Here is a 68,908-nt window from a genome sequence, read left to right as displayed (position 1 = left end):
GTTCTCTGCTTACCTCTGCAGAGAAGCACATCGTTTATCTATGAAAAGCTAAAGGCAGATAGGAAGTTATGTTTTCAGTTATTGAAATCCAGGAATAGCAGAACCATCTCCTTCCCCAACCCATGAGAGCAATTATCAAAGCCCCCACCACCACCTTGGTCAGTTCCTGTAATAATGTTCCACTCTGAAACCCAGACAGAAATGAGACCAAAGAAAAGGTGAGTGGAAAAAGAGAGAGGAAAAAAAGGCAAAAGGAAAGAAGAAAGAAAAGGTTTTAAAATCTGAGTGGCAGAGCTGGAAAGGCGAGTTAGTAGGAAAGCACTGTGCCACCCTGACAACCCAGGTTAGAGTCCCACAACACCCCAAACCCAGGAGAGCCAGATGGAAGTTGGCTGTTCGTAATCCCAGCTGCAGCACTCCTATGCTGAGATGAGAGGGAGAGACAGAACTGACCAGAAGCTCAAGTTCATAGTGTGGAGGCAGAAATAACACGAGAGAGATTGTTTCAAAAGCAAGGTGAAAGAAGAGACTCCTGGAAAAGCTGTCCTGTGACTTCCACACACCCAGACATACAAATAATTGAAAACAATCGAAGCGGTGGGCCAGGTGTGGTGGCACACGGCTTTAATCCCACACTCGAAAGGCAGAGCAGGAGGAGCTCTGTGAGTCCCAGGGCAGCCAAGCCAGAGCTATATAGTATATGGTGAAACCATGTGAAATAAATAAATAAAATAAAATTCAAGTGGTAACACATTTTGATTTCATTTCAGGGAACAAAAAGTATTGGAATGAGGTAGGAGAGTCTATGTCTTTATATCTGCATTCTGCTTCAAAATCATACTGATTTGGTTTGGTTGACTGTGAGTCTGTTTCAAGCCTGGCTAGGACGGTGCCCGTCACACCCATTTCTTTCTCTCCTTTGCTGTCCCAGTGAAACAGCTGAGGCCTTCCTGCCACAGCTACCTGTTCCTCACCAGTCCTACAAGGGGGGAGGCCGAAGAGTGATGGTTCTCTGACAGCGACCATGCACAGCCACAGGCAGATCAGAAAGGGATTGGAGCGTGTGTGAGGGAGATTTGCATCAGTGAGACAGATGAGGATTCATTCTCTTCCCTTCTGGTTGGGGTTACCGAGTATGTTATTAGGGAGGGGTTGCTCTAGAGTCCCAGTGTTTCCAGGTTTTTTGGCATTTTGTTCAAAGAATAAAAAAAGCACAAAGACCTTATTCAGAGGTAAAGTAAAAGCCCAGATTAGCAATACTACAAGGAGCTAGGTCCTGAGCAAGAAGGCAGCTCAAGAGTGCCTGTGACTGTTTAGGGCTTTCTTTTATGGGTTCAAGAGGAAGAGCAGTTGGTTATTAAAGGGAAAGGGACTTTTTTAAAGCGTGTGTGTGCATGTAAGAGAGGAGAGAGGGAGAGAGAGGGGGAAAAGGAGGGGAGAGTGGGAAGGTGAGAGAGGAGAGAGGAGAGGGAGAGAGGGGGAGGAGGAGAGAAAAAGGGAGGGAGAGCGAGCGAGCGAGCGAGCTTGCTTGTGCACATACTGAATTGATTTGGTTGACTGTGAGTCTGTTCTTTTTTTTTTAAATATTTATTTATTATGTATACAATATTCTGTCTGTGTGTATGGCTGAAGGCCAGAAGTGGACATCAAACCCCATTACAGATGGTTGTGAGCCACCATGTGGTTGCTGGGAATTGAACTCAGGACCTTTGGAAGAGCAGGCAATGTTCTTAACTTCTGAGCCATCTCTCCAGCCCCGTGAGTCTGTTTCTGTGTGAAGAGGCCGAAGGAGGAGTTCAGGCATCCTGCTCTGCTGTATTCCCTGGAAGCAGGATCTCCTAGGGAACCAGAAGCTGATTGGTGCTGGCAAACCCCGCTGTCTTCTAGCTCCACTCCACAGCACTGCTGTTCTAGTCATGTGACCACCTCCAGTTTTTCAAACTCAGGCCCTTAAACTTGTGCAGCAAGTGTCCCTACACACCGAGTCATCTGTCTGCCTCTGCCTCCTGAGTTCTGGGACTGAAGATGTGCCCCACCATGTTTGATTGCTTAACAATGTTAACTCCACCCATCTTTGATTAATCATCTTTTTAGTGAGGCCTACTTGAACCACCTGTTCTGAAACCCTGCTGCATAGCCCATACTCCCAATCTTTTTTTTTTTTTTGGAATAGGGTCTCAGAGCATAGCTGTGATTGGGAACTCAGAAGATCCTGCCCACTTCTGCTTCCCAAGTGCTGAGGCTAAAGGTGTGCCAGCATACCTGGCTTGATCCTTTTGACGTTTTGAATTAGCACCGAATCTGTGTTTTGGCACAGTAACTTAGTGCTGAGTTATGTTGGTGTGAGCTTTCTACCATTTTAATATCTACTCTGTAACTTCACCAGTTTCCATCGGCTGTGTCTCTGTGTGTGTGTGTTTGAAACAGGATGTTGCTAAGTGGCTCTGTCCAGTCAGAACGTTGCTATTGCAAACCAGGCTGGTCCCAGATGTTGAGCAATCCTACCATCTCTGCCTCTTGATTGCCAGGATTAAGGATAAGCATTTGCTGGGTGGTGGCACACGCCTTTAATCCCAGAACTTGGGAGGCAGAGGCAGGTGGATCTCTGTGAGTTTGAGGTCAGCCTGGTCTACAAAGTCAGTTCCAGGACAGCCAGGGCTGTTACACAGGGAAACTCTTCTCAAAAAACCACCACCAACAACAACAACAACAAAAGGATATGTAGCATTACAGTTCCCTAGAGGTGTTTAATTTGGGATTCCTGACCTATAAAGACAACAGAGAAAGTTCTGCAATTTGTAGTATTTCTGTGCTACGGAGAGCGATAATAAGAAAAAGACTTTCAAAACAGCTGCTAATGAGGCGAGTGTGGGAGCAGGGTCTTGGAAGCTTACTGTGGCATCACACACCAACTCTGTAGTTGCTGAATTTAGAAATGGTCCACAGGGAGGGTCAGGGTGGTGGGAACCAGGGCTCAGGCAGGGTTATGTGTCAATTAGGACATAAGTTTGAAAGCCTCTTTAACTACCTATACAGCTGTCAAGTGTCCAGCAGCTGAACACGAGCCCTGGCTGATGGGACAGGGAGGGCTGAAACTGAAGTGACATAAGCACCGGCCTCTTGTCTATGTCATAGTGCCTGCCAGGTCACAATGACAGGGCTGTCTGAAGTCCTCCCACTCTCCCTCTGACCCTCACTTTGCCGCAGGGAGGCACTGAACAGTGAAACTGCCTTGTAACAGGTCCCGCCCCTCTCTCTACTCCCTTTCTTATATCAAGAGGGGAAAAGCACGGAACAACCTCTATCCCATCTGGTCACCGTACGCCTATTACCTCTACTGCTACAAGTACCGAATCACCCTCCGGGAGAAGATGCTGCCTTGTTGTTACAGAAGGTACTTGTTTCCATCTGTCGCTGTGGTTTACATACAGTGTAAGGAAAAGAAAACAATTTGAGAGATTCTTATAAAAGGCAGGGTAGAAGCCTCATATGGATTTGTACAATTGTTCTATTTGGTTGGCCTGGAAAAATAAGATGTTCCATAGGTGATCCAGGAGACAGTGTGGAAGGCTGGTCCTGTATAGCTGAAGTCAGGAAGTTACCTTCTCAGTTTATGTCTTCACCCCTAGCTCTGAGGTAAACTAATTTGGGTCTCTCTTTCCCAAACAAGCATCACTTACAAAGAACAGGAGGACCTGACGCTTCGGCCCCATTGCTGCCTCCAGTGTTCCTGAGTCCTTAGGAGGCCTCCAGGTGGGCAGAAGCGCTGAGCAGGAAAAAGACCACAGCCAGCTTAAAGAACTGTATTCAGTAAGTACTGTGCGCCAGTGATGTGACAGCCAGCTCTTTGATCGCTGTAATGGCTTTGTTGAAGAGGGAACACTGATAGCCATAAAAACTAGATGTAGGTAGACCCCTGAGCACATTGTAAAATCTACTTCTTTCTAGATGGATTCCTATAGCTGGGAGCCAAGAGCAGGATGGGAAAAGAAGCAGGAACAAATGTATAGCAGATTATAGTGAGTCTTGGGACATGAAGTAGTTTAGAGAGAGGCCTGGCAGTGAAAGTTAAAATCCCAGCTTCTTGAAAGGGCTGCAGAGGACACAGAGTGAGTACAAGGCTAGCCTCAGTGACTCAGCAAGATCTTATTCCCCAACCTTACAAAAAAAGTAAGTAAATAAAAGTGGGGCTGGAGATACAGCATGAGCAAGACAACACCCTGAGCTTCCCCGCACTAGAAAGGTCCCCTAGGCACTCGACATCAAGTAGAACTCAGCACTGAATGGTTGTCCCTAGGACTAAGGGATATTTTCATATCTCTTAAGATTCTGACTTTCTCAGCCCCTCTCATCTGCCTGTGATTCTACAAAAGCACCCCAGTTTACCCCAGATGTGACTTGAAGACTCAATGAGCAGATTGCTACTTCAGTCTCATTTCTTTTCCAGGCTGGGAACCTGACAGTGCTATCAACTGACCCCCTGCTTCACCAAGATCCAGTTCCGTTAGACTTCCACTTTCGCCTCACCCCCCATTCCTCTGCTCACTGGCACGGCCTTCTGTGTGACCACCGACTCTTCCTGGATATCCCACATCAGGCTTTGGATCAAGGCAACCGAGAAAGGTGAGGAAGAGATGGGGTACTCTGTTCCACCGTTCATCATGTCACAGTGACTTAGGAGCTGGATCAGACACACAGCACACAGATAAGATCTTGGGGTTTAAGGAATAATTTTAGGTTGAGGGATGGTTGCTGGACTCAGACTCAGGAACATTAAAGTAGGATTCAAATAGTTGGATAATTTTGCTACTCAGCAGTCCTTTCCTTCATGACCCCCTTTCTGTATTGGAACCCCTTGGCTTCAGAGAAAAGCCAAACTCCTTCAGCAACTTTTACTTTTCTAGTTTCAGTAGGTAGAGAAATCCTCACTGGTATTTTCCTGCTGACTTCCTAGATAAAGTTAGCCAAGTATTAACTTTCTTTCTGGCCTCTAGCTTGACAGCAACATTGGAGTATGTGGAGGAGAAAACCAACGTGGACTCTGTGTTTGTGAACTTCCACAATGATCGGAAGGACAGAGGTGTGTTTAGGCGTCTTTGGATGAGTCTGGCATTTCAGCACCCCCTGTCCCCACTTCTATTGCAAAGGAAATTAAGGCACACAACATTTTATTCTGTCCCATCACAACTGGACTAACAAGAAGTCCCTGCAGGTGGTATCAGGCACAAGCCTGGGAGCACTGGAGAAATTACACAGAATCCATTTAAGGAATGCGGTAGACTGACAAAGGAGGTCAAGAAAATGTATCGAGCCTTCACAGTAGGACAGGAACATATTTAACCAGATGTAATATATCATTGCTCATCTTTCAGAGAATTTATACTCCGTTGGGTATAAAACAAGATGGAACAAGCCTGTGATCCTAGTATTTGGAAATCTAGGACAGAATTCCACATTCAAGGTCAGATTGGTTAAATGGTGAGATATCAAAACAAAGCCAAAAACAAACAAACAAAAAAAAAAGCTGTTTGCCGCCGATTAGTCACCATTTTAGAGCTTAGAATGCCATCATTGCACTAAGTGCTTGATAATCACATTTTAAATCTTTGAAGGTTCTCATTCCCAGTTTACAAACGGGTAAACTGGAGATCTGAAAGGTTAACTCAAATGTTAAAGGCAGGGTAGACCTGCATCTGTATCATGCCCAAGCACACCCAAGCCTGCACTACACTGCTTTCCAGAGTCACTCAATGGATGTTCTAATATCTTGTTCTCTTCTCTTCTACAGGTGCACTCCTGCGAGCCTTTAGCTACATGGGCTTTGAGGTGGTCAGACCAGATCATCCTGCCCTCCCTCCCTGGGATAATGTCATCTTTATGGTGTATCCCCTTGAAAGGGACCTTGGCCAGCCTGGCTAGTGAGCCTCCCTAAACACGTTTATACCATCTCTGTGAGGGGCCGGAAACCTCAACACACGGGACTCTGGGGCCCAGGATGTGATTTGAGACACTTCCATCCTAGGAAATAAAGGGTAGTGCAATCAAAGTGTTCACTGTTTCTTGAGAGGGGAGATGCTGTAATGGAATATGAACCTGATAGAAGTATTCATTGTAGGACATATTTAATGACTAAAAAGATCACAGTGACCTGAGTCAGACAGGGGAAGGCTCCTTTTGCTTTCTCCTTATCCCTCAACCATTTTTCTGTTCCCATTTACCGAGCACCTGCCAAGATCAATGACCAGTCAACTAGAATGTTCAGAAAAACTAAGCCTTGCTAGGATGCTTCATATATTTCAATTCAAACTAGAGACATGTGCTAATTCCCTCTTTGGATGTAGAGAAAACCAGAGAAAAGTATGTACATCTTAAGGAATAGTATTACAACAGATAACAAGAGAACATTCTAGTCAGCAAGTACTGTGGTATACTGCAAAAAATGGCAGGGACACTCAAGACATAATGAGCACAAGAAAGGGGATATACTTTTTGAGACAATGTCTCATGTAGCCTAGGTTGGCCTATATAGTGTGGTACCTCATGTTGATCCTTTCAGTTCTCCAAGTGCTGAGGTGTCTGTGTGCCACAGTTGTTTTATTTTTCTTTATGTGCCTGAATGTTTTGCCTACATGTATACAGTATGCATGCCTGGTGCCCACAGGGTTTAGAAGAGATCACTAGATCACCTGGGACTGGAATTACAGGATGGTTGTGAGCCACCTTGTGGGTGCTGGGAGATGGACCTGGGTTTTCTGCAAGAAAAGCCAGTTGGTTTTGATGAGCTTTAATATGAGCTGCAAGTCATGACCTCCGACCTTCAGGGAAAGCAGGAACCCCACTGTCAGACCGAGCGCACATCAGAGCTCTATCAGTAGGGACCTGTTTAGTCCTCCAGGACTCTAAGACATGCTCAAACTTCTTCCTTAATGTCTTTCTGCTACTTAGGTCCGAAAAATTTGAAGCAACGAAGAGACACTAGGAGACAGGGCTCAGCAAGTTTACAATGAAGACCTATTCCTAGACCCCAGGTTTCTAGAGTCCTGATCCAGGGCAGGTGGGCTTTGTGTGACTTGTGAAGTAACAGCGAGGATTATGAATGTCTTTAAAGATTATTTATTTATTTATTTATTTATTTATTTATTTATTTATTTATTTATTATGTATACAGGATTCTGTCTGACTGTATGCTTGCTGGCCAGAAGAGGGCACCAGACCTCATTACAGATGGTTGTGAGCCACCATGTGGTTGCTGGGAATTCACAGCAGCATTCAAAGCCACCATGTGGGTGCTCAGGACCTCTGGACGAGCAGTCAGTGCTCCTAACCTGAGCCATCTCTCCAGCCCCCGAGGATCATGAATGTTTATATGGAAGGATACATCTTTCAGGATGGGCCTCTGTATGAGGCAGCAGGAAATTACTATCAAGATTTACTCAGAAGAGACTTCACTCAGAGGCATACAAGTTGTGACGAGTATATGGTTTTAGATAATTTTATAAAGAACTTTATTTGGCAAACAATCCCAAATTATTTAAGCAGAACTACACCTTTCTCTAGGTGGCTGTACACAGAAACACGCTAGAAATTTACAGCATTTCCTGCTACCTCTACATTTCTTCTGCTTGTATTTTAAAGTTCAAAAAGAAATAGCTGAAGGACTATTTCAAAAGAACCATCTCCAGTCACCCCAGCACTGAGAGTGAGAGTACTCTCCACGAGGCTTTTAAACATATGCCAATTTCCCTTTGTCTCCTGACGACTCCAGTCTTGAGTCCAAATACTTCCTACTACTATAGTCACCTGGGAAGGTGAGTCAGAAACGAGGCTGGGAATTCACAGCAGCATTCAAACACGGAAAGATGGAGAGGAGCCAGGAGTGAAGGAGAAATCTATTTGTCTCCATCTATCACTTTGTGGTAGGTCCAATGGAACAGAAAATGGATTTGATCCAGAGCAAGCCACACCATTTGAAATAAAGGACTTCACGGATCTGTCAGATTCCTCTCCGGGCACCAAATCCTGCCAAAGACAGAGAAAAAAAACTTAAAAAGGGCTTTGAGAGCAAGTAAAGCTGCATCAAAGATGTCCCAGAGAAACACACCGAGCATAGGGAGGAGGGATTGAAGGCCCGTGTCCCCCTCATTCCTTTCCTGATGCTACAGCACCACTCACAGTGAAACGCAGATGGCTGGTCCAGCCGCTGCAGCCCAGACTTAATACCAGATTATGTCATCAAGGACATCAGACGACATAGAGCCTTCGCCTTCTAGTGAGGAGAAATGAGAACGTGAGATTGTTTCCAGCAGGCATGGCCAGTGAAGCTCAGCAGAAAAACAGGTGGTTGGTGTTCAATGTCCTAAGAGCCATGTGTTTTTTAGACATGGTTGCATGCAGTGCGGACTGGAGTTGACCCTGCTCCTCCCTCCACTAGAATTGGTCTGATGCAGTCCTGGGGATTTAACCCAGAACTTTGTGCATGTCAGTCAAGTACTCTACCAGTCCCAAATCAAGTTGCAAGTAACTTCCCTGATCTGGACTTACACAGGTGCTATATGAAAGTATAACCGTACCTGTTACGTTGAGGATGGTCAGGGCATCTGGTATCTCTACTGGGTTACTTTTGGTCTCATCTGTTTCTGCGGCCTTATGGAAAAAGAAAAAGAAAGTACTTTGGCAATTGGAAAGGGAGAAGCCTGTCATTCTGATCACAGGTTTGGTTAAGGCAGTTGCTCAAGTTGACTACTAAGAAAGAAACAATGTTTTTGATTACATTTTCATTCAGCCTGGAATAGTCTGAGGGCATAAGCTTCATCTCATTAAGTTGAAGTGGGGCTAGAAGTGACTCAGCGGTTAAGAGCACATATTACTTTTCTGGAGGGCCCAAATCAGATTCCCAGCACCCACGTTAGATGGCTCACAACCTCCTGTTACTTCAGCAAATCCAATGTCTCTTTCCTTTTTGGACATTCACACATTTAGTATGCATTATAAAGATACACACACAAGATTAAAAAACAACTGCTATAGAGATGGCACAGAGGTTAAGAGCAATGGCTGTTCTTCCAGAGGACCCAGGTTCTGTAACCAGCATGCACATGGCAGGTCACAATTTTCTCTAAGTCCAGTTCCAAGGACACCAATACCCTCTCTTCTGGCTTCCTCATCAGGTACTACATGCATATGGTATAAAGATAAAACATGTAGGCAAAACACACATATGAAAAAAAATCATTAAAATCTTCATTGTGCCTCTAAGCACTGGGTTTTCCTGGAAGCACCTTGAGTGACTGCAGTGACTCACCGTGTCCTTCAGCGCATCTGGGGCAGGTTTGTTTTCTTCTCTGTCTTCAGGAAGTTCTATTGCATATCCTTTACGAACTAATTCTAGCCCGATATCAAGTTTCTAAAAAAGAAAAATGAGAAAGCAATAATGTTCTGTTAAGGGACAGCAAATTTGCAATGGGGTGAGATGGTCAGCCAGATCTTTCAGAGTGACTGTAAGCAATGTATGAACCTCACCCTTACCTTCCCATTGCTGGTATCATATAAATAGATTTGTGGCCAAGTTGAGATTCCAGTCTGGGCATCGCTGGAGAGCTTGGCCACGAGGGGCTTCCAGCCAGCACAGTGAGTGAGTCTTTCAAACTCGTCTAGTGCTGCTTCTTCCCACTGTTCACCTGGAAGATCATAAGGGAAAACAAGGGTGTGAGTCTCGGAGCTGTAAGAGGTGGGATACATCCTACCCCAGTATGTATTCCAGGAATGTACTACTCATATTCTTATTTGGTGTGTCTGGATCTGACTGCCAAGTAAATTTCTGTCTTGCTTTCTAGTGCTAATAAGGAAAAGGTACCTGAGTCTCTAAAACTCAGAAAGCTTGGGAATGGGCAATTCCTTACATGTTGTATGAAAGTTACTGTTTGGCTGGGCGGTGGTGGCGCACGCCTTTAATCCCAGCACTCGGGAGGCAGAGGCAGGCAGATCTCTGTGAGTTCGAGGCCAGCCTGGTCTACAAGAGCTAGTTCCAGGATAGGCTCCAAAACCACAGAGAAACCCTGACTTGAAAAACCCAAAAAAAAAAAAAAAAAAAAAAAAAAGAAAGTTACTGTTTGGAGGTAAAGTCAATAGGTGATATAACTGGTTTACCTGAGGGGGCAATCCGTGCTAGACTGCACTCTATTGCTTGAAACGGAAGGCTTAGAAAGTCACTCCTAAAATTAGAGATTAATTTTAATGAAATTAGAATCCCAGGTATACACGTTTCCTTCTAAATCTCCTTGATATCTGCCAATAGCTCCGCAGTTTTTTATCGGCAGATATGAGCCAACAGCTCGGATCCTAACAGGTCTCTGTACTCACCTGAGAGTTCTGAGAGACTCCACTGGGGAATCTCCATTATCTCCAAAGTCAACAAAGTAGAGGTCCAAATTCCCACTTTCCAAGGTACCAAGAATCTGGGCTCGATACCAGCAGCCATCTAGATTTAAATGTGCTGCTACAATGTCTCCTACATGCAGAATCAAGTCTTCAGGCTAAATGTGGGGATGGAAAGTCAGGAGAGGTTATTTCCAAGTGATAGCTAAGAGTACAGAAAGAAAGGAACATCTGACATTGAGAAAGGTAAGCCCCAGCCTAGCCTTCCCTCCAGCAACTCACCAGAGTACTGTTATAATGCTGGGTCATCTCGCTGATAAGTTTATCCAACTGGAGGCTATAGGAGTCAATGATTTGGATCCAGAAGTGGTTGGGGTGTTCAGAAGCAGAAACATATACTTCGCGGTACTCATCAGAACTGAAGTCAGTACTAGGAACTAAACACAGGGGTAAGGATGGTGACCACGCGTATGCGTGTACTCACGTGAATACCCCCACCCCATCCCTGCATGAATACATACATACAAGCACGCACTCATACACAAAACGTGTAAAGAAACTATAATAAAAACGTAATTGATTACTTAGATCTGTTTTTGTGGACATATTTCTATTTTTTTTTCTTCATTAGCTGTACTTGGAAAATTATTAATGTTTGGTATTACTCCAAGTAAATAAAATATTAGCCAAAAGGCATTATGACAGAGATGGAAATCACAAAAACAGAATTTTACTATTTTAGGTTGGTTAATCTAATAGGTTCCTCCTCATAACATACTTTCAAACATGGACGTTTCTGGATTGCTCAGGGCATCAGAATACTGAAAGCTTTCATCATTTGGTTTCTCCCAGGAAGCTTCTTTTGGTCCAGTAACAGCCATATCACCACCTCCTTTGCAGAGAGGAGCCTCCAGGGGTGCAGCTGGCTCCACGCTAGAGTTGGTATTCTTCCATAAAGCTGCTTCGCCAGCTCCACCTGGCTCTGCCACTTCCTCTCTTCGCACACTGATCGGCTGCTTTCGTGGGACTCTGGTTTCTGCAGAATGGGCAATTCTTTTCCGAAGCTCTTCATCCTCTGAAACTTTCTCCAGTATTAGATGCTGTGGGAATGAGAGGGGTCATTTCTGCGTAGCCAGTTAATGACAAGATGGGCAGAAGGGCCACCCTCATTCTTGTATACTTGCCTTGGCTGCTGCCACTTCCTTCTGTGTTCCTGAGATTTTTATAAGTCTTGAAAGTAGTAAGGTTCCCTCCGATTCTTTGTCACAAGTGATTTTGGCTCCAGAGGCCTTACAGATAGAGCGAATAGTCTCGCCACCTCTCCCTACATTAATACAGAAAAAGCTGTCCTGACCAATATCCACTATAGAGAAATCACTATTTTTTTTAACATGTTACAAAAAGAAATCAGTTCTTGTAATTAATTTGAATAGAATATAAGATAGTAAATAAGGAGCTACCGAAGTGACTACTGTAGGAAAGAATATAGAACTCTATTTGAACCACTTTATTTGGAGGATTAACTTCAGGACATTTCCACTTTTCAGCTACACAGCAGCTGTACTTTACATTTCCATCTGTGAGACTCATGGTCCAGAGTGTGTCAGAACCCTAAGCTGACAACAGGACACTTCTTTCCTCTAGTAGCAGCACTAAGGAATGATCTAGGGAAAAGCTTGACAGGTAATCTCTGGATTACTACTGCCTTCTTCAAAGGTCTAGGACACTATGGACATCTCTAGCATCCCTGTAAAAAATTTTATTCTAAAAAAAGTAAGTCTTTACTTATTGTATGTGTACATGTGTGGTTTGTGTGGACTTGGGTGTACCACAGCACCTGTGTGGAGGTCAGAGGGCAGCTTGGTTCTTTCCCTCCACCATGTGAGGCCTGGGATGGAACTCAAGTAGTCAGGCTTGGCAGCATTTTATCCACTGAGCCATCTTGTTAGTTCACAGAAACCTATTTGAAAGGCATCCTTATTTATTTATTTATTTATTTTGGTTTTTCGAGACAGGGTTTCTCTGTGGATTTGGAGCCTGTCCTGGAACTAGCTCTTGTAGACCAGGCTGGTCTCGAACTCACAGAGATCCGCCTGACTCTGCCTCCCAAATGCTGGGATTAAAGGCATGCACCACCACCGCCCGGCCAGGCATCCTTATTTTTAAAACAGCAGTTCTGAAGAAAAAAAAGTAAAGTCTGAACGAGGTGTGTTTTCCCTAGGGGAAGCCAGGAAAACCCTCGAGAATGTGGGAAAAAGAGGCAGAGAATAAAGAAGAAGAAGCTGTCCAATTGTACCTATGATTCTGCCCACAGATCTCTGGGGCACCGAGAGTTGCTCAGACACTGGGGTGTTCTCTGTCAGGATCTGATGGATTGCTGCCTTGGCCTTGCACACCTGCACAGGAAAACCGCTGATCAGCAGCACTCGCTCATCACCTACATCCTCTGTGTCCACATCAATCCGAGCGCCTGTCTGCTTCCGCAGCTGCAGAGAGAAGGAAGAACACTTCAATTTGGTCCTAGCTAAGGACCTCTATCAAACCCTGGAAGCAGGTAGAGTCATACGCCTCAGTTAAATCAAGAAATTACCAATAGCCCTCATTTACTTATATTCATGCAAGAAAATCAGTGACAAAGGTAATCCACATAGTAGCTAATTTAAAATCATTTCTCTGTGGTTACAACCCATGTTCTTTGATTTTGTTTGGATTTGCAAGTAAAGATTCTTTTTCTGCTAGGGAACAAACCCAGATCCTTCCCAGTGCTAGTAAACTTTACCAATACTCACATCCCCAGCAAAGATTTTGCTTTCTGGACATTTAAGCTAAACAATGAAAGATGGAATAGTCAGGTAGCAATTCTTTGTCATTAACTACCCAATAAAAATATTCATGCTATCAAGTTGAGAACCACCCCAATCAAATACTATTTCAAGCTTAATCATCTACCATATGAGGAGAAGTACTAAATTTTGGAAGGAAAACAGTGCAGTTAGTTTAATGTTCCTGTACTTTCTCTTTCAAAAATACATGCGGCATGGGTGTTTTGTGTAATGTGGTTAGTGGAAGGAAACGAGTCAGTAGAATCGATGCCTGGAAAGCCACCTGCCTGCTCACACTTACCTGTTTAATATTGGCTCCTTGTCGACCAATGATGAGCTTCACAGCCTCCTGGGGAACTCGCATCTCTATCTCGATGTCATCTTCTCCAACAAATGTCAATCGCTCTTCTATGTAGACCATGACAGATCAGAATTAAATACACTAAAGCTCAACTGTCCCTCCCCTGAATCAGGCTATAAGAGACATAAATCCAAGAGACAAAATGTGGATCTCAACCACATGCAATACATAGAACCTGAATAGAAATTAGAAGATCCCAGAATACTAGAGCTGGGGCTGGGTTTATAGCTGAGATAAGGGTGTAGTGTATACAAAAAAAAATGGCAAGTTCAATCCCCAGCACTCTACCTGCCCTCCTCGAAGGACCACTTGGCATTTTTTGTGGGATACTATTTCAGATGCTAAAATGGGAAAGGCAGATTCTAGAAGTTGTGAATTTTTGGGATGCTACTCTAAGACATGATTCTCGTAGAGCAAAAAAGGCTAGAGCTGTCTGAGGCATTTATTAGTCTGAAACATTCCTTTGGGACCTGTACTCCACATCCAGCTGTGTCTACTTTCGACAGCTGGAGAGAAGCAGCAGAATGAACATATATTTTCAAATCACACAGTTGGTTTGCTAAAGGGAAGAGTCAATGACATAAGGTCCCTTCATAAATTAGCTATCCAAGAACAAATGAAGTGACATTTTCAAACCCTTCTCACAGAAAATGTATTTTAACAGTACTGGTGTGGTGAGGGCAGCTTTCAATTTAACAATAAAATATTATTGCAGGTGCACACGGGTTCACATACCTCTGCTTTCCCTATATCGGCGGTATAGGATGTAGGCAACTGTTGCACTTGCTGGGATCCCAAGGCCCAGGGCTATTTTTTGAATAGTGGACAGGCTTGTCCATGAAGTTTGTTCAGTGGCCATTTTCTGCTGCACTCTGGTTTAACGTTCTGAAACAAATCAAGAAGTAGTTTTCTGCTACCACTTGTCTGGTTGGCAGAGAGGCATGAGAAAACACCGTACTCAAAACACAAAAACCCACTATCTAGCCAGACAGGTGATACATGCCTTTAAATCTGGCATTCAGGAGGCAAGGGCAGGAGGATTTCTGAGTTCAAAATCAGTCTGGTCTTCAGAGCAAGTTCCAGGGGTACACAGAAAAACTGTCTCCAAAAAACCTTACTAGCTTTGCTATGAATCTCTGATATTGTATCTTCACTTTTCTGTCAAGCAAATAATATTTCCCTCATTGTAATTCTTATTCCACATGTTTTTAATTTTTATTTATTTATTTTGTTTCAAGACAGGGTTTCACTGTAGTTTTGGAGCCTGGCCTGGAACTAGCACCAGGCTGGCCTTGAATTGAAGAGATCCACCTGCCTCTGTCTCCTGAGTGCTGGGATTAAAGGTGTGCGCCACCACTGCCCAGCAAGACAACTCCCAGGACATACCCAAGACAGGGTATCTATACTGTCCCCCTCTCCCCCAGTAAACAGACATGTGGTTTTCTGGTCTTTCCTGTTTCCTCTCTTGGTTAGGTGGTGGGCTGGAAAATCATCCAGGAGTGTTTTATCCATTAAACCTGGGCTTTTTCTAATTCAGTTTGACTTGGTCTGATTTGGATTGCTGCACTGGCGGAGAGAATTGGGGGTGCAGAAACTTTTCAATATCCCTGCATTTGCCATCCCTTCAGTTTATCCTAAAAAGTTGGAAAACTTCAAGTAATGTTTGTAATGTTTTCTCTCAAAACATCCCAGGTTTTTCACTATGATTAAAAGCCAACTTAATCTCTCATGTAAATTCCGGGGCTTGGGGCCTAGCAAGCACAAGGCCCTGGGTTTGGTCCTTAGCTTGGGGGGGGGGAGACAAAATAATAAAGGTCAAAAAAACGTAAATTTCAGAGGGAAGGGAGTAGAAACTGGGATTGGTACGTAAAATGAGAAGGTAGTTTGAAAAAAATATATAAATTCCTCAAGAGTACAAATTATTTTTCTTTCTTCAGTGTTTAGCATACACTTAACATCTGATCAATAGTACTTTGTTGAATGAAAGACAATTTCTCTTTATTCTTTTAAATGAGGCTCTCAGCTGCTTACATGTAAATTCCTTAATAGGATGAAAGATACTTTGTGTCTGATTTTTGCCTGCCATTTTCATAGCCTCATTTTTGTTTGCTAGGGGACTAGGATCTATTTACAAATCTTCCTCTGACACATGTCACCTGTGTCTTTATCAAGTTCTATTCTTTCAAGCTTCATCTTTAATTCTATCTTTTCTGAAGCCTCAGGGATTCCTAATGCTGACTGATGTGGGTCATGCCACTCTACCACAGTACTTGTCTGTTATCCTGCATCCTCTGACCTCCTGGCTTTATTCGTGCAGTTAAAGCACATTAAACACTTCTATGTGCTAGATACAACTGTGGCAGTGGAAACACAAAGATTAAAAAAAAATGCCAAGAAGCTACTATCTTGCCACTTTATATGCACTGATTATTCAATATTCACACAACCCTGCAAAGTAGGAAGAAACCATTTCATTTTATAGAGGTACACATATACCTGAAAGTTTGTTCACCCTATCACTCAGAATTTGAATTATTATTTGCTTATGAAAAGTCTTGTCAAGTGATTTTACAAGTTTCTCTTAACTTTCCTTATTTAAACTTTCAGGGTAACAATGTTACAATTATTTTGATTAACTTCAATTCAAAAATAAACACTGGTAGAAAACATAGATGATAAAAACATATACAATGTCATTACATTATGATATAGTAGCACCAGATAATAAAATGCTGAATTGGGGCAATGCTACATGCTTGATGTATAATAAGCCCAAGGCCCAGAATCTGGATCCCCAGGACCCATGTAAACTCAAGCACTGTGGCTATTTTTATTTCTAGCACTTGAGAGGCAGACACTAGATCCATGGGGTTAACTGGATAGCAAGACTAGCCCAAATTGGGGAGCTCTGCGTGAGGTACCTTTTCTCAGTAAATAAAATAGAAAGCAACTGAAGAAGACACTTGGTGTCAACTTTAAGCTTCATATGCACAAGTATCTACATGTACACACAAGTCCATGAACATACAGGTATGCACACATGAAATTAGATTATCTTTATCTCAAAAAAAATTAGCTTTATTCTAGTAAAGCTAAAAACATATCAATACAGAAAACCTACTTTGGAGTAAACCTTGTTTTAAGTATGCTCTCCCTGGAAGCCTAGAAGGAAAATTAAGACACTGGTGTGGAAACTTCGCACCCAGGAGCAGTATCCTGGGGCAAAGAGCTCAGAATTGCATCTGGTATATAGTCTGGGTGTAGCCTAATGGTATAGTTCCCATGCCTTGTCTCAAGGTCCCAAACTTCAGCATCAAACAGCCACAAAAGCTTGCTTGCATAACCACTGGTCCTTGTAAGCTTTACTGACCAGGACAGAGTAAAATTCTTAAAGAATCTATCAGAGGCTTACCAAATCTTTTTTCCTAGTCAGTCGGTTTTTTTTTTTTTTTTTTTTAAATTCTCTCCGTAGATTAGGCTGCCTTAAACTTACAAGATAACTGCCTGCCTCTGCCTTGGATTAGACATGTGCCGCCACCACCACTTGATCCAAGTCAGTAGTTTTAAATAAATTTAATCTTGACCAGATTACAGTCTGAGGAAAAAAAACAAAACCTTTTATTGCCTTGGGCATTCAGGCGTCTTGTCAATTTGGGATAGTTACTTGGTAGATTTTGTATACCACCCACCCACACTCAGTTTAAGAATGGGTAACCATGGAAGCATTCACTACTGACTTATACCCTTCTTCCCCGTGTCCCGTTTCTGGAACGGCCTAAATTGCCCAGACTGGTCAATTACACAAATGCCTTTTTTTTTTTTTTTTAAAAAAAAAAAAAAAAAGACAGGGTTTCTATGTAGCCCTGGCTGTCCTGGAACTTGCTCTTGTAGACCAGGCTGGCCTCGAACTCAGAGATTCGCCTGTCTCTGCCTCCCGAGTGCTGGAATTAAAGTTCATACAAATTTCACAGTATGCCAAACACATTTTCATAGCACATGCCGGGCTGGCCTTGAACACACAGAGATCTGCCTGCCTCTGCCTCCCAAGTGCTGCAATTAAAGGCATGCACCACCACTGCCTGGCCTGGAACTAGCTCTTGTAGAACAGGCTGGTCTCGAACTCACAGAGATCCGCCTGCCTCTACCTCCCGAGTGCTGGAATTAAAGTTCATACAAATTTCACAGTATGCCAAACACATTTTCATAGCACATGCCGGGCTGGCCTTGAACACACAGAGATCTGCCTGCCTCTGCCTCCAAAGGCATGCACCACCACTGCCCGGCCTGGAACTAGCTCTTGTAGAACAGGCTGGTCTCGAACTCAGAGATCCGCCTGCTTCTGCCTCCCCGAGTGCTGGGATTAAAGGCGTGCGCACTCGGGGAGGCAGAAGCAGGCGGATCTCTCGCCTTTAATCCCAGCACTCGGGGAGGCAGAAGCAGGCGGATCTCTGTGAGTTCGAGACCTGGTCTACAAGACCTAGTTCCAGGACAGGCTCCAAAACCACAGAGAAATCTTGTCTCAAAAAAAAAAAAAAAAAAAAAAAAAGGGGTGCGCCTCCACCGCCACCCACAACAAGTTCAAGGCCACCCTGGGTGATGTGAAATCCTCTCTAGTGAGAGGTGGTGGTGAGGAAGCCAGGTGTCCAATCCCCAGAATACCAGGACCTGAAAGGTGGAGGTTAAGGTTGGCTACTGGGCAAGTTCTCGGCCAGTCTGGGTAGACCACAAGAGACTGTCTCAAAGACACACAAACGAACGAAACAAAAGCAAAGAGAGAAAGGAAGACGACCAGAAAAACAATCCAAAGCAGAGTGCTGTGACGCTTGCCCGTACTTCCAACTCTCTAGAGGCAAAGGCTGGAGGAGCTCGAGTTCCAAGCCATCTTGACACAGGCCCTGTCACTAGATAAATAATGAAGCATCCCGCAGCTGCAACTAGCTGCCGGACTAACTTGGGGAGGTAAAAGGCAAATTAACAAAAGCCCCCTCGTTTCACCAGGAGCCAGCCTAGGAGCGCAAGCACAGTTGTGGCGAGTTTCCTGCAGTTAGTAGCTCTGAGCACAGCCACCCCAGACGGCGACCCGGCCCCACGTGCCCCACACCTCCCGACGCTCAGGCCGGACTTCTGCCCCCCAGATGCCGGGCTGCTCACCGCCCAGCCTCTCCCAAGCCCCAAACTCCTCTCCCGAGTCCCGCCTTTACCGCTTCTCCAAGACGCGCGCTGCACGCTTCGCCTCGCACCTCAAGCGCGCCGGCGCCTCGTCGCTCCCGTCGGCAAAGTCGCCCAGCGCGCGGCTTTTCAGCAGTCTTCTGCCCCACCCGCGGCGCTCCTGCACCAATCAACGCTCGCCTTGGAGTCTGACCAATCGCGCTTCCCCGTGGCAGCCAATCCTGCCGCGGGCTGCCGTGAGTGACGGGCGCCGCTGCGCGCTGCAGTCCAATTACCCGGATGGAAAGTTCGAGCCCGCCCGCCTCGCTAGCCAGTTGGAGCGGCGGGAAGCAGAAGCTGGTGATGGAGCGTGCTCCTGCTGAGCGTTCCCGAGCCACTTGCAGGCTCTGCGGCCCCGGGTCCTTCTCTGAGCGGAGGAGGTCGCGCGGCCTCAGCCCGCGAGGGACTGCAGCGCTCCGCGGCTCCGGGGGCTGGAGTCACTCATGGGTATCCCCGGCCCTACTGAATCACCTCTGCGGCCTCGGGGGAAGGCGCCTCGTGATGGGCGGTGCGGCGGCACTGATCTGTTAAGAATTTCTCCCTGCATCGTTCCCCACCCCCTTCTTGGCCTGCTAATCTGTTAAAGCAACTGTGGTAAAGGAGTGACATGGGGCGGACGCTTCACCACGGCGGCCGAGCCCCGGACACTCCATGTGGACAGAAAGTGACCACCCAGAGAAGGGGGCTGCGGGTGGAGCGCGGCCCGCCTGCCCCGACTCCGGCCCCGGCCCCGCAGAAGGGGAGGCTTTGGTAGGCAGCGGTTTGCTTGGAAAACTGAATTCCAGACGCCGCCTGGGTAGTTCCCGTACCGTTAGGAACGGTTGGTCCTGCCACCGCCTTCGCACTGTAGCGAGGGCTTAGTTGCTCCGAGTCACCGAAAGATGGTTTGCGCTATCACCTGGTATGCCTGGAGCGTGATGAGCACTCAAACAATAGCTGAGTGGATACAAAATTGTGTCTGGTCATTCATAAGTGGTTGGGTCAGTTTCCCCGTTATTGTTATCACTGTTATTTTAGAGATTGGTGCTTGGTATGTTGCCCAGGCTGTCCTCAAATTCTGTTTGTTCAGGTTTTTGAGTAGCTGGGGCTTAGATGTGCTCGACCTCTAGTCATTCAAAAAATATGTATTTGGATAAATAATACATTCGCCTAGAAGGTTCACAAATAACAACAGTTATTTGAGAAAATGTTTCTTCAAAGGTAACCAATGCAACCAGTTTCTTGGGAAAATTTTCATAAGATAAGCCATAGTTAAAATACATATAAATGTTGAAAACATGCTTCACATATAAATTAGTAAACTTTGGGGGGGGGGTGTTTGTCTTTTTGTTTTGTTTTTGAGACAGGGTTTCTCAGTAGCTTTAGAGCTTGTCTTGGAACTTGCTCTGTAGACCAGGCTGACCTCAAACTCACAGAGATCCATCTGCCTCTGCCTCCCCAGTGCTGGGATTAAAGGCGTGAGCCACCACCGCCTGGTTTAGAAAGCTTTTCATAGCAACATACCTCTCTGTCTCATAGTTAAATCTCAGGATATGACATGGATGTAAAACATGTATTTCGCCAGAACTTTAACACATTTTTTTTCAAGCATACTTCACTTTGTACTTTTAATATGTTTTATTTTTAAGACAAGGCATCTTTTAGGTGGTGGTGGGCCACGCCTTTAATCCCAGCACTAGGGAGGCAGAGGCAGGTGGATCTCTGCGAGTTCAAGTTCAAGCTGATCTACAGATCTAGTTCCAGGACAGGCTCCAAAGCTATTGGGAAACCCTGTCTCAAAATAAATAAATAAATAAATAAAAAATAAAAATAAATTAAAAACCAAAAACAATGAAAAAAGACAAGGTATCTCTATGCAGTCCTTGATGACCAGTTTTTTTTTGTTTTTTTTTTTTTTATTTGTTTGTTTTTGGATTTTTTGAGACAGGGTTTCTCCGTAGCTTTTGGTTCCTGTCCTGGAACTAGCTCTTGTAGATCAGGCTGGCCTCGAACTCACAGAGATCCACCTGCCTCTGCCTCCCAAGTGCTGGGATTAAAGGCGTGCGCCACCACCGCCTGGCTGTAGACCAGTTTTCTTTGTTTTTGTTTGCTTGTTTTGAGATGGCGTCTCTCTCTGTAGATCAAGCGTGTCTCAAACAGAGACCCACCTGGGCATATATCACCCTGCTCAGCGTCTCTTTGCTCTCACGTGACTGTATCTCCACGGACTACATCTCCATGGACAAACCAGCTCAAAATGTGCCGTGTCATTTCATTTGGATGTACAAAGCTTTGCAAAGATTTTTCTGTCAAGATTTTTCCAAATTTTGAAAAAGATTTGACTTAGTATTGCCAGAGTGCCTTCCACAGAAGTCAAAAAGTTCTTGCACCTATCAGGCATCTACGGAAAGGACCTATTCTATAGCATACTTAAGCTGTATGTGGTCACACACCTTAATTGTTTAGACAATCTGACATTGGGAATTATCATTTCATTGCAATTTTTCATTTTCTTTATTGTAAGTAGGGTTGTATGTAATATGTTAACATGCACTGTATTTTTGTAAATTGTTTGCATGCCTTGTTAATATTTTGTTATTGAAGCTTAATATTTGTTCATTGTCCATTAAATTTGAAATACTTCCCCCTTCTCCAGTTTATTCTGTTTTTTGTTTTTATTTAAATCATTTTTATTTTTATGATTATGAGTGTTTTGCCTGCATGCATGTCTGTGCACCATGTGTGCCTGGTGCCCATGGAGGCCAGAAGAAAGTTTTGGATTCCCCAGAACTGGTGTGACAGGTGGTTGTGAACTGCCATGTGGGTGCTGGGAACTGAACCAGGGTCCCCTGGAAGAACAGCCAGTGCTCTTAACTGATAAGCAATCTCTCTAGCCCCTAATCTATGTAATTCAAACTGTTTATGGTTTTGCTGTACTATAGCTATTTGTGTGTAGGTGTGATACTTGTATGGGGTGCATATGTGTATGCGCAGGTGCACCACACTTTTGTGGGTGGGGCAGAGGTCAGACACAGAATCCAGATGTCTTCCTCAACCATTTCCCGCCTTTTTCTTTTCTTTTCCTTTTTTTTTTTTTAAGACGGTGTTTCACCTGTTTCACCCTGAACCTGGAGTTGGTGTTTAGGGTAGGCTAGCTGGTCAGTGAGGTGCAGAGACCAAGCTGTCCCTTAGCTTCCCAGATTCACCACTACACCCTGCTTTTTCTGTGGGTGCTGGGGACCCCCACCTTACAGCCTAATGCTTTCAGAGCACTGTCAGGGGCCAGCCTAGACACAAATACCTTTCTCCAGAGTGGAGGCATGGGAATACAAATACAGTAAAGAATATGAAGACGCGAACGAAAATAATAAAACGCAGAAACATATAGGATAGTATCGGGAGGGAATTTTCCAGTGAGTACTGAAAATTCGCCCGTGTTTAATTTCCAACTGGTTAATATACCGCTGGCCTCAAAAGGTGGGAGTAAAACAAGACACTGCACTGACACAATTGAAAGTCACGGGGGGCTGCAGTCATCGTTCTCACTTTTTTTTTTGTTTGTTTGTTTGATTTTTTGAGACAGGGTTTCTCTGTAGCTTTGGGGCCTGTCCAGGAACTAGCTCCAGTAGACCAGGCTGGCTTTGAACTCACGGAGATCCGAGATCTGCCTGGCTCTGCCTCCAGAGTGCAGGGATTAAAGGCTTTCGCCACTATTGCCTGGCTTCATCATTCTCACTTCTTAGACTCACGCTCCAGACCAAACATTCTGAAGGCAAAGCACTCCCTGGGTATAATCCCAAATTACTCTTAGTAGCTGGACCTCTCCAGCCCTCTCCCCTTTCCCCCCCATTGATCTATCCTATTTTAATACCACACTATTTTAAGAATTGATACATGCTATGTATTTTTGACATAGTTTTATTTATTTTTTTTTAAATATTTATACAATATTTTGTCTGCAGGCCAGAAGAGGGCACCAGACCTCATTACAGATGGTTGTGAGCCACCATGTGGTTGCTGGGATTTGAACTCAGGACCTTTGGAAGAGCAGGCAATGCTCTTAACCGCTGAGCCATCTCTCCAGCCCTTTGACATAGTTTTAAAAATTGATGCATAGTACATATAGAAGTGACAAATGTACACTTTGTTCGTCCATGACAGGATCTTGTTCGGTATCCAGGCTGGCCTTAAACTCAAGGTAATCCTCCAGTCTCACCCTCAAGAGTTCTGAGGCTGCAAGCATGAGTTGCCATATCTGGCCATTAAATATATATCTCGATGAAGTTTAAAAAAATAGAATTTTTTTTTTTTTGTAACAAGCACCAACTCAAGAGGCAATATTCCCAGTGCCCCAAAAGCCACTCATGATCCCTTCCTGTCATCACTCCCTCTTGAGGGAGTGTCTGGCTTCCTCTGTTCACATTATTTTAATGAGATTCAGCCTTTTTATATATAAATTTTGTTCATTCTCCTTGCTGTGTCATATTACAATGTGAGAATTTCCCACAACTTACTTTTCTCTTTTATTGCTAATATTATTTTTGATTGAAATCACCTTTTTTTTTTTTTTTTTTTTTTTTGAGACAGCAGGGTTTCTTTGTGTACCAGCCCTGGCTGTCCTGGAACTCACTCTGTAGACCAGGCTGATCTCGAACTCACAGAGATCTGCCTGCCTCTGCAGGGATAAAAGTCGTGTGCTCCAGCACCGCCCAGCACCGCCCAGTACCGCCCAGCACCGCCCAGCACCGCCCAGTACCGCCCAGCACCGCCCAGCACCGCCCAGCACCGCCCAGCAGAATCACCTACTTTTAGAGCAAAGGAGCATTGCTGTCTTTACGATAGAGAATCTTCCTGTCCTGTTGCTGTATTCTAAAGTTCGCATCATGCAGAATCTGCATGTGTCCTAGATATTTGAATGCCTGATATATACTATAGCAGTTTGAATGTATTTTATATATTTTCATGTGTGTGTAGCTATGCTCATATGAATTTGGTAGCTGTGGAGGCCTGAGCTGGAGTTACAGGCTGTTGTGAGCCACCTGGTGTGAGTCCTAGGGTCTGAATTCAGCTTCTCTGCAAGTGCAGCAAACACTTTAGGCTGTCTCTCTAGTTTCCCTTTTACATTTTCATTTGATTAAATAATTAAGTGGCTTATTTATAGGGAAGTTGTGTGTATGTGCACACCATGGTGTGACCATGCCGGTCAGATAGTGTGTTTTCTTGAATGACCGTGCAGCAGTTAGAGAAGCACTTTTGAATGTTCTTCCTCCCGCCATATAGGTCCAGGGGATCAAATCAGGTTTCCGGTTGGCGGCAAGCTCCGTCATCTGCTAAATCATCTAGTTAGTTATTTTTTTTTTTTTTTTTTTTTTTGGTTTTTCGAGGCAGGGTTTCTCTGTAGCTTTGGAGCCTGTCCTGGAACTAGCTCTGTAGACCAGGCTGGTCTCGAACTCACAGAGATCCGCCTGCCTCTGCCTCCCGAGTGCTGGGATTAAAGGCGTGCACCACCACCGCCCGGCTAGTTAGTTATTTTTTAATTTAAAAAGGTAGAATATTTAAATCCAAGGAATGATGCTTAGCATTGCTATCAAGAGCACATGATTCCTTTACAGGCCTCTCCTCTTCCAGCTCCAGTCCCGGGGAGGGGAGATCAAGAAAAGAAATGAAATAGACGTTCAAAGGAGGGATTAAAAACCAAAATCACAACAAAGGAAGTATTTTTAAAACATATTTTAGAATTTATTTAATAATTGCGTGTGTGTGGTCATGCTCGTGCTAGGGTACGTGTGTCGGGGGTCAACCTGTGGGAGGGAGGGAGCCGGGTCTCTCCTTCCACCTTGTGGGCTCCACAGATTGAACTCAGGTCACATCAGTCTTTACTTGCTGAGCTGTCTCACCAGCCCTGGAAGGATTCCTTAATCAGGGGAATAAAAATTCAGGTGTTATTACTTTTCAAGGGTTTTCTGTCTGGCTGTCTGGTAGGGAGTTTGGGGAGCAGAAGGAATACAGGAAATGGCTTCAGACTCTCCCAAGTCACTGACTTTTGGGTCTGTCATCTCCTCTCCCTCAGTTGCACAAGTCAAGGACTGAAGTTGCCAGGTGCTGGATTGGATAGACTGTCATTTCTTTCCTTTCTAGCTCCTAAAAGGCTGCTCTTTCCTTGAAGGGCTTCTGAACAGGCTTCAGGAGGCTGTAGGTACAATGAGCCCAAGCCGGCGCTGCCTGGAGGATTCAGTGGACAGGTGTTTCTACTCAGTAAGTCAAAGCAGAAAACAGGCTTTAGGGCATGGGGGTTGGCTCATCAGTTAAGAGTCTATACTGCTATTCTTGAGCAATTCCCAGCACCCGTTCTGGACCACACACAACCATCTGTAACTCCAGTTGCACATGCCCACACAGTGACATGAATATAATTAAAAAAAAGAAGCCGACTTTAGATAGCACGGGATTCTCAGGCAAGGTACCTGGCTCCAGAGCTCCAGCACACCCTCCTGCCCCCCAGGTGAAATGGCCTTTCAACTAATGCTGTGTGGTGCAAGCCTATGAAAATCAGCAGTACCCCCCCCCAGCCCCCCTGCGGGAGTTACAGCTTCCTCCCACGCCAGTCAAATCACCACCAGAAACTAGTAATAGCTACCAGGACGCTGGTGCTGTGGTCCTGTCTTTACATCAGATTGATCAGGTGGCCCCAGAGAGTCTCAGTCCCCTCTACCACAGCACTCTAAGGCTTCCATCTTGGTTTCCTTTACAAAGCAGTTTGAAGGAACAGGATTTGTGGGCTGCCATTATTGTCTAGCCTGAGTTGTCCTTCTTAGACCAGGAGTCCCACCTAGAGGTCCCCACCCAACCCCGAGAGACAAGTACTGGTGGAGGAAGGGGACAGGGGAGACCTTAGCACCTGCTGTAGCATTTCTGTTACACTGTAACCCTTTTATCTTTGTTCTTAGTGAATGGGCGGTGGGGAGCAAAGGCAGCCTGAGCCCTCACCTCAGCTTGACCCCTGCAAACAGGCTCTCAAGATCCTAGACCTTAATCTGCACTCCCTGAGGTCTGGGATGGCTTTGGGTGCCTGAATAACGGGAAACATTTACCATTATAGTTTACAGCAGACAGTCTCACGACAAGTCTGTGACTCTAAGCTGAGGGTGTTGTTTTGCAGGATTTTCATCCTTGAACAGGATCTAGAGCAGCAAAGGAAAGATGGGAGATGCTGAAATGACCCCAGAGGGCTTTGCTCGTTCTGTTGGTCCTCACAGCCTAGGAACTTTGGTGGTGTTTTTTTTTGTTGTTGTTTTGTTTTTTTGTTTTTTGTTTTGTTTTGTTTTTTTAGTTTTTGAGACAGGATTTCCCTGTAGCTATCAAGCCTGTCCTGGAACTAGCTCGTGTAGACCAGGCTGCCTTGAACTCACAGGGATCCCCCTGCCTCTGCTGGGATTAAAGGCCACCGCCGCCTGGTAGCCTAGGAACTTTGATGCTCTTGCACAACAGAAGGAAGGAGGGCAGGACTGGCTTCAAGAAGGGCCTTTCCTGCCGGGCGGTGGTGGCGCACGCCTTTAATCCCAGCACTCGGGAGGCAGAGGCAGGCGGATCTCTGTGAGTTCGAGACCAGGCGTTCCCTTTCCCTCTGTCTGAGGCCTGGAATTTCTGTAGTCCTTGAGGCGGACTAAGAAAAGAGGGAGGAGAAAGCACAAACAGCTTCCCGGGTCAGTTACAGAAGAAAGGCCAGAACCAACAGCTGGGCCCAGAACCCCTTAACAATGGAACGGGTAGGAGAGAAGATGTCACTTTATTTTTCACAACTTCACACCACACAACTGACAGGCTCCGGGAGTCTGTTACAGGCGCGTTAACAGGACTGCGTGGTATAGTAGAATCGGCAGGTTGAGTCAGTCACCTCTGAGTTCAAGCATAGCTTTCTTATTAACTAATTCTGTGCACTTCAGCAACTTTGGGCTTGATGTGAGGATTAAATACACACACACACAAACACACACACACACACTCATGCACACTGCCCTGTGCAATCACGACTGAGCTAAGAACACCCTTTCCAGGCAATTCAGACAAAGGACTGACTTGCTGATCACCAGAAAAGCCGTGGAAATGCTTAGCACAGTGGCGTCAAGTGAATGGGCTTCGCTTCTCCAAAATTTCCCAAGAAAGCTATGCAAGAATAAGGATTGGGGTGGAAGTGGGGTTGGCGTGGTATCACACGCCGTTAACACCAGGGCATTTGAGGCAGAGGCAGGCCTCTATGAGTTTAAAATCAATCTGGTCTCTGGTCAAGCCAGGCGGTGGTGGTGTACACATTTAATCCCAGCACTTGGGAGGCAGAGGCAGGTGGATCTCTGTGAGTTTAAGGCTAGCCTGGTCAACAAGACTAGTTCCAGGATAGGCTCCAAAGCTATAGAGAAAGCCTGTCTCAAAAAACAAAAACAGGGCCGTGTGGTGGTGGCGCACGCCTTTAATCCCAGCACTTGGGAGGCAGAGGCAGGCGGATCTTTGTGAGTTCGAGACCAGCCTGGTCTACAAGAGCTAGTTCCAGGACAGGCTCTAAAGCCACAGAGAAACCATGTCTCAAAAAACAAAAAACAAACAAACAAACAAAAAAAAAAACAAAAAAACCCACAAAAAACAAATGAAACAACAACAACAAAAAAGTCAATCTGGTGTACATATCGAGTTCCAGGCCAGCCAGTAAGACTTTGTCTTGCAAAAGGGTGTATGGTGGGGGAGGAGGGGAAGAGTTGGGAGGGAGACTGGAGAGAGGGCTCAGTGGTTAAGAGCACTTGCTGCTTTTGTAGAGGACCTGGGTTTGGTTTTCAGTACCCAGATGTTGGCTCACAACCATTTGTTAACTCCAGTTCCAGGGATCTAATGTCCTCTTCTGCCTTCTGTGGGCACCAAGTACACACATGTACATGCATACAGGCACTCATATATCCACATAAAATAAAAAAGATAAATCTCAGAACAGGGGGAGTGATGAGCAACCCACAGGAATCTCCCAGGTGGCAACCTGATGAGCTGCTGGTAGATGAGGGAGAGAAGGAGGTTGCAGAATTTCTCTTTGGACCACGAGGGCATGGAGGAGGGTGGGGTTTCGGGAATGTCCTTTTCTCCAGCCTTGCTCTATAAACACCTAAACTCTTACAGCCACTTCTGGCGCTCCCCAGTGTTTGTGTGCTTGGGTCCTCTCAGTCCAGCTTTGCTGGCTCAGTGCCGCCAGCTGTGTTCACCGGCCAGGGACAGCTTGAGCTAGGAATCTTGCAGCAAGTGGTGTCTCCTCTCCTAGCAAGGGCAACAGCAGCCACTAGAAAGCACATGGTGTTTTGTGAGGTGGGCAGGGACTCAGCAAAGAGGAAGGAAGCTAAGGACATTGGGTAGATGCTGCAGCCAAGAGAAAAAGGCTCCCTGGGGCTGCACGACTCCATTTGTCAGTCTCCTCCCGTTCTCCCTGCCTCTTTTTTCCTCCTCCCTTTCTGATGCTGTCACTGTCTAGAGCTCCCAGCATCTCTGTGCTTTGGGGCTCTGTCCTCTGTTGGAAGCACACTGTGCTCAGTCAGCAATTCTACATCTCATCTGCTTGCTCTTTGAGGTGACATTTATCCACATTTATCCAGGGACAGGTTCCCACCAGGGCCACACTAAATCCAGCCGAGGGAGCCAAGGCTGGTGGGACGCACCCAGGCAGCTGCCCCTCTTCCCTCCACTTCTCACTGTGGCTTACAGGGCTCCCGTCCTTGCTCCCAGTCTGTTGGCCGTCTCCTAGGAGTTCCCTTCTGGCTTTCCCCTTGCCAGGCACGCTTGGGATCGGCAACACTAGGAAGACTGAAGATGTGAAACAGGAGATTGCTGCATAGGGATCCCTTCAAAGGTGGGGGAATCTTGCCTTCTTTGGCTCTAGAGAAACGGGGAAAGGGGAAAGGTAGCAAACCGAGAGCAGCAAGGGGGGCTGACCTCTGCAGGCCTTTGTCTCCCTCACCCTTTGTGCCAGGCTTGGTTAGGTGGAGCCAGATGACCGCTAACTGAACAGGGAGGGAAGTTGGGAGGGGAAGAAGTAGGTAGAAGTAAATAAAGTTCCAGAGATCATGTCTCATTCTTGCTGCCACCGTGGTGGCTTTTGACAGTCAGGGAGGTGGCCAAGGCTCCTGCTGGCAGAGTGCCAGAAAGTAGTTAGGCCACAGTCCCAGGCATCTGCTGAATCCTTGACTCTACTTCCTTCTTGCACCCAGGGGCGCTGACTGAATTTGGCACTGGGTAGCAGAAAAGAAAGGGAAAATGCCTGCATGGATTGCAGACTCTAAGCAGTTTGTGGTACTTCCCAGCTCCACTTCTGAGATAATCTCACGGTTGTGTTTAGCAACTGGTCCTGTAAGTGTGTAAGTGTGTGAGTGTGTAAGTGTGTGAAGAGCAGACTGGAGCCTTGTGTTCCTTTCCTGCCTGGTGTGTGGGCGCCAAGTGGGGGCTGTCTTGGCGATAAGGTCTGTGTCTGCAGCTCCCTGGGGCCCTGGGTGAAGAGGTGACCATGCTGTCCTCAGCTAGAGCAGCTCTCGGAATGCAGGCCACAGGTGTGGGAGGCTGTGTTGTTTGACAGGAAGCTATGGTTCAAGAGACTTTAGTCTGCCTTTCCCTTTGGCTTCTGAAGTGGACTCGGGGACTTTTCAGTATGGAAGAAAAGATCAGAATAACTTGGCAGTGACCCGGTTACCCCCAGAGTTCTTATCCCCAGAAGGCCGAGGTGCCACAAAATCAAAAGTCACGTGGTGCTTGACCCGGCCCTTGCCTTTACTCCAAAGGGCAATCAGACCGAAGCAGAGGGTCACTGAGGTGAGGAAGGGGAGAAAACCCACTGCCAGCACCATAACCACACCCCTGCTGTCCAGAAAGAAAGGCCCTGGGATCCCTGGCATGGTGATGTTGGAGTCAGAGACAGTGCCATTTGGTGGTTCGACTTGGATAACTTCCAGCCAGGTCCTCAGGGAGTCATTCCCAGCGACATTGCTGACTACACAGACATAGGCTCCCCTGTCCCGCAGCTGCACGGAGCGAATCTCCAGTGTACCATCCTCTAGGACCCTTACTCGCCCGGCCCTTCCCAGCCAAGCTCCCTGAGGCCTCATCCAGGAGACCGTGGGGGCTGGATCTCCATCTCCAGAGCAGGAGAAAACAGCATGGCCCCCCTCCTCTGCAATGACCCACCGAGGCCCTGACTTTCTGATCAGGGCTGGTTTGCAAGTGAAGTGGCCTGGAGGGAGGATGTCTGAAAACTCCCTTAGGCTTTTCCCTTGGACGTGTTGGGGGCCAGCACAAGCAGGGGGGGACGCACCAAAGTCCAGGCGGCGCCGGAGGCGGAGCAGCCAGAGGAGGCGGCAATCGCAGGTTAGGGGGTTACCAGACAGCCTCAGGGTGACTAGTTTGTCTGGAGAAGGAAAGGCTGTTTCCTCTAAGGTCTGAAGAGCGTTGTCTGCTACATCCAGCAAGTGGAAGGCGGTCAGGCCGTGGAAGGCATGCGCAGCGATGGAGGTGAGGCAGGCCCCTGACAGCCTGAGCTCCTGGAGCCTGACCAGCGGGCTGAGCCTTCTGGCTGGGATGGCTGAGATAGGATTCTGAGACAGATCCAAGACCCTGAGGAAGCTCAGATGGTGCAGTGCCTGGAAGGGTACTGAGCTCAGATTGCAGCGGGTGATGGCCAGGGTGCTCAGATTGAGCCCAAGCAGGCTCCCTGGGTCCAGGGCCTCCAGAGATGGCCAGTGGTGGATCTCCAGCTCCTTTAGCTGCCCTAGCCCCTGAAGTGCCCCAGCTGGCAGCCTCTCAATATCCAGTTCTCGAAGTCTGAGAGTCACTAGTGCTGGGAGCTGGGCAAGGGCTAGTCCAGGCACCGTGCTGAGGTTGCAGCGTTCCAGGGTGAGGGTACTTAGCTTGGCCAGCCCTGCAAAGGCCCCGGGAGCCACAAACACCAGGTGATTGTCTCCTACCTCCAGTTGCTGGAGGCTGCCTAGCTCACCAAAGGCTCCATCTAGGAAGAGCACAATCTGATTGAGGCGGAGGTCCAGCAGTGTGAGAGTAGATAGGCCTGAGAAGACCCCAGGACCCACAATTCTCAGTCGGTTGCCCTGGAGCCTCAGGGTGAGTAGATTTTGTAAGCCATGGAAGGCCCCAGGCTCAAGGGTAGAGAGCTGGTTGTAGCTGAGGTCCAGTTCTTGGAGCTGGCCCAGTCGGGAGAGCATGCCCCGCTGAAGCCCCCACAGGCGGTTTCTACTCAAGTCCAGGAACTCTGTGTTCAGTGGAAGCCCTCCAGGGACCGCATCCAGTCGCCTGTGGGCACAGAGTACTGCCCGGGTTTGGGAGGTGCAGTCACACACAGTAGGGCAGCTACTGTTGCTGCCTCCAGGTAGGAGGAGCAGGAAAAGGAGTGGGGGCCACGGAAGCCAGGCTTGCTTCGGAGCTGTGGCTGCGTCCATCCCCTGAGGCCTGGAATAGACGATGACATGGCCTTTTTTGCAAAGTGGCTTCAGAAGATGATGACCCTGCACTCCCCTGAGCCTCCTTAAGGGGAGGAAAGTGACCTGTTGACTCCATCTTGCCAGCAAGTGTGTCACACAACCAGGGAAACCTGGGAAACGTGTACTGCTTCCCTGGGGCTTCTTAAGGTTCCTCCTATGGGGAAATGTCTCCCTTGCAGACCTGGATAACCAGCCATGAACTTTCCATGCATGGGTCCCTAGTCCAGCTGGTTTCTGTGGTGGAAGGCTTAAGGGACTGAGTAGTAGGGAAAGAACTTTCCCTGCATCTCCCTTATATTCATGAGACCAGGAATGCCTTAGGTCCTATTGCTGTGTCATCTGTTCTCAGCAATCAGAACTCTGTTCTGTTCCTCTCATCCCCACCCACCCCTTTTGGCTTGTTTGTTTGTTTGTTTTTGAGACAGGGTTTCTCTGTGTCACAGCTCTGGCTGTCCCGGAACTCAATTTGTACACCAGACTGGCCTTGAATTCACAGAGATCCCCCACCAGGACTCTGCACTGGGATTAAAGGTGTGTGTCTCATTCTTGTTCTCCTGTATTTTGTGCATACAACTTTACCTAAGTCTCAGGGAGATCCCATCCAGACCAGATGACTTTGCTTCAGTCATCAGAAGCAAAGGGACATACATACAAGTTTCAGCTCTGTTCCAGTCTCTGCCCTCTTCCAGCCTGGCCCCGGGCCCAGGCTCTGGACTAGCCAAGCTGGTGTACCCAGAATGTGTGTGGATGACAAGCCCGGCTGTGTATCAGCTACAGAACAGAGTGCAGCAGCACTGGGTGATGAGATTGGGGATCCCTTACAAGAGCCCCAAGGACAGCACCTCTTCCTTCATAGAGGGATTGGGATGTGGAAACTATCCAAAGGGTGCTGAGGTTTTGCTTTGGGCTTCTCTTCTGTCTTCCCTTACTGGGGTTTTGAATCTGTGCATCTGCAGGAGAGCTTAGACCCCTTTCTGCCTGAGCTGCCTGACAAGACACTAGAAATGTGATCCAAGGAAGCATGGATAAAGAGGGAGAGACAGCAATGACCAGATGCCATGGGTGGGAGGAAGGGAACCACTGGCTAGCATAGCAGACACCTGGATATAAGCAATGCACAGCACCCATCTGTGTACAGTGGGTCTCTGGGTATCAGAAGCCTGGGCAGTATCGGCAGGTGGTGACAGAGACAAAGGCATCTTAAATGCTGAGTGCCTCTGCGTGCCTTGCTAATGCACAGGGACCTCAGAGAGAGGAACATTTGAGTTAGAAAGACATTAGAGTGGGGCAAGCTGACATTCCTGCAGGCTGCCTGCTGTGTTCCCCGGGCTGCAGGTCCTGCACCTCCGGACTTTGGGGCTTCAGGTTCTCTGGGTCCTGTGGAGTCAGCTCTCTGCTGCATGTCCTACTTTCTTCCATGTGGAACACAGGAGGAGCTGTGGCTTCCCTTTCCTTCCTACACTCTGGAGAGTCTCCTCCAGCCACTTCAGAGGATCATAGCAGCTGGGCAATGCCAGGTTCAATCCTCAGTATGGAGGCTAGCGGAAAGAGCAGGGGATGAGGGGTGCGGGAAACTGTTATGGGGTAATTTGGGGAGGGGAAAGAGTGGCAAGGGGCAACGACTGCTAAATCTGCTCCCGACCCTTTCACAGTTATCTCTGGGGTGCTAAGATTCTCAGCCTCTCCTCTCCCTGGGCCTGTTCTGGGAAGTCCACCTGAGAGCTAGCTTGTCATCTCTGTTGCTGCAGTTCCTGCTCATCCTTTGCTCTGCATTCAGCAAAAGTGCAGTGAAGCATGTGTGCCAGCTCTCTTCCTTCCTGCTTCCATGTGTCTCCTCCTGGTCCCCAAAGCCTGCTGGCCCAGTGGCTGGGGGCTTCTGGTCAACATCGTCTATTTATAAGGTGGCTAACTGAACCATAGTCTCCCTTTCTTATCCTCTGTGGCTGCAGGACTGGCCTCTGGTCACTTTGCAGGGAGAGACCGATGTCTCTCTCTGGAGTCTGGGGCATTGTTCCCTCAGGGACACAGAGCTTGTCTCTTGTCTCTATGTGACCGTCACAGACCCATATGGACACATACCCACTTTAAAGTACACCTGACTGAGGCGTAGGGACCTGCATGGAGAGGGGTCACTTAGGAGAGAGAATTTTGGAACACCCACACTGACTGTAGGGGAAAACCCTTTGTAGGGGTAGAAGGAACACTAAGGAGGAGGGGTGGTCTCCTTGGAGTCCTCCCCACCAGGGTTGCCTGGGACATTTTAGTTTTCCAATCACAGTCCTGTGGGGCAGGGTGAATGGTTGGCCGGGGGTGGGGGTGGGTTGGGAAGGTGTGTGTGTGGGGTGCAGGCTCCCTTTCCTTTACAGGCACAGTTAGCCGGGCCTTGTCTTTGAGAATGCGGTGGGAAAGGGCAGCTGAGACTTCCGCAAAGAGGGCAGGGGCACTTACCGGAGAAGCTGGGGGGTGGCACCAAGTTGGGCGCTGTATCTCTCCGAGGCTGGGGCCTGTCCCATCCGAGCTGCACCTTGGCCCCTCCAGCTCCCCTGTGCGTATGACTCCCCACTCCCCAGCAGCCTGCAGCATCAGCCCGCTGGCGGGACTGCTGTGGCTGCTGCCGCCGCCTCTACTGTTACTGCGGCCGCGCCGCCAAGACCAAGAGAGAGAAAGGAGACAGAAAGCATTTCTTCTCTCTCTCTTTCTGTCTCTCGCTCTCTGTCTCTCACTCTCTGTCTGTCTCTCCTCTTCTCTCTTTTTAAACCAGGCGAGAATGGATCTGCAGCAACCCTGTTGGTGCAAAATAAATAAATAAAGCGACCAGGGAGGGCTGCAGCAAGCGCCACTACGGGATGACGGAATGGGGTGGCGGGGGGGGGGGGGGGGGGATGAAGAGGGGACTCTGGGGCTGGGGCAGGGTCTGCCACTGAGACTTCCTGGGAAGCTTGAAAAGAGTTCTGACATCCTGATTCCTCCTGGGGAGCTAGAGAGCTCCCAGGACGCCGCTTCCACAGCTTCTAGTCTCTTAGACGCAGGGCAATTCTGTGCAATCTCTATATCTAAACGGGCCTGTGGGTATCGTTTGTCGGAAGTTCTCAGTCCAGAATATCTTTCTGCAGCTTAGTTTGTCATTCCTCCAGTGCTGGGTACCTGAGCATCAGTTTCCAAGTCTCCCCGAGGGACTGCTTAGTTTGGGGAAGAATCTTGGGGGGCTAAAATTCCTATAAAACAGATAGATTACTGACTTGACACGGCAACAAGACTGCAAAGCGAGCGTGTATCCTGGGTAGTCGCATTTAGGTCTCCCACCACCCAACTCACGTGCCCTGCACCTTTGCACAAGTGTGCACACATGCACGCGTGCACACACACACAAACACACATACAAATTCCAACCTTTAAAATCATTTTATAAAGAATGCACAAGTAGGGTTTTATGCTTATCTAGCTAAACCCTTCCCTGAGAGGAAAAAAAAAATCTCCCTCCCTCTCTGCTGCTGCTTCCACCTCGTAGGAGAGTGTCCGCAGCTTTACAAAGCCGAGAGAAGTTCTGAGCAAGATTACGGAAGAGAAACAGGTCCCTGCCCTGTTCCTAGTCATTCCCCCATGCTGGAGTCAGTGGTCCACAGGCACAGAGCGGGGGCGGCATTGCCCTCTTTCCTCATAGAGAGAGCAGGATAGAGGCTGAGGGCGAGGGCATCCTCCCAGTGCCGGCAGGTCCTTGGGTGTCTCTGGCTGATCAGCGTCCAGTCTTCTGCTTCTCTTAGGGATAGCTATTGGGACAGAAGACAGCTGGAGCTGGGAAAGTATGCGCTGACATCCTGTAGACCTAAGACCCCTCATCTCCCGGCCTCTCTGAGCTGTGACCTCAAGGGAGAGACTGTACCATTGGAAAAGTGTCTACAAAGGTGTATCACTGCAGGCAGAGTCGCTCTGTGTTCCATCTGTGTGTGTGGATGTGTCTCTGGTTAGAGTGTGCTAACAAAGCCGACTTTCAAAGTGCACACAGAGGTTCGCATTCTAATTCTGTCAATGATACTCTTGGCTTCCACTGTCCCCTCTCTCCATACCCGGTATCCTGGCCCCTCGTTTCTACCCCATCATTACTCTTTACATATCCAGGTCCCAGAAAAGGGGCAGGGTGGTGAATGACTTCTTTACTGGACTAAGAAGGAGGAAGGCAGAAAAATCTCAAGGATCTGGATATTTGTTATATACACGTCTTTCTGGCTGCTTGCCGCCACCAGTCTGAGCTAGATCCATCTCCCCCAGCTGGAGTCCAAGGGGAAGTACAATGAGGTATTCAAAGGACTGTGTTAGCTTTCAAGCTCAGAATTGAGTTCTCTTCATCCTGGGTAACTGGATTTATCCCCCTGTTTGTTTGACTTGGTCATCCTACAGGCCTTTATGTCCCATCTACCCCACACCTTCCGGAAGCCAGGGTGGAAGTATGGGAAATCAAACATAACAAGCCTTTTCACCGTCACCTGCTACTGTTTTTCTGCCTGGCAAGTCTGGGGGCAGAAAAGCAGGCTTAGCATTTGCTCACTCCTAGGGAGACCACCCCCCATAGAGCGCGAGAAAGGGGAGGCTGAGGGAACGGGAACGGAGTCCAGGGAGACAGGGCCATCCATCAGCTGAAGGAAACAGACAGTTGTCTGTCCTGGGGTCGCTTGGTTAGCCCCTCGGGGGCTCAAAGTCAGCGCTGAAGAGCTCCTTGTAGAGAGGAGGGAAGGCAGCTTGGACTACGATGGGGTGGAGGCGCTGGAAGAGCTGCAGCTTCTCCACGTGTTGGCTGCACAGGCTCCGGAGTTTCCCTTTGGGTGGCAGCTGGAGATGGGTTAGGAGGGATTGAGAGTCAGGGTTTGCCAGAGCAAAAATGCCTTCCTGCTGTTGTTGAACTGGGATACCCCTCCCTGCTGCTCCCTCCACCCCAGCAGCTGGTCCCACTGGTTAGATGTACGTGCATCTGGATTAGGTTTTGAAAGTCACATCTGCACCCTCAGCACCGTGCCTGTCTTAGCAAGGCCATGCTTGGCTGATGGCATAAATGACTCTGCCTACCCCCAAACTGACTTTACAGGCTCTTTGCCTTGGTTCATGTTATTTCCTTTTTTTTTTTTTTTTTTTTTTTGGTTTTTTGAGACAGGGTTTCTCTGTAGCTTTGGAGCCTGTCCTGGAACTAGCTCTTGTAGACCAGGATGATCTCAAACTCACAGAGATCCGCCTGCCTCTGCCTCCCAAGTGCTGGGATTAAAGGCGTGCACCACCACCACCTGGCTTATTTCTTCATTTAGAATACCTTCCTAAATCTCCTTTGCTTCAAGTATTATCTCCTCTGAGACCACCCTGCCTCCCTGCCCCCCCCCCATCCCTTGCTGGGATAAAGCCCTTTTTCCTCAGGCTTCCTTCTGTGTAGTACTTGCCACACTGCGGAAAAGGATCAATTTGTCTGCCTTCTGCTCCACATTTACTTAGGTCCATCTGTCTTTCCCCACTAGGTCTCTTCTGTTCCTATAACAATGCTGGCACAAATGCCCGACAACTGCTTGTTTGAACTAAACAGAGTTCTGAAGCAGGTACCCAACATAGCAAACATAAATCAGTCTAGTCAGTCTTCCCCCGAAGGAAGGCACAGAAGCCCCTGGGACAGAGGCAGGGAGAAAGAGCGAGACACCATCATTCCTATGCAACTTCCAGCACAACCAAGTGAGACTTAAAACCACCTTTTTATTGCCATCTGCCTTCTTGCTTAGCTCCCTAGAAAAGTGCCAGCCAGAGGAAAGCAGCAGGGTGACTCCCCCACATATCTTGAATTTATTATCTTTTTGTGTTTTAGTGCTTCTGAGTTTGCCTGGGTTACTACAATAATTTTTTATTCATTCAAAAGATATTTGTTGAGAAACTTGACAAATTTAGATGGAGCACTGTCAGGAGCTCCAATGTAACACCAGTGAATAGAAACTGTAGTTCTATTAGCTGTATACAGCACCCAGGGATCCCTAAATACAGCTATATGCTGCCTAACAACTTTTTGAGGAATTATGAACCTCTAACTGCAATGGTTCCGTAGGGGTGGAGGCAGTGTAGCTGTGTGTGTTTGTGAGTTCATCCTGTGGTCCCCCACAATGTGAAGCTATCTGTGTTCTTAGAACATATTCCTGTATTTACAGCATACAGCTGTATTTATTAGTACTGAAGCAGGATGAGGGATGGAGTCCTTCTCCTGTTGGGAAAAACCTTTCCTGAATGAAGGCTTGAAGAAAAACGTTTGGAAACTTAGAGGGAATCCTACAGGAGACAGCAGCCCTGAGAGATGGGACCAGCCATGGTCTGCTGAAGGACTAGCAAAGAAAGTGTGGTCAGAGTACGGGAGCCCAAGGAGTGGTACAAAGTCAGGTAGGAAGAAAGTACGGGTGACGTGATGGTCCCTTTGACCATAACACAGACTCTAGAGTTGAATTTTGGCAACCACAGGAGGGTAGGGAACAAAAGAGGCCGGTGATGGTCTTGCCTCCTTAAAGGGGCCAGCGTGGATACTGAGTGAGTGCTGTGTGACTCTGACATGGCAGACAAAGGTAGGGTGGGAAGTTGAGTTAGTGATTTAATAGTCTAGAGGTGGCTGATAGCTGGAATGTGTGTGTTTGTGTTTTTTTTTTTATTTTTTTTTATTTATTTATTTTTTTTCGAAACAAGGTTTCTCTGTAGCTTTGGTGCCTGTTCTGGAACTAGCTCTTGTAGATCAGGCTGGCTTTGAACTCACAGAGATCCACCTGCCTCTGCCTCCCAAGTGCTGGGATTAAAGGTGTGCACCACCATTGCCTGGCTTTTCTTTTCTTTTTTTTTTTAGTTTTTCAAGACAGGGTTTCTCTGTAGCTTTGGAGCCTATCCTAGAGTTAGCTCTTGTAGACCAGGCTGGCTTCAAACTCACCGAGATCCTCCTGCCTCTGCCTCCTGAGGGCTGGGATTAAAGGTGTGTGCTACCACTGCCCAGCTGTGTGATGTGTTTTTAAAGTGATCCTTCTGGGCGTGGTGGTACATGCCTGTGATCTTAGCACTTGTGAATGTGGACGTAGGAGGATCGTTAGTTCAAGACCAACCTTGGCTACGTGAGACCCTGTCTCAAAAAATAATACAAAACATACCAAAGTGGATTCAACCACATTTGCATTCCAATGGCTTTCCTAGGCCCAGTCTCTTCTTTAAATCCATTTTGCTGTAGACTGGAGGTTACATTTCTTAGGGAAGGATTGTTTGGATAACTTCTGTATCTCAGTACTAGCATGAATGTGTGCCACAAGAGCCTAAGAGAATGACTACATAGGTGGGTCCTTTACAAAGTAAATTTCCTAATGACAGATCTGAATACAGCATGGCTCTAGTTGCCGGGGCTCCCCATTGCATGGCTCTAGTTGTCGGGGCTCCCCATTGCATGGCTCTAGTTGTCGGGGCTCCCCATTGCATGGCTCTAGTCGCCGGGGCTCCCCATTGCATGGCTCTAGTTGCCGGGGCTCCCCATTGCATGGCTCTAGTTGTCGGGGCTCCCCATTGCATGGCTCTAGTCGTTGGGACTCCCCATTGCATGGCTCTAATCACGGGGGCTCCCCATTGCATGGTTCTAGTCACCAGGGCTCCCCATTGCCTAAAAGCAAAACCTTCACTCTTCCTATGGCACTGAGAGTCTTCGCAGTTCCTGTTCCTCACAGTTTTCAGGCCTACCTTCTGTTCTCTCCAGTCTACCCCAGCTTCTGGCCTCACATTTACCGAAAAGTACCATGAGAGCTGGGGAGACAGCTCAGTCAATAAAGTGCAGGCCTTCGAGCATGAGGACCTGAAAGCTTCCAGAACCCACAGAAAGGAAACCGGGCGAAAGCTGGGCGTAGAGGTACACTCCTTTAATCCCAGTACTGGTGAGGCTGAGGAGGGCTGATCTTTGAGTTCGAGGCCAGCCTGGTCTATGAAGCAAGTTCCAGGGCAAGCAAACAAACAAACAAACAAACAAACACAAAAACAAAAAAACAGGGCTGGAGAGATGGCTCAGTGGTTAAGAGCACTAACTGCTCTTCCAGAGGTCCTGAGTTCAATTCCCAGCAACCACATGGTGGCTCATAACCATCTATAATGAGACCTGGCGCCCCCTTCTGGCTTGTGGGCACACATGGAAGGAATGCTGTACACATAGTAAATAAATAAATCTTTAAAAAAAAAAAACAAAAAAGAAAAGAGAAAGAAAAAAGGGGGGGAAGAAAGCTGGGCAAGGTAGTTCATGCTTGTAATCTCCACATTGGAGAGAAAGAGACAGCGGATCTCTGGGGCCTCTCAGCAGTCCTAGGTCAACCACAGAGCAGGCCAGTGAGAGACCCTGCCTCAAAATGAGTAACTGAATAAGTGAATGAATGAATGAAAACTATAGATGGCACCAGCGAGGAATGCTAGCCAAGGTTATCTGGCCTCTACAGGCATACACATACATCCTCTTCTGCATGGGCACCACGTGCACATGGTCACACAAACACACACACACACACGCACAGAAATACATGCCATGACCCATCCTCCCTCTACATACTATTTGACCTCCTTAGAGTTCCATTCATCTCCTTTCCTAAGCCTGGATCCCTGCTCTGTCCTCATGGATGTTTGTTCAAACCTGTATCTTGCATGCTTGATTCGCCTTTTTAAGGTAATACTTAGGTTCTACTCGCTTTACCCTCAAGTTGTGGAGAAGTTTTACATTATTCATTTGTGTGTGTGTGTGTGTATGGGGGGGGAGTCAGAGATCAACTTGCAGGCGTTAAGAATTTCGTTTTCATCATGTGGGTCCCAGGGATCAAACTCAGGCCATCATAGGCTTTCGGGCAAGTATCTTTATCCATCGGGCCATCTCACCAGTCTCTTAAATTGTTTTAAACTCCTATATACACTATAATTTTTTCCAGAAGTTCTCCCATTTTTAGAGGGGAGTTTCATGTAGTCCAGGTGGGCCTCAAACTCTTTATAACTGAGGATGACCTTGAATTGCTTCCTTTGTCCTCATGAGTGCTGCTGCTTTACAGGCACATGCCACCAATGCTGTGCTTTCAAGAGTTTTTATAATATTGAATTAGGGGCTCCAGGGATATCGTCGAAAGAGCACTGCGATTAAGATTCATGTTATCAATTAATATAAGCCACTGAAATCACTTTATTGTTACAGGATGATTTTAACACCTGCCTATTTATAACTGGGTTGCCTTAAGGGTAAGAGACTTATCATCAAAAGCACTTTTAAATCTCATTATGAAATACCACGCATTCTACTTCATATTAGAGTTATTTCAGAAGCCATGGCATCTCTTTATACCCGACTGAAATACCTTAGGCGGCATCTCTGTATCTTTCCACATTGCTCTGTGTGAGCAGGTGCTGAGGAAATGTGGGCTATATTAAACCCAATTGTTCCCTGGAGGTCTCTCACAACTCCACGCTAACTTTCCGCCTCTTTGCACCTGGAACCAGTTGTTCCCACAGTCCCGCTGCTATTGCAAACTCTGTGGTAACACAGCACCTTGGCACTCCCTCCTCTGCTCCTGAAGACCCTGGCCCCGAGGGCACAGAACTGGCACTGGGTCTGGTCTCTTCTCTCCTAGGGACCTTTCCTACCTTGGCTAGGAGGCCTTGGCGATGGGTCTTGCAGAGATGATGATGGAAGGCCAGCTCCAGACTGTATTGCAGATGCTCCACTCTCCTTTTCTCTTGGAGCCCAGGCCGGTCTGAAGGAAGGGATGGGACCAGAGTGAAACAGAAACATCACACACAGTCCTGCCCAGCAAAATGGTGTCACATATCTTTTTGGAGAGGCCCTCCCAGCTGAGTGCGTGCATGTGTGTGCGTGCTTGTGTGTGTGGTGTTGGTTTGATAGCAGCAGAGATGGGACGCTGGGCCTGTCTAGTTAACTACTAGGGAATCTGTAGTGATGAAATGGGTGGGGACTGTTAGTCTTCCAACTCCAAGCTACCTCTTCCCTGGTAACCTGTTCTTTCACCTGCTCAATGTCAGGCACTAGGTTTCTGTCATGGAGGTAAAATGTTGGAAGGGAGCTTTCCCATTCCTACGAGAGTGGCTCAACTGACCTCCTGAAGTTGTCCAGGTGGCCACCAAGGCCTCTAAAGTCATCTGTGGCTCTCTTTCAACTCTTAAGAGACCTCTGGCTTTGCTTTGCTCAAATACCCTGAAGTCATCTATAAAGTCTTGCTTCCGGTTTGAGGCCATGTTAGGTTAGCAGAACTGGAGGACTTGTACGGCTAGTTAACAAGCACAGAGCGGCAGGCCCACTTTCCTAGGTTTTCTGGATATTCAGGGTTCAGCTGCCTTAGGCCAGACACTCTAGTCCCATGGAGTGGATACCCAGAGCCCTAACACCAGGCAGGCAGTCTGTCTCAAAATGAGCCCACAGCAAGCAGTCATTCTCAATCAGGAGGTGACTGTTAAAATTCCAGGTGCAGCCCGGACGAGTTACATCAGAATCTGGAAGTGGGACCCAGGCATGCAATCAGTTCTTAAAGCTCCCCAGGTGATCACAATGCTGCCAAGGAGTCGCTGCCACACACTGACCAGTCGGTTAGTCTCCTAGGGAAGCGGCTCACTTCTGCCCAGCCTCCCTTCTCCATGCTCCTACTGCCCCGTTACATGTGGTCCTTGTCGCGCCTTACGGTTCCTCTGGATGCTTTCATCTGTTTTATTTTACAGAAGCATTGGGCAGTGCTCATGCTACGTCAGGCAATCTCCCAGATTTAGCCACACCCGAAGGCCTAGGCTCTCCACTCACTGCTGTGTCCTAGCCACCAGAGTGCCCTTCCCCGGGCCCAGCCACACTCACTGGCATTGATGAGAACCAGGGCCGTGTAGAGGGCGATCTCATCCTCAGAGAAACGCAAGGCACTGAGGAAGTGGGAAAAGTCGAATATGGAACTGATGAGCTCGCTGCAGCCTGTCGGGGTGGAGATGGAGAGAGTAAGCGGGGAAGCTGGTTCTCAAGGGCACCACCCTTTGGGCATTTAGAGCAGAGGGAGCCTCAGCTCTGTAGAGGGGCTTTAGAGAGGACTGGCGTCAGGAACTTCTCATTTCCCCCTGGCCCTCACCCAAGGCTCGGAACAGCTCCACGCCGCCATATTTGCCTTCAAAGAAGACTGTGTGGTTGTCAGCGTTGTAGGCCCGGCACATCCTCACGAGCACGACTTCCATCGCTCCTGGTAAAGGGGCGGGGGTTGGGAGGGCAGAGTCACGCAAAGCCAGGAAAGCCAGGAACTGACTCCCCCAGTATCCTGTTTTTTTTTTTTTTTTTTTTTTTTTTAGGCCACCCCTGGCTTCATCTCCCAAGGTCATCCTGCTTCCATCCCCAGCCCATACTCTACCCCCATCCCTGGGCCCGCCCATCCCTGGGCCCGCCCATCCCTGGGCCCGCCCATCCCTGGGCCCGCCCATCCCTGGGCCCGCCCATCCCTGGGCCCGCCCATCCCTGGGCCCGCCCATCCCTGGGCCCGCCCATCCCTGGGCCCGCCCATCCCTGGGCCCGCCCATCCCTGGGCCCGCCCATCCCTGGGCCCGCCCATCCCTGGGCCCGCCCATCCCTGGGCCCGCCCATCCCTGGGCCCGCCCATCCCTGGGCCCGCCCATCCCTGGGCCCGCCCATCCCTGGGCCCGCCCATCCCTGGGCCCGCCCATCCCAGAGCACCTGCTTTCAGTAGTATGATCTGGTCATTCTGGCAGAGCTCCATGAAGCCCGAGAGCCGCTTGGCAAACTCCACCACATACTGAATGGCCTCAGTGAGGTGGTGGGCACAACGCTCCCACATCTCCCACATGGACTGCAGGGACAGAGTAGGTGACCTGGTGTTGTCAGTGTGGCACAGAAGGGACAGCAGATACCGGAGAGCCCTCGGATTTGAGCTTGACTGGTTTTATCACTTTGTGACCCTGAGTGCCTCTACCTTAGTGTAAACGCTATTCTCAGAGGCCAGCTGACAGAAGGGCTGAGGATGATCTCCCAGGTATGTCTAACCTTTGACACGGCGATACGATGTGGCTAGCTACAAAGTTCACACCTGGGAATCAAGTTTTTAAAAATCTCATGTTTTTTAAAGCCAGGTATGGCACACACCTTTAGTCCCAGCACTCGGGAGGTAGAGGCAGGTGGAGTTCAAGACCAGCCTGGTCTACAAAGTGAGTTCCAGGAAGCCAGGGCTACTCAGAAAAATCTTGACTCAGAAAAAAAAAAAAGCAAGCAAACAAAAACCCCTCATGATTGTGCATTGGGCCACATTAATCATTATCTTTAGACACATGCAGCTCACAGCTACAGGTTGGACGTACTTCATCAAAGCTTCTGTTACACTGACTAGAAGGAAGGCTATTCAATAAATGGCCCTTAGGTACTTATTAGTGTCAGTTGCTGGTGGAGCACGAAAGGCAATGTGGCAAGGTCCGGATGGAAGAGGAGGCAGGTTGCTAGCTGGGTAAATTTTTCATAGTCAGGAGCTAGGGAAACCCTCTCATTTAGCTGCTAGGGAATAGAGGACACACCTGTGGGCCAGCCTGTCTGTGATACCCTACTGCTTCCATACCTGTGCAAGTAGCCATCTCTGGGCTCTCCCAGTGGTGGTGGGGGTGGTGCCCTCCCTTCCCTCGTGTCTCCTGCCCTCACCTTCCTCTGGTAGCTGGTCACCTCCTCCCTGGAGAAGAGGTTGGTGCGTTGCCGTAGCAGGTCCTCCAGCCGCAGCTGGCATGTCTCTCGGTAGGACTTGCAGACATTCTGTACCAGGTACTCTGGGGTCCGGAAGAGGAAGGCACGGCTAGATCTCAGCCAGTTCCCACCCCGACTCTCACGAAGAGGCTCTCCCTGGTCCACCTGCTCTAGCTCCTCCCTTGACTCTTGGTCCAGAATGCCCCGGTTCCTTAGGACTAATGTTTGGTTACAAGGGCGCTGGAGGAAGTTCTGCCCTCATCTTCACCATCCATTTCCCTTCCCCGATGCTCACCTATGTCTGTCAGAGAGGCGTACGGTGCCTCTGGGGCGCTGCAGAAACTGGGACTGCAGTGGCTGTCTGGACCCTTTTCTGGTTCCCCAAGCTCAGGATGCCTGGCTCCCTCAAAATGAAGTCCACGTCTTCCAGAAGTAAGCTGGCTGTCTGTGCTGTAGACGCTGTTTCTGCCTTCAGCTTTGCCTTGCTCTGGGCTATACTCAAGGTGGCAGGAGGCTCCTTGGACCTCTGTTTTGGCCAAGTTGTTGGAATATGGGGGCCCAGAGCCTGAGGCTCTCAGGAGACCAGGGGGACAAGCAGAGGCCTCAGGCAGGTCAGGTGAGGCACCCAGTGGTAGCTGTCCATCTGGGAGCCCCAAAGTATATGTAAGGGTATCTGCTCCATGGCCTTCTGCTGGAGGAGTCTTGGCCACTTGTTCCTGTTGCTGCTGTTGCTGCTGCCGCTGCTGCAGCTGTTTCTGCACTTCTGCATGGAGACTGTCCCTCTGCTTCTTGGACATTCGGCCGAACTTAACAGCTGAAGAAGGTTCAGAATCAGTACAGGTGGCAGGCAGGGGAACACAGTACAGGGCAGGGTCAACAGGCACACAAATTGGACCCTAAGTCAGATTTCTCCCGCTCGTCTGTGAACTTTCTCTTTGGGAGCTTAGGCTCCAGCTCCTCCCACGACTGGTTCTGTTCCAGTTAGGATCTGCCCTACTGGCATTTCCATTTCCCTAGGAAAATCATTTGAGCCCTAAACTAAATGCTAATAGTGACAGAAACCAAGCAATGAGCTTGGGCTTGGGATTCTGGTCTCTGGAGACTGGGGCCGAGGTGGGGGTTGAATAGGGGGCCTCAGGCTGTATTGGGGTCAGCGTGCCTTTCTGGGAGGGCTGGAGGAAGAGAAGGGCTGCGAACACAGGTCTCCCTGTGGTCAGGCCTGCAGGCTCCCTGGTGACCTAGATACTCACCACAGCCCAACCCAGGCTCCGCGGCTTCTTCTGAACATCCTCTTCTCTCTCTCTTTCCTGCCTTTTCGCTCCCCCAACCCCTCCCAGGTGTGGGGGCACAGCCCTTGGCCCCGCCTGCCCCCTGCCCCCTGCACCTCTGCATGTTTCCTTTCGCTTTGTTATTTTGAGCACTGAAAAGTGCTGACAGGCTCCTTCTAGCTCCTCCTCACCTCATGCCACCGCCCCTCCACCCAGGGCTCCTTCTGCGGTGAGGATGGTGGGTGAGGAGGGTGGATAAGACCCTAGGAACACCACACTCCACCCCCACCTTCTGGGTCATTCTCAGGCTAACTCTGATGGTGTTCTCAGTCACAGGGTTCGAGAGGGAGCTGGAGCTAAACTCAGGTGACAGGGCAAGAGACGACAACGTGGAAAGTGGATGGGAACTAGGCTAGGAGAAGGCAGAACGAAGAGAATTCATTAGAGGAAGAAGAGACGCGAGTGATAGGCCACTGGTAAAGGGTTTCTGGCACAGAGCCTGGAGCTGAGACTCTGAAGAGCCTCAAGGATGCTCAAAAAGATGGGACAAAGGGCTAAGGGTGGAAGAACAGTGAGAGGTCCCAGGCAGGGTGTTTTCGCAAGCCAATTCTGTCTGACAAGAGCCAGGATGCCTCTGGAGAGTGCAGGGACTCTTGGGGCCTGCCCCCCCCCCCCCCCCCCCCCGCATCCTCACCATCTCGGGACATGCCCAGAGCCAGGCACTTCTGCAGGCGGCAGTGTTGGCATCGGTTGCGGCTGGTGCGGTCAATAGGGCAGTTCTGCTGACGGGTGCAGGAGTAGGCCACATTGCACTGCTGGCTGCGGCGAAAGAAGCCCTGGGGAACAGAGGTTGCTTATCCCATCCAGGTCAAGGTCAAGGTGGTCCTGGGACCGCTAACTCCTGTGCGCCGGTCTCAGGAGTTTCCACATCTAGAAACCCACCAAAGTCCCCACAACCCCGATTGTAGAGTTGTGATTGACGCTGTGGTCACTTTCCCACACCAAGACAAGGTCCTCCTGCTTCCTCATGTTCAGGACCCTCACCAAGTGTGCATCTGCAGACCGCTGCCTGCAACTCACCTTGCACCCCTCACAGGTGATGACCCCATAGTGGATCCCAGATGACTTATCCCCACAGATCTTGCAAGGTATTACTTCAATTTGTGCTGGGAGAGAGGGAGAGAGATGTTAGCCTGGGATATTTTTCTGGATTCCACTACCATGAGCCTGGGGTGCTGACGCAGGTGTCTGGTGCTTCCCCATTTCTCCAGGGAGCTCCACCATGCCCTCTTACATTAGAGAAGGGGAAGCAAAGTGCTAAATGCTTCTCAGCAAAGGGTCTAAGGAGGTTGGGTTTTGTTCACAAAGCATCTGGGAGTTGTATCAGCTTTTACTGAGGCGGTAAGCAGCTGCAAAGAGGCCACCTGCTTATCCCTTCAAGTTGAATATCCCCAGTGTCCCCCACCCCCATCCTGTAGAGAGCCAGAGAAGTCCTTACAGCTTTGTAACACCTGCTTCCCGCCCAAGGGGCTTCCTTTGTGCCCACTCCCTCTTCTGAGGTTTGACTCCCATGAACAGAGGATGGGGCATGGCAGGAAGATGAGGTACACCAAGTCACTGGGCACTAGACAGAGATGTCAGTCACTCTTGGAAGAGAGGGAAGGTCACACAGGGACAGGAACTGAGAGGGATCAATGCAGTGGGGGTACAGAGAGACTAGGAAGAAGCAGGAATGGAGCCTGGAGAAGCTCAACCCAGCTTTGCTGATTGTCCAAGAGCCCAAATAAGGTTTCCAGGCTGTTGGCTCCAGAACCAACATGAAGTAGTATTTGGTATATAAGCATGTAAGAGGATGAAGGAATGCATCTGTGTCCATCTGTGTGAGCACAGACCATGACTGTTAAAACTGGCTGAGATTAAAAGCACCTCATCCACTCGTTCCCTTCACAGATGAACAACTAGTTTGCTCAGGGAGTGGCATGTCTACAATCCCACCCTCCTGAACTGTTCACATGTGTTGACATGTTTGAAGGCACACTTGTGTGTGTGCGTGTGTACACAGATGAAAAGCATATGTGGCTTGTTAGTCGTGATGGCACACGCCTTAGATTCCAGCACTAAGGAGGCAGAGGCAGGGGGATCTTTATAAGTTCAAGGCCAGCCTGGTCTACATATCAAGATCCAGGCTAGCCTTGGCTACATAGTGAGACCTTATCTCAAGAAAAAAAGAAATAAAGAAAAAAAGAAAAGAAAGGAAAGGAAAGTGTACGTGACCTGTAGATCCAAACACTCTGTACCAGTGCACATGCGCACATTTGTTAGGCAGATGTTGCTTACTGGACACCAAAACCCAAGTTTGGTGCACACTGGCATTTGGGAGGCAGAAGAAACCAGATCTTTTGAGTTTGAGGCCAACCTGGTCTACAGAGCTAGTTCCAGGACAGCCAAGACTACACAGAGAAACACTGTTTTGAAAAATCAGGAGAGAGAGAGAGAGCGAGAGAGAGGGCGCGCGAGAGAAACCCTGTTTTGAAAAACCAAAAACAAACAAAACCCAAAACCCAACCCAAACCAAAAAGCCAAGTTTTCCCTCCCACTGAACTCATTCTAAGCTCTGTTGGTCACCCTCTGTGTGGCTGCTCCTCCCAGGCTGATTTCCTTGTCCTGTCACTGCCAGTGCCTACAGTTTTCTGCAGCATTTTAAAGGACATCAAGAGGCCATCTTCCAGTGTGGTGGCGCACACCTTTAATATCAGCATTTGGGAGGCAGAGGCAAGGGGATCTTTGTGAGTTCAAGGCCAGCTTGGTCTACAAAGGGAGTTCCAGGACGTCCAGGGCTGTTACACAGAAAAACCCATTCTGGAAAAACAAGCAAACAAAAACAGACCAAACCAAACCAAAGAGCTAGAAAGGCTGGGGACTTAACTCTGTGGTATAGCCATATATGAAGCCCACATTCAATCTGCAACTTTTGGGGGGGGGTGGGGAGAGAAGGGACAGCAATTGGGTGAAGCTTGGAGCCCCAGCCATTCCAGATATTTCCAGAAGCTAAGAACTCAGTGGGTGGGTGGGTTGGTGATCTCTGGTTTTCCCCAAATGGAGAGGCTAGCGCTGGAGCAGGCCAGAAAAATGGTCTACAGTAAAGCCCTTTCTCATCTGTGACATGTCTCCCACTCTATGGACAGAGGGAGGACCTTACAGGGAACAAATTCACCCCTATGTGAACTCACAGCCTGGGCCTGGTGCCTGATCACGTGTGAGCCTGCTAACCAGGTGGGGTTGCACATCCCTGTAATTCCAGCACTTAAGAGATGGAGGCCCAGAGGATTAGGAGCTCTAAATTATCCTTGGATACATAGTGAGTTCCAGGGTAGCCTGGACTATGCAAGACTCGTTTCAAAAAACAAGACCACACATAGGCCTGCTGATGCAAGAGAAGGAGGTAGACCGTGATGTGCCCACCACTTCCCAAAATATTCCATCATCCTTAAACCATGATCTTCTCAAAACAGCCGAGAGCTGGGTCAGATTAAGCAGCTGAAAGGGCCACACGAGTATCTGACTCAGTTCTTTGTCCCACCCCCAGACACACTTGCCACCCGCCAACTGCACAGTGAGCTGCGGCCACCAGACGGCAAAGCACACTTTTCAGATTGTTTCCTGTAAGTTACAAGCTGGTTTTAATGCTTGGGGGGAAAGAGAGAGCAGGAGGGAACCTGGGTGCCTGGAAGAGGGGTGGAAAGTGTGGGGGCACACACTCTTCCAGTCACTAATAACACTCTCAGACTCGGTTCCCTTGGCAGCAAGTGAGGGCGAAAGTGACATTGCCTGTCATGTAGGTCGTACAGTTCTAGGGGGCACCATGGAGGGGCAGAACGCTTGCTGGTTATTGCTGTCTGATATAAAGCAAGCCCATGGGCATGGCAGGCTGGCCGAAGCACTCTGGCCCACAGGCTTTGCTCCCGCCCAACACCTTCTCCTCTATGTAGTGTGGTATGTCTTTCTTTAGTGGCCCTAAGACCAGAGAGGAGGGGAAACCAACATAGGTCACCTAGAAAAGCAAGTGGTAGGGAGATTAGGCCAAGCCACAGTGGGAACTCAGGCCCTGGCCCAGCAGGCAACCACAGTCCTCCCTACCTCTTCCCTTCTCCAAGAGCCACATCCGTGTGCGTGTGTGCACTGACCGCATGGATGACCCCAGTCACACCTCCCTGTCCCATACCTGACCCACTGTTGGTCCTAGCCCAGGAGCCTTATTTACCACAGTGTGACTAAGACCCTGCCTGTCTTCAGAGATTTGGATGGTCAAAGGAGATTTGGGGGCTGTGGGAGTGTGGACCCCAGCTACTAGTCTATCCCCTCTTCTGTCTTCCTCAAGGCAGTGGTCCACAATGAGACAAGCACACAGAGTCAGAGCTCTCTGTGTGAGACCCTCTAGCCAAAAGAGCTAGAAGGACTGCGAGGTTCAAGACTGGGGGAAAATAGTCAGTTATAGCAGTGGAGAGACAACAGAAAGAGAGGGAAACCCCTGTTGTATCCTAGCCCTGTGCCAGACCCTCCACATGACCAGGCTTCTGGGCTTTCTCTAGTACTCCTTCCTCTACACTCCCTCCTTTCAGTACCATCCACCCTAAACAATTAAATATCAAAAAAAGTACCAGCATTGTGTGTTCGTGGTGTGTGTGTGTGTGTGTGTGTGTGTGTGTGTGTGTGAGAGAGAGAGAGAGAGAGAGAGAGAGAGAGAGAGAGAGAGAGAGAGAGAGAGATGATCTGGGGAAGGAAGGAGGGGAAGGGCTGGTAGGGAGCTGGTGGGAGGAGCTGAGAAACACCTTCCACAACTAAGCCAGTCCCTGAACAGCAAGCCATGGGAACCCAGTTTGGGGAGGGGGAGCTGAGTAATCACAAGATTACTCAAATTGTTGCCTGGGAGTCTAGTCTGCCAGGAACTTACCATCTCAGGGCCCAGTGGTGCCAGGAACTGGAGCCAATCAAAGGTCAGGAACCTACAGGCCAGCTCCTGTACCATGGCTCCCACCGCAACCAAACACGGCTTAGCTGTTTTCTTAGGCTTTCTGTGTCTTACCGGCTGCTTCTCATTGCACCCTCCTCCTGAGGGTTATCAAATGAAAACCTTCAAGTTGGGAAACCTCAGCTGTCAGAGAGCTGGGGCAGGAGGGTTACCATGCCTTTCAGGCCAGTCTGGGGTACAGTTTGGGACCCTGTTCCAAAAATGACAACAAAACCCTCTGGTCTCCTTTCTCACAAAAGCGAAAATGGCTGGTGCAGGCTAGTGATGACCGAGCAACCTAGAGGTTCTGTTGAAATGTGGGACTGGGCTGTAGACGGAGCTCTGTAGTGAACTAGCCTCGTATTCGTGATGTTCTGAGTGTTATAGCCCGGTATACAAAACAAAAGGGCGTCTTTGTTCAAGCAGCCCGAGGCGGGGCTCAGGAGAGTCTGTACTTAAACGAGCTGCTGGGTGGTTGCTTCTTTGCCTTCAAACTATTCTTGGAACAGCAAGATTTTAGTCCCCCTGGAGGCTAAACAGCCAGGCTGTTCTTCCCAAGGGGTCAAGGTCAGTTTGATGATCTTCCCAAACCCATTCTTTACACAGGCCAGTTCACCAGGTTTTTCCCTGTGTCTGCCCTACTAAGGTAATGTGAGAACCATAATTATGATGCAGCCCTGGAAAGCAAAGGTGACTCTCCTTTAGACTGCTTCAGCCCTGGGAGCACCCCCCAGGGAGCATCTTAGACCCTCTTACAAGGAGAAACAAGGCAGAGGCAAGGACCCCTGCCTCCCACCTCCTCTAATCTCACCCTGCTCACAGCTGCAAGATTCACTGATAGTGCTTTCTGACTTTATCCAGAGCTGGGCCCTGGGTCCTGACCAGGTGCCTAGCCACAGAGAGGAAGTGGTAGGAACAGAGAGGGGCTGCAACCCAGGGGGTTCTCACTCCAGAAGCCCCAGTTGCAGGGAAGGAATGGTTCAGGCAGAGGCATGCTATGGTTCTCTCTTCTGTTCTCTTCTGTTGTCCAATTGATACTGAGTAAGGAGGAACAATAACGAAAGACATAAGCACTATCAGAATTCTTAGCGTATGCCAGGCTTGTGTGTGTGTGGTGCTGGGGACAGTATCCAAGGTCTCATGCATGTAAAACAAGCACTTATGAGCTGGTCTATTTCCCCAGACTTGTTTTTTTTATTATTATTATTTTTTAAAAATTATTTATTTATCATTTATACAGTGTTTGGTCTGCATACCAGAAGAGGGAACCAGATCAAATTACAGCCACCATGTGGGTGCTGGGGATTGAACTCAGAACTTCTGGAAGAGCAGCCTGTGCTCTTAACCTCTGAGCCATCTCTCCAGTCCCCCTTTTTAAATGATTATTACATTTATTTATTGGTTGTGCATGCACATGAGTCACACGCCACAATGAATGTGTGGAGGTCAGAAGACAGCTTATAGGGGTTGGTGCTTTCCTTCTGCCATGTGGGGCCTGGGGGCTGAACTCAGGTTATCAGACTTGCCAGCAAGACCCTTTATCCACTGGGCCGTCTCACTGCTCTCCTCTCCCGTCTAGGCGGGGTTTCACTGTGTGCTCAGGCTGGCCTGAAATGCAGGATTCTCCTTACAGCCTCCTGAGTGCTGGGGTTATAGATGCGAACCATCACACTCAGCTTTCTTTTCAAAACATCTTCATGGATTACTACGCTGCATGCGTGCATGCTATCTATACATGTGGGCACACATGCTGCAACTTACACCTGACGGTCAGAGGACGGCTCTGTGGTGTGGGTTCTCTCCTTTCACCTTCGCGTGGCTTCTAGAGACTGAACTCCAGCTGCCAAGATCGCACGGCAAGATTCTCTAGTGGCTGAACCACCACACCGTCCTTGGGATTCTTTACGTATACTTTTAGTGGTCACAACAATTCTGTAAAGCAGGGTCTACTATAGTGTCCCCATCTACAGCTCAAAAAACCAAGGAATAGCGAGTGACCAGACCAAGCCTATATAGGCAAAGAGCAATCAAGGAGTTTACAGTTGGGTCTTGGTAACTGGAGACAGAGTCCTCAATCATTAAGCTGTATCCGCTTGGAGGATGAGATGCCCAAGTATACCAGGAGAGTGGGATGGACCAAGGTCACTGGCTGCAAAGTGAACAAGTGTGAAATGAGGGTGATAATGGGTTAGGTGAGGAGCAAGGACTCATGCCTAGTACAAAAATAGAGAGGTAGATAGATAGATGATAGATAGATAGATAGATACAAAGATAGAGAGGTAGATAGATAGATGAGAGATAGATAGATACAAAGATAGAGAGGTAGATAGATAGATGATAGATAGATATAAAGATAGAGAGGTAGATAGATAGATGATAGATAGATACAAAAATAGAGAGGGAGATAGATAGATGATAGATAGATACAAAGATAGAGAGGTAGATAGATGATAGATAGATAGATAGATAGATAGATAGATAGATAGAGGATAGATAGAGGATGGATGGATAGATGGATGGATGGATGGATGGATGGATGGATGAGACCATTCCCTGGGCCCAACTTTTATCAGTGGTCTTGGCTGGCTCCTGTACCCTTTATCTGCTTCTCTAGAGCCAAAGTCAGAAAGCTTATGCACCTGGACAGAGCTCATGGCCCAGCGCCCTCTGGAAGTCCACAGCTCATTTAGGCTATGAACCAGGTTATCCCTTGTTGGACCTTTCTTTGCAGAAATGAATGAATGGCTGGGTGAGAAAGAGAAATGCTTCTCTTCACTTAGGCCCCTTCTCTCTCTCCACCGAGACCACAGCTCCAGCCAGCGGTCCCCTGTGTACCGCAGCCTGTCATCAGCCTCCCTCCTTTCTTAGCTCTCAGTTCCTCTAGTTTCTGCTGGAAACCAAGGTGGTGGTTGCCACCACAGGGCCAGGAACCACTGATCTACCTGGTGGGCATACCCCCAGCCGGGCAAGCCCTCATGAGAATTTTTTACTGACATACCTGATCCCAGAACTGAAAAACTAGTGACGCTAAGACTCAGGTGGGCGAGGGAGAGACGGGTTTTTGCAAAGCCATGAAAGCTAGCCAGCCACTCGAAACCCCTTCTTGCTGCCCCCGCCACCCCCACAGTCTGGGACAGGAGAAAGGAGGGGAAATAAAAGAACTCAAAGAAAACAAGCCACGAATGGGGGAGGGGATGAATCACCAGGAGGAAGCTCTGAGGACTGGGAACTGTACTCAGCATCTCCTCCTGTCCCCTGGGCAGTAGCTCTTCCCCTGGGCACCTCTGCTGCCTCTGGGGGGCCAGCAGACCCAGAAGCACTTGGCTGGGGCACCCACACCCCTCTTTATTACTGTTCTGCCCCCAAATAGAGATCTCTGGATCTCCGTTCTTTGAGCCTTGAAGTCTCAGGGAAGAGGCCTTGTTGTCACACTAGCAGGAGTGGAAATTAGACCTCAGGAAATATTCATGGGGACAGGAGTGAGACCCCAGGCTGTCTTCCTTAGAGAGCACTCAGCTGGGGGAAAGTCCCTGGCCCTGTTGCTTTGAGTCAGCAGCACAGAGCAGGGGAGGAGTGAGTGAACCCCAGGTAGGGACAACAGTTGATACACATTTTCATTGTGATGGGGGAGATGGGAGTTCTTTCCAGTCTTGAGCCTGAGGCAGATGGGATTTGGGCTAGGAATGAGAAGAAAGGAAACTAGAAGGGTGCAGGAGCGGTACAAGGAAGGAGCAAGGCCAGATGGAGCAAGGCTCACAGTATACTCCTATAATCCTAGCACTTGGAAAACAGAGGTAGGCAGGTCAGAAGTTCACGGTCATCCTCAGCTGTATGGTGAGTTCAACCTGAGCTATGAGACTTGGTCACAAACAAGCAAACAAACACATAAAACCAAACAGAGCCCTGAGATGGCTCAGTGGGTAAAAGCGCTAGCCACAAAAGTCTGACGACGTGAGTTCGATCCCCAGAACTCTAGGGGAAGGAATCAACTACCAAATGTTGTCCTATGCCCACCACACACACTTTGTGGCACCTGTTATTCACACACCACACACACACACACACACACACGCACGCACACACGCACGCACCCATGCACGCGTGTTGGGGACTTGGAGTTCTTTATGACTCACTGCTCTGCATTATCATGACTGGATTCAAGGAAGGTAACATACATGTGGCCTCCCACTTAGACCTCCTGATTACTCACTCCACAGTGACCAGCTCCTAACGGTAAGGAGCTGGGCTACTCACCCCTGGCTGCTGGTGGTGGCAGTGGATCTGTTTGGTTATGAGACACCCTCCAGTTTCTTTACCACCTCCCTCGTGTCTGTACCTTATAACCTGTGCCCAGTGGTCTCTGGACATCTTACTCTATGGCAATCCTGATATTCCTCCACCTGAATATCAGCCTTCCTGATCTTTAATCCATCACTCATTTCCTGGGTTCCTTCTGCTCCTCGTTTCTCTGACCTTACTCTTTGGTGTGTGATGGTCCCAAGGCCTGTCTTCTCTGACTTTCCCAAGCTGGTGGTAATTGGCACTCTATAGGGTCAGAAAGCTTAGGTATATTTGTGTGATTGTGCATGTGTGTGTGTGTCCGTGTGTGTGTGTAATGCAGAGTTGCCCAAGTGTCTCTCTCAGCCACTGTTGGGGACTTCTGTCCCCTGCTTGGGCATGAAGTATGCAGAAACATGACATCCCAGGGCCGATCTGGTGTTTTGGGGCTGTCTCTTTGAGGTCCGGTCTGCCAGCTTTTGCAGTTGAGGGGAAGAAGCCAGAAAGAAACCGCAGCTCCTACTTCCGTTGTTAGGACTTTTGACTCCTCTCCAAGTCCTCCTGTCTCACCAAGGCTCCAGCCCCCAATGTCTCACCCTGCACATGCAAGTAGTGATATCAACTCGATCTGCTTTCCTTGTACATCATGGAGAGAGGTAGATTCTCTTTTACCCTTGGGGTGCCTCTTTTGGGGACAAGGGGTCTCTTTGGTCCTGGGCTCTTAGAACTGGGAGACTCTCTACGTTCGGCTTCACTGTGAAGTTGGTTTTGTGGCTGGAGACCAGAGCCCAGTGGCTTGCCTCAGGTGACCTGGTGCTGGAACCTGCTCACTAGACTTTCAGTCTCTGGGTCTTTCCAGAACCCAGAATGGCCTCCTTTCTGTGGCTTGTGGAAAGACCCCAGGCTGAAGCTGGGGCTGCCTGAGTCCTCAGGTTATGGCCTCAAGGCCACTGGCTTCCCTTTTCCCATTTACCCTGGACTCTGAGAGAGAGGTCTTCTGGCTTCCCTTACGTGAACGTGGAGGGTGGTCTCATTGCCCAAACTGCTCGGCTGGAAGACAAATGGGCCCCAGACATCTGCCCAGCAGCTGTCAGCCCATGGTTCCAAACAGGGATGGGAGAGAGACCAGGGGCTTTCTGCTTCCATCTCTACTGTAGCCGGAGGCACATGCAAGTGCATACAAACACACGCAAGCACACACAGGGCACTCCCTGGCTGAATTGAACTTAGCCTTCATGTCCAGTGTGTGTGTGTGTGGGGGGCAGTCAGGCAGATTGGCGTTTTTGAGGTCTGATGGTGATTTCTGACTCCCCACTGCCTGCTGATCTCAGTTTACTGTGACTCCCGCTTCAGGGCACAGCAGCGCCTGTGTTTGGAGGCACAAAAAGAAACTCTTCACCAGGAAGAGCTAGGAATTAAGCTGAGTCTCAATGACTACCAACCCCCACTAGCTCCCAGGCCCCGACATGGAGCTCTTGGGTGATGCACTCCCTCCCTTGGTCTTGGTCTCTCTTGCAAATCAAGGGGCTCCAGACACTCTGGGCATGCTCAGTCTTCCCAGAACTTACAGCAGGAACTCCTCAATAGCTCATTTACCACTGCTGCCAAGGAAGCTGCCTAGGGAGAGAAACTCCCTGGGGACTCCAACCACCTCTCCAACCACATCCTGACCTTGACTGGGACACACCCTGCCAAGGAGGCACGGCTTCCAAGACAACCCTCCTCCTATTCAGTAGGACCCAGGCTTCCCTGTGGCCAGGTGGCCCCATTCACTTACTTCTCATGACTGAGCCTAGGCTTGCCGGTCTTGGCTCCCTGTCCTCCTCAGTAGAGTAGACCAGAACAGACACAGCTGGCAGTGGAGGTGGGGTGAAGCCCTCTCAGAGGTGCCTCAGCCCGCAGATCTCAACAAAGCTCTCCACAGTGTTTCTGGGCAGGGGGGGTTTAAGCTCTGCACCACACAGGTGGCCAAGTGACAGCCCCTTAGCCCCCAGAGGTGCACTGTGTATGATGACAGGCACCCCACGTGGCCAATCTGGGTCTGGGACAGGGTGTGAGGGGCGGGGCAGCCAATCACAGGGGGCGTTGGAAAATTCCAAAACCACAGCCACAGTGGTGGTAAAAGCTGTTTCCACTCGCCAGGGCAGTTCTAGCTGGGGAGCTTCGTGGAGCTCATGGGCTGAGGCCAGGCTCGAAATCCCCTCTTCCTGATTACCCCAGGCCCTCTTCACCAGGTGACACCAGGGGTAGGGATGTCCCAGAGGTAAGTCACAGAATATCTGTCTTGGGTAGTGTCACGTGGCACTGAGACCCTGTGGACTGTCAACAGCCATGCCCAGTGCGGTGTAATCAGGAGACTACTGACCCTCAGCATACCCGCCCGCCACCTCCACATGACGGGCTGAGGATATGACAGTGGCAGTACCATTAGGCAAATACCCAAGACTGGACCTTTAGGAGCAAGACTGCTAGACTGGAACTCAAACAGTGAGTGCCACCGTCTTCATCCTCTTAACAATATGCTTAACTCAGAGTGGGGGGAATTGACTCAGTTCTGGGTGGATTATGCAATCCCCAAACATACTTTGTGTGATGGCTACCATTTCAAAAACAAGTGAGGGGGGGACACATCGACCGCTCAAGGCCACGCAGGTCGAGAATGGTAGAGTGGTCAGGCAGAGTGACTTCAGGTCCACTGAGGAACATGGGGGTGTTTCTGGTTCAAGTTTGCTTTTGAGTATGTCTCGGGCTGACCAGGCTCCTGGCACTTGAGTTTCTCTGTAGGTTTTGTTGGTGTGAGGTTTGTTACTGATGGGTCCCTTCATTTTCCAGTCTGCTCTGTGGGGTACCTCAGCCTTGAAGGTTCTTCTTCTGACCCCTTAGTTGCTAGACTCCCTCTTGGTCTGTGTGTGCCCCCTAAGTTTCTCATCCTAGACCCCCTTTTTTTTGAGGTTATTTCATTGGGGGAATCATTTTTATTTTCTTGACCTGGGGTTGGGGAGTGGATCTCAACATCTGGACCAACCCCCTTGAGAGAGCTTCAATCTTGCTGGGACCCCCAGCTCTTCAATTAATACAAGCCTCTCTCTGCTGGCTTAGGAGCTGCGCTTTGGGTTGGTGAGGGTGGACAGCCTGGATCCTCATGGAGACATTCATAGTGGGGACTCAAAGATAGAAGGCAGGGCTGGAGGCTTGGCTTGGCCTTTCCTAGTTCCTACTGCTCCAAAAGCTCCCCATCCCCCCCGTGTGGTCCCCGATCCCCTCCCCCAGCTAGCCTTAGTCATTCTCACTCGCTTTCCTCCCAGGGCGCTGCTCAGCGTTTCCGTGGGGCCCTGTGGCTAGTGAGTGGCTCAGGAAGCTGATCAGGATTATGCTGAGCCAAGCAGCCCTGACCCCCCAGGAGGATGGAGCATCCTAGGTCAGGGAGGAGGGATGCTGGAACACAAGGCTGCAGATGGCTTTGGCAGTGGGAGGAACTGGGGGACAAACAGAGAGCATGTTCTGGAGGTGTGCAGGGTCCCTCCTCTGATGAGGACACCACACTAGTGTAACGACCACACTTGTGTAATGACCACACTTGTGTAAGTCTTTTCTAGAGTGTTCCCAGGTTGCTGGGCAGGATTTGGAGGAGTGGCTGCCCTTGGTGTTGGAATAGCCTGTCTCTCTGTGGCTGGATTTGGGGTGCTGAAATGGCCCTAGTGAAGATGCTTACTCGCCAGTATCCACTGGGGTGCCCTTCTGGACAGGCTCGTGCTCATAGACTTCAGTCTCAGGATTTCAGGACCCCCAAGAAACAGTGCCCCCAACCATTCTCTCTTACAGAGGCCAGGCAGCCTGCTCTCCAGTTCTGCAGAGTCTCGATCCAGGCTTGCTCACACCTCAGAATGTGTTAACCACAGAGATGAATACACCAAACCTGGCTCTGCCACCACAAAGCCTTGGGCACGCTCCTAGGCCTCCCATTGTGGCTGCTGAGTTCCGAGGCTGGGGCGACCTTAAACCTCCTCCCTGCCCTGGCCCAGCGACCCGCGCCTCTGTCCAGCGCACTGCCCTTCTCTTTCACGGTTCCCCTTTTCTTTACATTGCTTGTTACTTGACACTCTTTGGGCTTCTTTTTTTGTTCCTTGCTATCTTGGCCCATAGGTCTTTTCCTTTGGCCCTTGTCTCTTGGGTCTTGTAGTCTTGCCTGCCTCTTTCACTTCTGTTCAGACCTGGGCCTTTCTCTCACTCATGCCTTCTGAACTGTTTCACCATGCCCCAGTATCACCTTCTTGGCTCAAACCCCTACTCACAAGTATGAGTCTTCTTTGCAGCCAGAAGTTCTGTAAAGAGAAGAGAAGGAAGGGTCAGTCAGCAGTTGACAAGGCGGTGAGCCACGGGCTTCCCCAGTTTCTGGATCCCACCCTGCCCCATTTTTTCCCCTAGTACTGCCTGGCCTTTGAGGAGAAGCTGGGCCCCCTTAGCAGTGCCATGTCTTTGCCCTTTGGCCACGCTGGCTCTTTTCCAGGTCCTGAAAGTGCCCAGCTCCTCTCAGCCTCCAGGACTTCCCCATGCCACTCTGCCTTCCTCCCACCCCTTCATCTAGCTCTGTCTCAGACGTCTCTCTTTCTCTGGAGCAGCCGCCATGCCCTCTCCTGCCTTGGGGTTTATTCAGTCAGCAACGTGCGTTGTTTCCTGGCACTTGACGTAAGAGCCAGCTGCCCAAGGTGTGCCATGGGCCCTTCTTCATTGTAAGGCCGTCTTGACGCAGAGCCACTATCTGTCTTGATCAGCTTGCTATTTTGGGGACACCCAGAAACCTCTAGCATCTGGCACAGTTGAAGTACACAAATATTCTGCACCCAGACTTAAATTCCTGTGGGAATGCAATCTTTTGGTTGCTTGGCTGTGCTAGACAACATGAAGGAGTTGCAAGGTGTGGGACTGGGTGGTTGAAGAGGAACAGGCTCTCTCCGGCCACCTCTGGGCTTCACTGGTCTACAAGCCAGCAGGGGAAAGAGCCCCTTTCCTGGCTGTTCTTCTTTGCGGCCAGGTCTGGGTGGAAATCAGGCAGTAGGAGACCCAGGGTGGTTCATAGAGGTTTGTAGAAATGCTGTTTCTACAAACAGGGAACAGCTGATGGGGGGGGGTAAGCCTTGGCTACTGCAGAGTTACAGGTTCATTCATGCATGCAGTCATTATTTGGGAAACACCTAGAAAGGGAGTCCTTGGCAAAAGAGGCTTTTAAAAAAATATTGCCAGACCTTCATCCCATTTCCTATATCCACACAGTGCCCACGGCCAGTCTTTTGTCCCAGAAAGCCCATTAGCCCTGCCTGTAATGCCCCTAACCTTTGACTCAGGTGTTACTTTTTGCCTTCTGTGGACCAAGACTGACTCTCTGCCAGGAGGTGCCCCCTGCAGCCAGGCTCCCTGGGGTGGGGGAGGGGAAGGTCTGCACCCCTGTCAAGCCTCTGGCTTTGCATTTCCAGGCAGTCCTGTATGGGGAAGGGGAGGGGGCATGGGGGCACTCCCTGTGTTGGCCCCAGGGACCTTCCTCTAGGTGGCCCTGGAAGCTGGAAGCTGTCACTCACTCTCCCTAGACTGCCAGCTGATAAGCATGGTAGGGTTCCTTCCTCCTGTGCTCCACAGGTGCCTCACACTCTGCAGAGATAAAACTCCCGAACAGGTTGGGAGGAAAGTGTGGGGCTGCCGGGCTGGAGCAGCTGGAAATCGTACCTCACCCTCCTCCCCTCCGCACCTGCCCTGCCCCCCCCGCCCCCCACAGCAGACAGAGTACTTCACTGGAGCCGGCTGCCCCCTGAGTCAGTACTGCTCAGGGTCCTGTGACAGGGAGGGGCCTGCTCATACCTGGGAGCCAGCCTCATTCCCATCTTTCCTCTGAATCTAGCCTCCCTAACACAGCTCTTCCCTCCTGACCCCACTCCAACCTGGCTCTTCCTTCTCGCCTTCTCTGTCTTCCCAAGTCTCCTCCTGCCGGAACCTGAACCCTTCTTCCTGTTTTCCTTCCTTTGATATGAAGATTTGTCCTATCCCACCTTTCTGCTCTCCTCTGCCAATGCGACTCTCTTCCCCAATTCTTTCCTAGTCTCTTCCCATGCCTCCTCTGCTCTGAGCCTCCTGATGGTCCCTTCCACCTGCCCGCAGAACTTTGGGGTCTCTTACCCCGAGAAGTTCGGTGCTGTCTCTGTGGGGCCCTGTCCATGGGGTAGCTCCCTTGGTGCCGTCCTTGCTGCCCTGGCTGCCCAGGAGGGCAGGGAGCAGGGCCCAGGGGAGGGAGGAGGGAAGAGGGAGGGAGCACCTGGCCCGTCAGCAGGCAGGGGAAAGGAGTGGCTGGCAGAGTGTCCTGGCACTAGGAGGGGACTCAGTGAGAGAGCAGTGCACCAGGGTCTGGCATCTTGAGGAGAAATGGCTAGGTGAAAGGGAATTAGCATGTATTGATTTCCTACTGTGTGCTGAGTCTTTTGCCAGGCCTTGTAGGTAAACCGGGATTGTGGTTTTCACAAATGCGTATGATAGCCTCTGCAGGAAAGTGTGATTGTTCAGAATCATGAATCCATTGTTGCTCAGAATAGAGAAGACTTGCCAGGGACTTCACAAGGGCAATTCGTGATTGAGCTGAGATTTGAACCCAGGTCGTCGTGACTTTTGACCAGACTAGAACAGATAACAGAACAGCAAGAAGGGGAAGAGTGACGAGAACAGGCAGCATGTGTATGTCTGGGGGGTGGATGTGTGTGTAGAATGTGTGTATGTGTGTGTTGTGGGGGTGGGGTGGGTGTGTGTGTTGGGTGAATGTGTGTGGTGGGGGTGGGGTGGATGTGTGTGATGTGTGTATGTGTGTGTGGTGGGGTGGATGTGTGTGTGATGTGTACGTGTGTGTTGTGGGGGTGGGGTGGGTGTGTGTGTTGGGTGAATGTGGGGGTGGGGTGGATATGTGTGTGATGTGTGTATGTGTGTGTGTGGTGGGGGTGGGGTGGATGTGTGTGTGTGATGATGTGTGTATGTGTGTGTGGGGCGGCGGGGAATGGACTGTAATCTCCACGCTAGGGTCAGGTGTACTTTTCTCCATGTTGGATTCCTGGAGCATGTGCCTACTTTGTCTCTATCTAACCCCATGCTGCCCTCCTCTGGATTTCCCTGGCTTCTAGGTGCTTGTCTACTCCTGGAGGGGTGGAGGGTGGGGGAGTGTGTGTGGGAGGAGGAGCAAAGTGGAGAGCCCCGGGAAGAGCGAGGAGGGAGAGCACAAGATAGGAATAGCAGCCAGCTGACAAACTGGGAGGAGGGGACCCCCTCACTCCCACCTCCTTCCTGGACTAGGGCTGCTCACGTTACTCCTGTACTGGAGTCTGAGGAGGGCCTGAGTCGAGGCTTCTGTGGATATTGGATGTCACAGTTCGGCGTGGCCTCCACCCAGGGTTTGATTAGCTGGGCCTGACTTTTCTGCTTACCCAACAGCCACTGGCGAGGGGCCAGGCTGCAATCAGGAGGCTCCCAGCCCCTCCTCCCGCTCTCTCCGGCTGGTAAACAGCGGGGCAGGAGTCAGCCACGCCAGAGCCTCGTGACTGGCCTGCTCCCTCCACCTGGTGCACGTGGCACCTAGCGTGGAAAGGGCAGGCAGCCGCTCCTCTCTCCCAGCAGCCTGTTCTCTACTTCTGCCTGTCCCGGAGCGTCTGCGACCATCAGCACCTAGGTCTCTGAGGAGCTGGAGCTGGGTGTCCTAAGCCTCTGGAGCAAAGATTAGGATAAAGAGCTTTTCTGACTCCTAGGGAGATGGATAAAGGCTTGGGGAATGAAATGACTTTTGAGGGCCTTTGAGGCTCTGCCTATTTCCATGAATGTGTACATGTTCATGTGGGTGTGCACATATGTGGGTTTGTGCACATGTGTGAGTGTGCACGCCTGTGGAGGCAAGAGGCTGACATCTGGGCATCTCATGTCTTCCTCAGTTACTCTCTACCTTTTTTTTTTCTTTTTGAGACAGGGTCTCTCATGGAGCCTGGAGCTCACCATTTTGGCTAGACTGGCTGGCTGATGAGCCCTTCGGAGCTGTCTGCATCACCCCATTGTTGAGTGCCTACCTATCACTGTACCCCTGTTTTGTTATGTGGGTTCTGGGGGATTGAATTTAGGTTTCATGCTCTTGTGGCAATACTTCACTGACTAGATCATCTCCCCACACTCCACGGCCTTTGATAAACATGGGCCCATGGATACTTCTCTGCTCAGAACATCAAGTCAGTCTGGAGAACTTAGGTAAGAGGCAAAGATCTGGTGGTGGTACCCCACCTAGGACCCCCACCTAGGACCAGAGCCAGAAAGAGGCAGCAGGAAAGGCTGGGGTTCAGGGGATGGGGACCTTGCTTGCCCACCCCTATCCCTGAATTCTCCCCTCCTGCCCTTTTCTGTGCTCTCACGGGATTGCCCTTCCCTGTCTTCTCCTCAGTTTCCCCGCTCCTTACCCCTCCTATCTCCCCTGCTTTTTTGTTCTTGTTTCTTATTTTTAGTTAATTTTATTTATTTATTTTTTGTGTGTGTATGAGTATTTTGCCTGCATGATTGTCTGTGTGCCAGTTATTGTGTCTGGTACACTCTAGGGGACAGAAGATGTCAGATGCCCTGGAGCTAGTGTCGTAGTTGGTTGTGATGTGGGTGCTGGGAATCGAACCTGGGTCCTTCTACTGCTGAGTGATCTCTCCAGTTGCTGTAAAATGGTGCAAGAGAGACCTTGATGGGCTGATGGGCAATGGGGCCACGTGGTGGGAGACAGCCAAAGGCCTCACCGCAGGCAGGAGAGAAATAGGCCACGCCATGCAGGCAGAGCTTAAGTGAGGAATTTATTGAGAGAAGGGTAAAGGAGAGGGAAGAGGGAAAGAGAAATACGGGGACAAAGAGGAAGAAGAGGCAAGGACCAAATTACCTCTTCAGAAGAGTAGCGAGAAGAGAGAGAGGAAACTTAAAGGGACCTTTGCACCTGTGTAGTGACAGCAGCTATAGCACCCTGGGCTGGCTAGGGTACTGCCTGGGTTCATCAGCCCCTTCACTTTTTTTTAAGTGGGTTCTTCTAGGCTAGCCTCCAACTCACTACCCTGTCTTGGCATCAGGTGTGCTGGGGTTGCTGGCCTGCATCACTGGCCACACCCTTTTCTCTTTTGATTTCTCTTGGGGATTCTGGGTCAAGGCCTTCCAAAAGACCCCTCCCTCAAGTCAGAGGCACAGGGTAGAGGGCCTAGGAATGCTTGCAGATGGCACACAGCATGGTAGTGGCAGACACAGCCAGAATGGCTGCTTCTACCACAGTACCACTTCATGCTCCTGTGTGGGGGCTCAGGAAGTCACTCTGGGTTGGGAAGATGGGTCCTGGCTCTAGGTCTGGAGAGCCATATGCTTTCTTGGCATTCACTGCTTTGTTGTTGTTGAGACAGGGTCTCCCTCTGTAGTTCGAGATGGCCTGGAAGACACAGTTTCCTCAGCCTTCTGAATGCTGGGATTACAGGCATGAGCCACCACGCTCAGTTTTTGGTCACTACCTCCAGTGTGTGTGTGTGTGTGTGTGTAACGCTTACGTTCCTTCTCCTACCGAGACTGACACCATGACCAGATAATTCTTCATGCTGCTCACAGCCACTAAGAGATCAAGACCACGGGGTGGGGGGGTACTGCCCCAACAGCTTCAACCATTTGTTCCTCCCACAGCAGCCATAGTGTGAGTGAATGTACTGTTATCCGGTGTGACCTTCGGCCTGGCCTTACTCAGCTGGTGAAGAGAGCAGAGTAGGTTCTGGGATTAGCCTCTTTGAGATGTGTCCGTGCCCCCCTCCCCCGCCCCCACTTTCTGTAGGAATCCACGTTTTCTTAGCGGGGCAGCGGTTATTTCCTCCTCAAATACATTCTTATGCAAGGAGGCTGATAGAGATCAGAGAATCCTCCTACCCCCACGTGCCCAGTGCCCTTATCAGGCCCAGGAATCTCAAGCAGGGGGCAAACAACCTGGGGGGGGGTGGCCTGGAAATGGGGAGCAGCCACCAACTCTTCTTTCCCTTCCTCCCCACCCCTTAAACCACAGAAACCACTTAAAGCTCAGCACAGGCCTGTCCTTCCAGGGAGGACCCGAGGCAGTAGGTAGAGAGGAAACCTGTGGGCTTTGGGCAGCCTGATGCCATTCTCAGCCTGGCTTGGCCCAGAGAGGGCCATCTCCCTCTGGAGCCTGATGCCGGGCTTTAGGAACCACCTTTCTTTGAGTCTTAGGGGCTTCATGCCTGGGGAGACTTCTACCCCCCAGAACAACTTGGAGAGAGGATGGTGTCTTGGCCATAAGAAAACCAACCAAACAAACACCCCACCCCCCAAACCCAAAACCAAAACAAACAAAAAAAGACAATGTAAGATCTTTGGACCATCTGTGGTTTCTACCTCTCAGCTTCCAGCCCCTCACCTTCCCAAAGTACCAGTGGAGGAGTGGGAAGGGTTAACCCTAGTCTGAGCCTGGAGCTCTACATGGTGACCCTACTTTGAGCTCTTATTTCCCAGTTACCTCTAAGTTGGGCTTGGAGACAGGGAGGGTTGAAAATCAGGAACCGGGGCTGGAGGTGGAGCCCTCGATTTAACCCCAGCACCTCGTAACCTGTCAGGGTAGTGCTCACCTGTATTCCTAATTCTTGGGAGATGAGGCAGGAAGATCAGGAGTTCATGTCATCCTAAGTTGCTAGGGAGCTTTAGGCTAGCCTGGGTTACATTGGAGCTTGACTGAAAACAATTACAAAGAACAAAATTGGGATCTCTGATTTTGGGGACAAAGAAGATTTTAACAATGTGGTCTACTGGATAACAGCCACGAACCCTGAATTCTGTTCACAGCCTTCAGCCAAAGGGTGGGTGGGTGGGTGGGTGGGTACCATGGGTACTGACTGGCCTGTGTTGATGAGGGGCTCTGGGGCCTGAGCTGCTTGAATACTGGGTAGGTTCTTAGGGTTCATTTGCCCCCAGGGTATACATCTGTGGTTGGGACTGGATGTTCCTATCATGAGCCATGAAGAAATGTGCTAGAACTTCTTCTGGGGGGCTTTGTACCTCATATACTCCCCAAACCCTTGGGCTGGGCTGTGGCAGGGGATGTTGTTTGTTTAGTTGCTGTCAGGTATCTTCCTTACAGCCAAAGGCAAGTTTATTTAACCTCGCTGATCTCCTTTCTGCCTTTGTGACCCAGGAATAATAATGCCTCCCTTACCCAGTGGTGAGGAGATAAGACCAATGGGTAAAGTTCAGGGCCTGGTACAAAGTACTGCAGCTAAAAAAGGAGCGTTTCAGCTGGGCAGTGGTGGCGCACGCCTTTAATCCCAGCACTTGGGAGGCAGAGGTAGGCGGATCTCTGTGAGTTCGAGACCAGCCTGGTCTGCAGAGCTAGTTCCAGGACAGGCTCCAAAGCCACAGAGAAACCCTGTCTCGAAAAACCAAAAAAAAAAAAAAAAAAAAAAAAGGAGCGTTTCAGTCCCTCGCTGTCTCTTCCACTCCTGGAATGGTGCCTCTCTTTCTCTTACTTGACTTCTCTCCATGTCCCACCACCAACTCATTCTTTACTCTTGTCTGGTTTATAACTCACGCGATTCCTGTGTTTGTTTTGATCATGGCTGTCTCCGGTGCCTGGCACCCCCTAGACCCTCCCTAGCATTGTCGGAGGAATGGATGAATGAAAGTGATCTGACCTGTACACATCTTTCCAGAAACTTTCAAATCTGGCTGCTCACTAAGGGTTGTTAGGAGAGATGCGGTTCAGCCCATTAGAGACAGAACGAGGTGTGGGGGTGGACTTCCTAGAGTTCATAGGTGTGCGTCCAAAGGGCCAGGATGAGAACCGGTTGAAGAACTATCATCTGGTGGAAAAGCCACCTTTCAGCCTTTCAATACACAGTTTAAAATTATATCTACTTACATGCGTGTGAGTTGACTCGCTCCTTCTACTGCGTGGGTCTCTAGGATTAAACTCAGGCTTGGTGACAAGTACCTTGAGTCATGCCAACTAGTTTTATTCTTTATTATCTGACTAAGGCCCAAGGTCACATTGAATCACAACCATAGCTCACTTTATGGCAGTTGCCAGGAGGAACAAGTGTTGGAATCCGTTGAACAATTCTTCCTATGGGGGTTCAGGCTGCTGTCAGCAGGGAGAATTGTTTGGTCAATGCCACCACCTGGTGGACATCACGAGCAAGGGATTGCTGGTGGGAACCTAATCAGTGGAGGGAGAAGGAACTGGGGACTTAGGAAGGAAGGGTGCGCTCTCTCTCTTTCCCTCTCCCTCCGTGTGTGTGTGTGTGTGTGTGTGTGTGTGTGTGTGTGTGTGTGTGTGCAGCTGCTGCTGAGACTTTTGTTGGGAACAGCAGGTTTAGCCTCTGTGGGGGGGGGGTGGCACAACTGGCACCATGGAAAGTGAGAAAAGGCCCTGGGGCGGGGGTGGGGGGAGGAAGAAGCTGGCTCATTCTAGGGTCTGTTATCTATCTTCCTCCGCACCCCACCCCCATTCTCTCTTCCAAGTCTGGCTCGAGCCAGGAGGAACTAGTTCCCGTGGAGAGGGAGAGAGAAGGTCACTGCTGACGTCAAAGGGCTTCAGGTAGGAGGTAAACGCGGCCTGACCCACTTTTATTCCACTGTCCTCCACCCTCCTCTTCTCCTGGCTGGAGCAGCCCTTTCTGGCGTCCCTGATCACACTCCCTGATAGCACCCTCTTTCCTAGATAGATCCCAGTCCCCACTACCCCAAGTACTGCTGGGTACCCAGGTGCTACTCTGTAGGTCCCTCCTCTCCACACAGGGTTCCTCTGTAGTCCCAACTGTCCTGTCTCTGCGCTGGGATTAAAGAGGTTTGCCCCTGTGCCCAGCTGGTTTACTCTGTGGCTCTTGGCTCCTTCCCTTCTTCCAGCTCCTGCAGCGCAGGTGTACATGTGTGGATGGGACGGGGCCAGAGGGAGGCAGGCAGGTTTAAGGGGCACTGTGTGCTAGTCTGTGCTCCCCTGACTCACTCTTAGGGGTCACAGATTTCATTTGTTATTTAGGACACACATTGGTCTAAGGGGTAGAAGGACCAGCTTCCTCTGTGCAGCCCCAAGGAACCTTTATCAGGCGAGGGGCCTTTGCGCTCTGGTTCTGTTCCTAGAGCTCTCGCTGGGGTGACTCACTGACTCAGGGGCTCTCTAAGGGTGCAGGATTTTGTTGAACTCTAGGAACCTGCCATGGTCAGTTTCAATTGTCAACTTGACAGTTTAGAATCTCCTGGGAAGAGAACTGTCTCCTTCATGCTGGCCTGTGGGTAGGTCAGTGGGGGATTATCTTGATTACAATTAATTAATGTGGACAACCTACCCATGTTGTGAAATAAGATATTTGTTTAATATGTAAAGATGTGTTACATTTGTTTATGCTGCATTTGTTTAACTATGTAAAGATGTGTTTCTGTTTCGTCTTTCCTGCTTAAGGTATCTGATGGGTCTAATAAAAAGCTGGTTGCGCACGCCTTTAATCCCTGCCCTTGGGAGGCAGAGGCAGGCGGATCTCTGTGAGTTTGAGGCCAGCCTGGTCTACAAGAGCTAGTTTCAGAACAGGCTCCAAAGATACAGTGAAACAAACAAACAAAACCAAAACCAAAAACGCTGAACAGCCAATAGCTAGGCAGAGGAGGGATGGGGGTGGGGAAGCCAGCCAGAAACGGAGGAAACAGAAAAACTGGACAGATAGTGTATATGAGCTCAGTGAGTCTCGGGATAGCACACAGATTAATAGAAATGGGATAATTTAAGTTAAAAAAAAAAAACAAACAAGCTGGAAACAAGCCTGGGCTAGGGCCAAGCATTCGTGGGTCTCCATGTCTTTATCTGGGAGCTGGTTGGCATCCCCCAAAGCCTATATATACATACACACACATATATATATATTCATATTTATATGTATATGAATGTGTGTGTGTACTCTTTTCTTGTGTGTCCAACTGTGTAGCCCTAGCTGGCTTGAAATTTGCTTTGTAGATGAGGCTGGCTTCAAACTTACAGAGATCCAGCTGCCCCTGCCTTCCAAGTGCTGCGATTAAAGACGTGAGTCATCATTTTCTGCTTTATTTTTTAAATGTATATGTATGTGTGTTTATTCATGTGTGTGTGTGTGTGCATGTCTGGCCTTGAGAGGCCAGAAGAGGGCGTTGGAACCAGTTTCACAGGAAGTGCTCTTAACCACTGAACCTCTCCAGCTCGCTCTCTTTCTGTTCCTGACTGTGGATGTGGCTAGCTGCTTCAAGTCCTGGCCTTGATTTCTCCACAGTGATGGTTTATCACCTGGAATTGTAAACCCAGCAATGGAAATAAAACTAAGACAGGACCACAGGGCCTACTCCGTCTAGCCCTCTT

The 68,908-nt window shown here is 49.2% G+C and overlaps 4 protein-coding genes across 5 annotated transcripts in view; 1 reads left to right on the top strand and 3 right to left on the bottom strand.

Annotated features, from left to right (window-relative positions):
* Oaz3 (ornithine decarboxylase antizyme 3) overlaps positions 1-5,919 on the top strand; it is a 9,853-nt gene extending 3,934 nt beyond the window's left edge. Inside the window, 6 exon segments of the mRNA XM_057793865.1 lie at positions 3,223-3,394; positions 3,671-3,731; positions 3,733-3,810; positions 4,448-4,623; positions 4,995-5,080; positions 5,789-5,919. Of these exon segments, the coding sequence (XP_057649848.1) occupies positions 3,223-3,394; positions 3,671-3,731; positions 3,733-3,810; positions 4,448-4,623; positions 4,995-5,080; positions 5,789-5,919 (704 nt within the window).
* Positions 5,920-7,386: 1,467 nt separating this feature from the next.
* Positions 7,387-18,835, bottom strand: Tdrkh (tudor and KH domain containing). Its single transcript, XM_057793676.1, has 14 exons — positions 18,759-18,835; positions 14,293-14,442; positions 13,498-13,604; positions 12,671-12,860; positions 11,559-11,698; positions 11,153-11,474; positions 10,657-10,811; positions 10,360-10,532; positions 10,147-10,211; positions 9,526-9,677; positions 9,302-9,403; positions 8,571-8,643; positions 8,173-8,266; positions 7,387-8,019 (listed from the first exon to the last, which is right to left on the bottom strand). The coding sequence occupies exons 2-13, from the start codon at positions 14,414-14,416 to the stop codon at positions 8,214-8,216; spliced, it is 1,656 nt and encodes a 551-aa protein (XP_057649659.1). The 5' UTR covers positions 14,417-14,442; positions 18,759-18,835; the 3' UTR covers positions 7,387-8,019; positions 8,173-8,213.
* A 10,382-nt stretch (positions 18,836-29,217) lies between these two features.
* Lingo4 (leucine rich repeat and Ig domain containing 4) lies at positions 29,218-33,910 on the bottom strand. Its single transcript, XM_057794141.1, has 2 exons — positions 33,699-33,910; positions 29,218-31,218 (listed from the first exon to the last, which is right to left on the bottom strand). The coding sequence occupies exons 1-2, from the start codon at positions 33,761-33,763 to the stop codon at positions 29,427-29,429; spliced, it is 1,857 nt and encodes a 618-aa protein (XP_057650124.1). The 5' UTR covers positions 33,764-33,910; the 3' UTR covers positions 29,218-29,426.
* Positions 33,911-34,729: 819 nt separating this feature from the next.
* Positions 34,730-60,757, bottom strand: Rorc (RAR related orphan receptor C). 2 transcript variants are annotated; one of them, XM_057793462.1, is made up of 11 exons: positions 60,685-60,757; positions 58,812-58,841; positions 46,314-46,399; positions 45,928-46,069; positions 44,261-44,779; positions 43,927-44,048; positions 42,958-43,090; positions 42,365-42,472; positions 42,103-42,213; positions 40,887-40,996; positions 34,730-36,074 (listed from the first exon to the last, which is right to left on the bottom strand). In XM_057793462.1, the coding sequence occupies exons 1-11, from the start codon at positions 60,722-60,724 to the stop codon at positions 35,922-35,924; spliced, it is 1,554 nt and encodes a 517-aa protein (XP_057649445.1). In that variant the 5' UTR covers positions 60,725-60,757; the 3' UTR covers positions 34,730-35,921. The 2 variants fall into 2 exon arrangements, with proteins under 2 accessions (XP_057649445.1, XP_057649446.1); XM_057793463.1 differs by lacking the exons at positions 58,812-58,841; positions 60,685-60,757 and adding an exon at positions 56,297-56,349.
* Positions 60,758-68,908: the final 8,151 nt, after the last annotated feature.

Source organism: Chionomys nivalis, chromosome 18 (genome assembly GCF_950005125.1).
Source record: "Chionomys nivalis chromosome 18, mChiNiv1.1, whole genome shotgun sequence".
In the NCBI taxonomy this organism is placed as follows: Eukaryota; Metazoa; Chordata; class Mammalia; order Rodentia; family Cricetidae; genus Chionomys; species Chionomys nivalis.
Note: the sequence above shows the minus strand (reverse complement) of the source record. Positions and strands in the feature narration are given on the sequence as shown.

Coding starts and splice junctions, on each gene's coding strand:
- Tdrkh (XM_057793676.1), bottom strand. CDS start 14,416: ATGGCCACTGAACAAACTTCATGGACAAGCCTGTCCACTATTCAAAAA. Junction 12,861..13,497: donor AAGGAGCCAATATTAAACAG/GTAAGTGTGAGC, acceptor TTCTCTCTGCAG/CTGCGGAAGCAGACAGGCGC. Junction 9,678..10,146: donor AGCACGGATTGCCCCCTCAG/GTAAACCAGTTA, acceptor ATGATCTTCCAG/GTGAACAGTGGGAAGAAGCA.
- Lingo4 (XM_057794141.1), bottom strand. CDS start 33,763: ATGGGACAGGCCCCAGCCTCGGAGAGATACAGCGCCCAACTTGGTGCC. Junction 31,219..33,698: donor GCCACCCCCCAGCTTCTCCG/GTAAGTGCCCCT, acceptor CGTCTATTCCAG/GCCTCAGGGGATGGACGCAG.
- Rorc (XM_057793462.1), bottom strand. CDS start 60,724: ATGGACAGGGCCCCACAGAGACAGCACCGAACTTCTCGGG. Junction 58,842..60,684: donor ACAGCACCGAACTTCTCGGG/GTAAGAGACCCC, acceptor TTCTCTTTACAG/AACTTCTGGCTGCAAAGAAG. Junction 40,997..42,102: donor CCTGGTTCTCATCAATGCCA/GTGAGTGTGGCT, acceptor CCCTTCCTTCAG/ACCGGCCTGGGCTCCAAGAG.